A 69090-nucleotide genomic window follows, 5' to 3' on the forward strand; every position below is an offset into this window, starting at 1 on the left:
GATGTCTTGCTGTCCCGGGACCACTTTTTGATTTGTGAGAGCTTGTTGATAAGGAAGATGCCCTTTCCCTGGGCTTTGCCACAAGGCTTCATGATCCAGGTGCTGGATGGACTCTTCCGGAACTCCTCCACAAACAGGTTGTAGTCAGCAGGGAGCATGTAGGTGACCGGGACAAAGTCTGAAGTAAAGACACCATTTCCATAAGCAGCTGCCTGCCTGGGGCTAGGGGCAAGAAAACATCACCACGGTTCAGGGCTCCTTAGCACTTTACTTCAACCATGAACTTACATGACAGGACTGCTGCTGTCCTGTTCCTATGTATACTAAGAAGGAACCCTGATGAGCTGTGTGCATGGACCTTTGCAGACATACATCACTTAAACTCCAAGCAAGCTGTCTGCTAGGCAGCTACCATTCCCACCTAGCAGGTGGGGAAACAGGCCGGGGAAGTTGATGACAAAGTTCTGCCCAGGGCCTGGAAAGATGGCTCAGTAATTAAGAGCACTGGCTAGAGGACATGGGTTCTGTTCCCGGCATCCACATAGTGACTCACAACCATCTGTAACTCCAGTTCCAGGTGGTCCAATGCCCTCTTCTGGTCTCCATGGATACTGCACACAGGTGGTACACAGACATACATGCAAACAAAACACCCATACATATTCTCAAATAATTTGTTTCACTCTGCTCTGGTATGAGATCCTGAACTGCCAAGAAACTAGCTCTGATCCCTAGGTAGACCAGGGACACACACGTGTGGCTCAAGAGAGAGTAGTAGCACTGGGCACACCCTTGTCCATACTAAGTTTGTCTCTCAGTAACTCCACAGTCACAGAAACTCAAGAGTCCAAACCAAGCTCAACCCTGCCCACACACCAGGAGACACACCAAAGGTAAAACAGATGCCCACAGAACCCACCACAACCCATTCACCTGGTAAAGCCAGCCACCAGTGCCTCAGTGCCTTGTGTTCATGAAATGATTAACTCAGTGTATTGCTTAGTTTTTTTTTTTTATCAACTTGATATAAACCTAGACATATCTGGGAAGAGAAAAATCTTCTTTGTTCTTAATTTATTATTTATTTTATATGCATTGGTTTTTTGCCTGCATGTATGTCTGTGTGAGAGTGTCAGATCTTAGAGTTACAGACAGTGTGAGCTACTATGCTGGTGCTGGGAATTGAACCCAGGTCCTCTGGAAGAGCAGTCAGTGCTCTTAGCCACTGAGTCATCTCTCCATGGAAGAGAAAAATCTCTTTTGTTTGCTTGTTTGCTGTTTTTTTTCAAGACAGGGTTTCTCTATGTAGCCCTGGTTATCTTAAAACTAGCTCTGTGACCAGGGTGACCTCGAACTCACAGAGATCCTCCTCCCTCTGCCTCCTGAGTACTGGGATTAAAGTCATGTGCCACCATCGCCCCTGCTGGAAGAGGAAATCTTAAGAAAAATGTTTCCATTAGATTAGCGTGTAGGCAAGTCCGTAGGGCATTTTCTTGATTAATGGTAGATGTGGAATGGCCCAGCCCACTGTAGGCAGTGCCATTCCAGGACAGGTGGTCCTGGATCATATAAGAAAGCAGGCTGAGCAAACCATGGGAAGCAAGCCAGTAAGCAGTACTCCTCCATGGCCTCTGCTTCAGTTCCTGCCTTGAGTTCTTGTCCTGACTTCCCTCAATAATGCATTATGATTCAAGAGTTGTAAACTGAAACACATCCTCACCTCCCTAAGACGCTTACAGTCACAAGCTCTTTTTTTTTTTTTTTTTTTTTTAAATAAAGGCTAGGCTCACAACCAAAAATATTTAAAAAATTATGTATTTACTTTTTAATTATGTGTATGTATATGTGCGTCACAGTGGTATATGCACATGGATTCAAGTGTTTAAGGAGGCCAGAGGCCTCAGATTCCCTGAAGCTGGAGTTACAGGTTGTTATGAGTCACCTGGCATGGGTGCTGGGAATCAAACTCAGAACCTCTAGAAGAGCAGGACATGCTCTTAGCCAGAGCCATCTCTCCAGCCCCTGGTCATGATATCTATCATGGAAACAGAAACTCTCACTAAAAGCCACTCAGAAACTGACTCAGGACCCAGGGCAAGCAGGAAGGCACCAACCCAGATAGAGGTATTTTCCATTCTCATCTTTTTCTGCCAGAGGACTTCCTTCTTTCTCCAGTTCCTTCCTGTATCTTTTAATGTTCTTCACCATCAGGTCCTTGCGGGTCAGTTCATAGTGGTTGGGGAAGTGGTTGACAATCTGGTCATCTGAGAGACGGTACCCAGTTTCCACGCTGAACACATTGCGAATGGTTTGCACACTCATCCTGAAACAGAGGCACAGAAGGGATAGGGGCTCAGAGCCGTGTCACCCAAGAACATGCCTGCTCACAGCTCTGCCTGTCTCCAGGAGTTCTAATTGGTTACCGGCATACCCCGAGGCTGCAGCATGGAATGTGTACTCAGGGATGGGCTGTGGCCAGGCTGAAGGACAGGGAGGCTTTGACCCCATGCCTTGACATTTGCATGTCCCATGTAAAGCCCATTCACTGCTCACTGGCTGGTGCCAGGCTCATGTATGCACATGCTGTGTGCTCAGATATCAGAAGAGGCACTGGATCCTCCGGAACTGGAGTTTCAGGTGGTTGTGAGTTGCCATATGGGTGCTGGGAATCAAACCCAGGTCCTCTGGAAGATCTCTTAATCGTGAGCCACCTCTTCAACCCTATCAGGCTATTTTAACACAGTGGACAGACAAGGTGGGACAGACTCTTTCAGAAGCTAATCTCAGGAAACAAATTTTTATCCAAATTCAGAAAAAGCATTCAAACACTAAAATCAGCATGGCGACTCTAGGTCCCAAGTCAGCATATCTTATTCTTGGATTCCCACAGGGAGGGCTCAAGGGGACAGTCAGACAAAATCCTTCTTATTCTATTTCACACTGCTGGGAATTGAACCCTGGTATTGTACATCCCAGCAAGTGTCCTACCTCTGAGCTCTGTCCCCAGCCTAGAAATGGGTGCCTTCTACCAAAACCACTGTCCCCATCAAGCTCAGGGGATCGGGAAGATGAATGAAGGAAGTAAGGTTGGTTGGCACCTTTGAGGGAACCACTGAACAGAAAGACAAGGCAGCTTGACACAGGCCTCCCTCTGGGACTCTGTCCTCAACACTGCCCACCCCACAGAACAAGCCGAAAGAGCTACCCAGTCTCCACTCCATGATGACTGAACAGTGGTGGGTCTCTTTTGTCTCATCATGGGAAAGCTCAGCCACATAGAACCATAGAACCCCAGGGCTCAGTTTCCATGGCTGACAGCACGGGGCCTGAACTCCAACTTATTCCCCATAGTGTGAGCTTCTTTGGAAAAAATTCCCAGACACGGTTTCACTTTGCCTAAAATATTTCCACTTAACATTCTCTAGCAGTTAGGGGATCCTTTATTTATTCATTTTATTCACAAAAATATCTGGGTGTATAAGCACTCGTGAAAATGATGAGAGCCTGAGTTTGGATCCTCAGCATCTATATAAGAAGCCAGGTGTGGCCAGGTGGTGGTGGCTCACGCCTTTAATCTCATCACTTGAGAGGCAGAGGCAGGTGGATATCTGTGAGTTTGAGGACAGACTAGTCTACAGAGAGAGTTCTAGGACAGCCAGGGCTACAGAGAAACCCTGTCTTGAAAAAACAAAACAGTTCTAAAGCCTTTTGTGGTCATACATACCTGTTGTCGCAGCTATCTGGAGGCTGAGGTACAACTGGATGAACCCAGAAGTTAAAGACTAGCCTGGGTAAAATAATGAGATTCCCTAACCCCTTCTCCCTAAAGGGTAAAATAAAAAGAACTCTGAACACTCCTTACCTGAACAAGGAAGGCATTCAGTGACCTCCACTGACACGTTAGGTCTAATCAATGACCTCAAGGGGCACCTGCCAACCCAGCTTCAAGTCACTGTTCAGTTCAGCCCTCTCTCCCAGAGCTCGGTGGGTAAAGTGCTTGCTGAGTGACCAAGGCAACTTATAAGACAGATCATTTAATGTGGGACTCTAACCCAGAGGGGTAGAGTCTATGACCACCAAAGTGGAGAGCACTGCAACAGGCAGGCAGGCCTGGGGTTCGGAACAGTGGCTGAGGGCTGACATGTGAGCCACAGCATGGGCAGAGAGAGAGAAAACTGGGCTCCGGGTTTCTCCATGCCACCCAGAGGTCAAAAAAAAAAAAAAAAAAAAAAAGATGGCAGATAGTTGGCCAAGAGAAAACAAAGACCCAGCAAATATAACACCTGGTGGAGAGGTCTCAATGAAGTGGTCCAAAGTGTAGGCCAAGCCCAACAACCTGGTCCTGCTGGACAAAGCTGCAGAGGACAAACCCTGGAGGGAGCTCCCAGCACAAGCTTCTTACATCAGCAAGGTCTCTGAGAGTCACCGGTCCCTGGCCCGGCCAGTGCCTCAGAAGCTCCTTAGTTAACTGGTTCCAAGCACCGAGCTCAGGTTATTTACACAGAAACACAAAAGGTGGAGATGCCTCAACAGGCTCAACTGACAATACATTTGGAAAACTCAAGCTTATTCGAAAGAAAGAAAGAAAGAAAGAAAGAAAGAAAGAAAGAAAGAAAGAAAGAAAGAAAGACAGACAGACAGACACTAAACACAGCTTTTTACTCTCACCAGTAAAAGTTCCAATCTTCATTTTCTGTCACTTGGATCCATCCTCTCTTCTCAAAGTTGTTGATCAGCACCGACTTCTCAATGTCAGTGACCCACTTCACCCTTCCTGCCATGACCCTGGAAGAGACCCAAGTCCTTACACTTGGAAACTTCACCAGCCAATGTCCTTCCAGACCAAAGGGATGCTCTAATCACCATACAACGTAAACATACAACTCCCCCACACACACACACACTCAGGCTCACATGGGTGTTTCCAGACTGGGCTAACCCAGCCCTAGGGACTTCTGGTGATGTCTAGAGAGATCCTGGATAACACATATGGGAAAGGAGAAGATGATTCAGGCATCTAGTGTGAGGGGTGGGGGACACTGGCCAAACATCCCACAGACAGACAGGCCTCCACCCCTCCATAAATCCTCCTGCCCCCACGCCAACCAGGTCTAAGGGGGCAAGTTTAACAGCCACACACAAGCATCCAATGGCACCTGTGTTGGGAACCATGAAGGGCTACAAGGGTGGGAGGGGCTCTGTTCAGAGCAGGTGAGGAAGGCTGTTCTGGGAAGCACACTCCTAAGTGAACCTCTGATGAAGTAACAAGGGTTTGCACATCCATCCTGCTCTGGGCATCTTCATTCCCTGTCCCACACTGCCTAGCTCCTTGCTTCTCCTTTACCTCATTCATTCTAACCATGCTCTTAAAAAAAAATAGAAAGAAAGAAAACATGGAAGTGGAGAGATGGCTCAGTGATTCAGAATACTGTCTGCTTTTCCAGGGGTCCAGAGTTCAATTCCCAGAAACCACATGGTGGCTCACAACCATCTGTAATGAGATCTGGTGCCCTCTTCTGGCCTGCAGGCACACATGTAGACAGGGCACCATATATATAATTAAAAATTTTAAAAACAAAAACACTGTTGCCAGGTGACAGCAGGGCACGCCTTTAATCCCAGCACTCAGGAGGCTGAGGCAGGAAGATCTCTGTGAGTTTAAGGCCAGCCTGGTCTTCAAAGAGAGTTCCGGGACAGCCAAGGCTACACAGAGAAACTCGGGGGGGGGGGGGGGGCAAACAAACTTTGTTTTGAGATTTTATTTACTTTTATTTTATGTGCATGGGCATATATGGACACTCAGAGAACACCATGTGCTGGTGGATGTGACTCACACCCCCACCCTCATCCTTGCTGGGCAGGAAGCCAGCCTAAGCATTGGGAGGCCAGAGGTTCATGCAGACCACCCAGTGCTCTTCCCAGACATGTTACACACACATTCTCTGTCCCCAGTCATGGGAGTGTTAGCACTTGCCATAGGTCCTTCTGTAGTTCCTGGAGTGCTCACAACCTCTCAGCTTCACTGACAAAAGCAAAAGGGACACAAAAGTGAGTTACAGTTATGGAGCAAAACTCGACCAGCCAAATAGATACCCTGGGATGGTATCTTGGTTAACCATGGTGAGTCACATGTCATCCTAACATGTAGACAGAAGAAACAGGAAGATCCCAGCAAGATCGAGTTTAGCCTCGTCTATACGTCAGGTCCAGGCCAGCCTGGGTTGTATAGTGAGACCCTGTCTCAAAAGAAAATATAGCTGGGCACCTTCAACCCCTGGACTTAGGAGGCAAAGGCAGATGGATCACTATGAGTTTGAGGCTAGCTTGGTCTACACAGTGAACTCTCGGGCCGCTGTGCCAATAAAGTGAGATCCTATCTCAAAAAATAAACCAAAAAGACAAAGAACCTCCATGGTCACTGTACACACATATGCCCATATACTTATAGAGGCATATAAACACAAACAATAAAAATTAAATCTTAAGACATCTGCACACCATGGAAAATAGATCAGAACAAATCCATCTGAGGTGACCAACCGCAGTCAGCCTACTGGATGTTTACAGAAGACAATAGGTTTGGGTACAGCCTTTGTAAGGAAAACAAGGTTTCCTATGCCAACCCACAGCCTAGCTTTTAGTCATCCACTAGGCAATGGCAGTCACTTGGCACAGAAGAGAGCTGAGATGGTCCAGTCCCAGAGAAAGTGACCTACACATAAGGCAAGGTGACTTACTAATACTGTGACAAAGCTCAGCTGTGATCCTGGGGGAAACAAATCAGGTGTATGCTGTATCCCAGCAGAATCGCAAGTCCATACAAGGCTGTCCATAGCCCACAGTTCTGCTGGACAAACATAGCAGGCCTGATGGCCTCCTTGCTTCTGCCGTGTCCTAGTATGACCCAGCACTCTGTTCTTGAACACACATTAAGTGAAGTTACCAGCTCCTAAGCCTACAGCTTTTGGGCTCTGGTAATCAAAATAAAACTAGCAGTCTGCTCATGACCCACAAGGCCAGCCCGGCCCTACCTATGCCACCACCTTCCAGCCCTATTGCCCATCACCCCCTACTCCTCTCTCCCCAGTTCCTACCTTCTTTTATCCCATGTCCACCAAACTGAATGTCTAGAGCCTGTGTTCTTCCCACAGACCTGGCCCCCAAACTGAATGTCTAGAGCCTGTGTTCTTCCCACAGACCTGGCCCCTTCTCCAATGTCCTCTCCCATGAGTGTCACAGTCACTTTACAACAGTCCCTCCCCTACTCCACTGTCCACAGAGGATGCATTCCATGACCCTGGTTAATGCCCGAAACTGTGGTAAGTACTAAGCCCTATATAAACTGTGTTTCTTCCTATCCACACACCTGTGACAACCTTGTACATCTTCACTTAAAGGAAGCACTTTCCAAACAGCCGAGATCATCCCTCCTACATCGTGAGGCCCATTATCTGAGTTGAAGCATTGTGATAGCTCCAGGGTCAATCTGGTCACTGTGGTGGCTACTATAGAGACTGACCACTGGGAAGGGAGCATAGATATAGTGGCTACACTGGGCAAAGAACGATTACTTAAGTTCCAGGCAGGACAGGGCACTATAGTGCAATACTTCATAACAGTAATCTGAATGATGGACCATTCACAACTTAAAAATCATGTATTTTCGGGCTGGAGAGATGCTCAGTGGTTAAGAGCACTGCTAGCTCTTGTAGAGGACCCAGGTTTGGTTCCCAGTACCTGCATGGCCATTCAAAATTGTCTAACTCTGTATCAGAGGATCTGATGCCCTTGTCTGGCCTCCACAGGCACTGCATGCACATGGTACACAAGACATGTGTAAGCAAAAACACACATTATTATTTTCTTTAAAAAAAAAAAACTATTTCTGAAACCTTCTGAACTGAAATCATGGAAGATGAAAGCACAGATATGGGGAGTTTCTATATTTTTTCTATGACATACACATGGCTCAGCCTGGCTCTTAACTCAGGGCGTGGCCCATGGGCCATGTACTAGCAGCATAGCATCACATGGAACCAGTCAGAAAAACAGCCTTTTGAGACTGAATGGTAGAGCACTTGCCTGGCATGCAGGAGACCCTGGAATTCATCACCAGCACAAGGAATGGAAAGGAAAATGGGAAGCCAAGGAGGAAGTGGTGGAGGAGTAAGACTGGTCCTTGCCTTTCACCCCCAGTGATGCACTGATGCAGATTCCCTGGAGGAGGGCCCAGGGATGATATGCACTTTCAAATTTGAAATCTACTTCCTCTGCTTCATGTATGTCTCTACACAGATGTGTCAGCACAGGCGCATCACGCCACGCCACACCTCCTGCTGAATCCCCAGCCCAGAACAGTGTCTAGCAACAGTAGGTACTTAGTAAGTACCTAATAATGTCAGACATGGTGGCGCACACCTTTAACCCCAGCACTGAGGAGGCAGAAACAGGGAGAGCTCTGTGAGTTCAAGGCCAGTCTGGTCTACAGAGTGAGTTCCAGAACTATACAGAGAGACCCTGTCTCAAAAACAACAACAAAAACGTGGGCTGGCAAACAGCTCAGCGGGTAAGAGTGGTTGTCAGACAAGCCTAGTGACCTGAGTTTGACTCCTGGAAGGCACATAAAGTTGAGAACCAACTCCACAAAGTTACCCTCTGATACCCACATGCATGTGGACGTACCAGCATGCCCCCCACACAAGCATCATGCACAAAATAATAAATAAATGACAAATAATAAAAGAAGTAGTGTCAGGCATGGTGGCACAGGTTTGCAATCCCAGCATTTGGGAAGTAGAGGCAGGAGGATCAGAAGTTCAAGGCCATCTTCAGGGATAGGGAGTTCCAAGACCAGCCTGGGCTACATGAGGCCCTGTCTCATAAAACTCAAAAAATAAACCCTCCCTGTATAGGATCAAATAAGTGCTACTCAGGCCAATCAGTAAATGAGAGGAAGTCCAGCCCTAGTGGGGGTGGGGCTTTCTCTTACAGGGTTGTGAGATCAGCAACAATAGCCCATAAAGACTTGGCTTTCCAGAAACATGCAGAATGCTACCAGGCAAAGGTGGCACTCAGAACACTTGCCTGTTGGAGTACACTCACAACTCCAGGAGGACAGACACAGGTCAAAGAGCTCCACCACCTGCTGTGATTACAGGCCTAGACACAGGAGACAAGACAGCCTTCCTAGAAAAGGCAAGCAGAAGAGAACTTACCAGTCTTATCACCCTCTGTGTACAGTCTCAGAAAACAAGAACCCTCTCTGCTTCCCACACTGTCATTTTTTTACAAATTAGTGTTGGTAAAGTTCCCAAACCACCAGGATTCTCAGTTTCTAGATTCTTTCCCAGCAAGCTTTCAATGAAAAGTAGAAAAAGCTGTCTCTAAGAAAATATAACTAAGGAGCCGGAGAGATGACTTTGCTGTTAAAGTGGGCACTGCTCTTGCAGAGGCCCTACCTTTGGCTCCCTGCACTCATACCAGACAGCTCACAACCTCTTGTAACTCCAGCTCCTCCGGCGCACATTCGCCCTCTTCTGGCCTCCACTGGTACTTGCATTCACGTGCACACACCCTCACCGCCTCCCCCCACCCCATTAAAAATTAAATAATGAAGCGGGGCAAGATGGCAATCGCCTTTAATCTCAGCAATCCGGAGGCAGAGACAGGCCGATCTCAGTGAGTTCAAAGCCAGCCTTGCTTACAAAGCGAGTTCCAGAACAGCCTGGGCTGTAACATGGAGAAACTCCCTCTCAAAAAAAAAATTTTTTTTAATAATGAAGAATACTTAAATAAAGAAAGCAGTATCTAATGCTGCATGCCCGTGACCTGAATCCCTCTCCACAGCTCTGTCGGTTGCCAGTGCTATGCCTTAAAGTGGCAGTCTAACAGTGTCTCCTATTCCTTGAGAGCAGATCAGGGTCTCTCTTTTTGTGCTGGCACATACATGCCAGCACTGTAATATGTCCATTAAATGTTTCCTGAACAAAGCCTGCTTTGTTCAATTCGGTTTGCAACGCTATACTTCCAGTTGAGGACTGAGGACGCAGGCCCTGCAAAGCCCCCGCTACTCCACAGAGGACCACTACTCCCTGACCCCCTTCCTAACAAAGACGGCAACACCCGGCTGGATGCAGTCTCAGACGAGCGAGTGAAGCGGCCCTGAGCTCCCCACACAGGTGCGTCCCCCCTCTCCGCCCGCAACAGATGCCACCGCAAACAATACAGACTGCGAATGCACTGAAAACCAAGAAGTCCGCGAGCCTGGACTTGCCGGTAAGAAGGAAGGATAACGATGCAATTACAGCAATCGGACGCCACAGAAGAGGAATGCTAAACGGTGCAGGCCGGGACTGGACAGAGGGAGCTAAACCGCTCTGCTCCTCCACCGTCGCGCCCGTCCGCGCGTGCGCAATCCCCACGCGAGGCCACGCCCACGGCGCACAGGACTCCGCCTAGTCTCTCTACTGCAACCAGTCAACCCCGCGCACTCCACTTCCGGAGTGGTGTCCTAGCAACCGAGGACGCGACTACCCGCGGCGTGACTGCTTCCGGATCTGGCTTCTCCAGCTGTGTGTCTGTGGCTTAGAGCCTAGGAAGCTTAGGGCATCCTGTCTGCTCACCCTTCAGGGCGCATAAAAATGAGAGCTTCAAGGGCGTGGGCCAGCGGGTAAAGGCGCTGCTGCAAGCCTTATAACCTCAGTTCTATCTCTGGGACCTACCTGCGTGATGGGAGGAGAAAACAGACACCTGCAAGCAGTGTTTTGATCTCCACTTGTGTGCCGTAGTGAATGCCCACACATGCACGCATACAATAAATGTAATTTAAAAAAAAAATGGGTCTGGAGAAATGGCTCAGAGGTTAAGAGCGTGTTGTGCTTTTGCATAGGACCCGAGTTCAGTTCCCAGCACCCATGTCAGGCTGCTCACAACCTCCTGTAACTCCAGCTCTACGAAATCCGAAGCCTGAGGCTGATGGCCTCCATGGGCACCTGCACACATGTGACTCACACACACATACACACACAAATAAACGAATAGATAAATATAGCACTGGAGAGATGACTTGATAGTTAAGAACACTGACTGCTCTTCCAAAGAACCCTTCAATTCCCAGCACCCACAAGGTGGCTCACACCCTTCTATTAACTATGCATGTGGTCCACCAACACATATGTAGGTGAAACACATATACACATAAGATTTAAAAATAAAAAATTTAAAAAGACAGGATTCAAGATGGCAGACAACCTAGCAGCTGGAGGCCAAGTGAGTTCTGGGCAGGGTGTGCCATTCCTCTGTCTCCTACTGTCTCTCCTACTGCCATTCATTTTACTCCTATTTCTGACTAAGGAGCATTCCTCCAAACAGTGCATTTTATGAGCTGTTGTGTGTGTGTAGGCCAGACGCCAGCCTCAGGTATCTTTCCAAGACACCATCCACCATGGTTTTGTTGTTGTGGACACCCCTCCCCCAAGAGGTAAACTAGCAAGCCCCAGGGATCTGCCTAAGTCTGCTTCCCCAACTGTGGGATCACAAGTACATGGCACCATGCCTTGCTTTTTTTGTTTTTCGAGACAGGGTTTCTCTGTATTGCTTTGGAGGCTGTCCTGGAACTCTGTAGACCAGGCTGGCCTCCAACTTAGAGATCCGCTTGCCTCTGCCTCCCGAGTGCTGGGATTAAAAGCAGGCACTACATGGGGGGGGTGGTAGGGGAGGAGGGGAGGGAGAGGGAACCGGGATTGACATGTAAAACAATCTTTTTTCTAATTCAAATATAAAAAAAAATCTGAAAAAAAAAAGCATGTGCCACCGCTGCCTGGCCCCATACCCTGCTTTTCAAAATGGGTTCTGGAGTGGAACTCAGGTCCTCCTGGTAGCACGGCAAGTACTTTACCAACTAAGCTTTTAATTTATTTATGGTATGGGGGGCATGGGTGCATGGTGTGACAGCTATATGTAGAGATCAGAAGAAACTTGACAAAATTAGTTTTTTCCTTCTATCATGTGGGACCTGGGGATCAAACTTGGGATGTCAGTCTCAGCAGCAACCATTTATACCACTTGAGCCATCTCACTGGCCCCTCAACTGGACATTTAAAAATCTCTTTCTTGCAGGACTTGGTGGCACACACCTTTAATCCCAGCACTCAGGAAGCAGAGGCAGGCAGATCTCTGTGAGTTCAAGACCAGACTGGTCTACAAGAGCTGATTCCAGGACAGCTTCCAAAGCCACAGAGAAACCCTGCCTCAAACCTCTCCCCCCGCCAAAAAAAAATAAAATGCCTTATACCAATGAAGCGTCTTCAGTAAGTTTGGTATCAGCAGCTTAATGGAGGTAAACTGGTCCAGGTTGGAAATGAAGGGCGTTGGAAAGATTCCTTTTTTTTTTTTTTTTAAGATTTTTATTTATTATGTATACAACATTCTGCTTCCATGTATATCTGCACACCAGAAGAGGGCACAAGATCTCATAACAGATGGTTGTGAGTGTAAGACCCCCGGAAAGCTCAGGCTTCCAGGATCTTAGCCCAGGACCGAGGCCACCCCAATCACCAGGCTGAGTCGAAAGCTTGATGCAAACTGCACGAGGCTTTATTGCTGCTTAACGAGCTAACCCCATGTTAGCTCGGGTCTTTCACCCATTCGCCATGGCGGATGGCTACAAAGACAGTTCGAAGCGGATGCATAGAGATCTTATAGGGCAGCGTAAGGGGAGTGTCTAGGTGTATGCACAGGCTCAGGATTGGTGTGCCTCCAGGCTTGGAGGGCTTGCCCTCTGTTGATTGGTCAACTGGTTGTTACGGCCCGTAGGCCCTCCCAGGGTGGTTGCTATGCTCTGCAAGTCATTGCTGTGCACTTGTTCATAAAGCACACCCAGAGCAGTAAAGCATACCACCACCAGCTAACTTCTGATTGGTTCCTTGCCACGAGGCAGGCACCTAACCTCTAGTGACCAAGGCAAGGTCAGAAAAGCATGTGTCCTGCTGTTATGGGTGCTGAAATGGGGAGCTGGTCCCTTCAGTGAGCCACCATGTGGTTGCTGGAAATTGAACTCAGGGCCAGTGGAAGAGCAGTCAGTGCTCTTAACCTCTGAGCCATCTCTCCAGTCCTACAAACACCACCATCTTATTATTTTTTTTCCCCTGAGACGGGGTTTCTCTATGGCTTTGGAGGCTGTCCTGGAACTAGCTCTTGTTGACCAGGCTGGTCTTGAACGCAAAGAGATCTTCCTGCCTCTGCCTCCTGAGTGCTGGGACTAAAGGCATGCACCACCACCACCTGGAAAGATTCTTGAAAAGAAAAATAAATAAGTAAATAAACAAATAAGCCATAGTTGGTTGAAAGCCTGCCTGTGATGTTAGCAATGGAGAAGTTGAGGCGGGAAGATGGAGAGATCCTAGTTAGCCTAAGTTACACCTTATCCAAATAGAAAGAGTTGTGTCCTTGGCATGCACATGGTAGCTGCTCAAATATTTGTTGGGTTAGTTCACAACAAAGGAGCTACATGTATGCAGCCATGCCTCCCCTATGAAAGAGCAGGCTAAGGGCAGCCAGGAGGTGGGGTGAGGGGGTAGGGGTTGGGGACCTGTATCCACAGGCTTGCATCTCAGTTCTGACAGTTGGGCAAAGTCTTGTCTCCCAATTGCAGCTTCCTCACTTTGAAATGGGAATACTGACCTCAGTGCTACAGGGAAAATGTTTAAGCCTCTTGTGAAGAGCACCTAAAAAGGTGTCTGGCAGGTTTGACCAGTTCCTTTGCATGCAGACTACAGGGCCTCACTGGACTCACCTGAAGCCAAAATACAGGTGAGCCTGAGGGGGGTAGGGGGCGGGGGAGACTGTTCAGAGGAAGAGTAATAGGAGGGACAGTTCAGCCAATGTGGAGCATTTGCTGGGAGCTTTGTGTAAAAGATCAGAAAGGACAGACTGCCTCTCTGTGCTAATCTAATTATGTAAATTTAGTTTTTAAAAAAGCTTCAAGGAGTTTGAGACCAGATGAGGCAGCATGGTGAGACTTATCTCAAAACAAAATCAAAGCACATGTATACATAAATACATACATACATACAATACACTATACACACATACATGTACATAATACACTCAGACACATATACAATACACAAAGAGCATACATACACACACACAATACATAAAGGTCAGCAAAAAACAAAAACATAATACAAAATAGGCATTTGGATCTGTGCTTGTTGCCAAACCTGATGACCTGAGTTCACCAGGATCCCAGCACTCCACATGGTGGAGGAAGAGAACTGACTCCTGCAAGTTGCCCTCTGACCTTCACACAAGCTGGTACACACACACACACACACACACACACACACACACACACACACACACACACACACACAAGAGAGGAGAGAGAGAGAGAAAGACATGGTTTTCAATAGGCAGAGGGGTGGAGAGATGGATCCAACCAGCCGTAACTCTAGGTCCGGGGGATCTGACACCCTCTCTGCCTTCCATGGTCACTGCTCAATGTGGTGTACAGATTTACACGTCAGCAAAACACTCATAGACATCAAAGAAAAATAAATCTTTAGATAGCGAAACAAAACAAACCCTAAGCCCAGATCTACTATTTGAGCCAAAATCTGATAACTCTCTCAGTGGGTCTCATTCTCCTTCCTTCTCTTTTTCTTCCCTTCTTTTCTTGCTCATAAAATAATAGTTGTCTAGGATATGTATGGTGGTTTGAATAAGAATGCCCCCCCAATTGGCTCCTTACTTGAATGTTTAGTCACCAGGGAGTGGCACTATTTGAAAGGATTAAAAGGATTAAGTGGTATGGCCTTGGTTGGAGGAAGTGTGTTACTGGGGGTGGCCTATGAGGTTTCAAATATCCATGCCAGGTTTCAAATATCCACCCAGGCTCTCTTTCTGCTTACAGATAAGGATGCAGAACTTTCAGTAACTTCTCCAGCACCGTGTCTGCCTGCATGCTGCCATGCTCCCGGTCATGATAATGGACAATGTGTGAGGCCCTAGGTATGTAAGAGCCCAGTAATGGTGATAATAATATTGTACTGGGCACAATGGCTCACACACACTGGCCTGAGCAACTCTGACAAATAAATAAAAAATAAGAAGCTGGAAGTTCAGTGGGTAGAGCACTCATGTAGTTATGATGCTCCGGGTTCAATCCCTAGTACCAGACAAGATGGACCACCGTGGTTGACACAATCTTATAACCCCAGCACTTGAGAAGCAGAGGCTGGAGGCTTAGAAATTCAAGGTTTGTTTTGGCTATTTAGAGTTTGAGGTTAGCCTGGGATATATGAGACTCTCTCTCAAAAGCCATAAACAAGGACCGGAGAGACTCTCTCTCAAAAGCCATAAACAAGGACAGACTGTTACTGTTAAAATTGAAGGCAAGCAAGTAAGTATTATGTTAATATATTAATTAAATATGATTTTTTGAAACAAGATCTTGCTATGTCACTCTGGCTGGCCTGGAATTGTCTGTGGAGATGAACTCTCAGTGGTCTAACTGTCTATGTCTCCCAAGTGCTGGGATTAAAGGTGTGTGGCACCACATTTGGCTAAATATACCTGATTTTTTAAAAATGATCTGATTTTTTTTAATTTTTATTTTTTGGGGGGGTTCAAGACAAGGGTTTCTCTGTGGCTTGGAAGGCTGTCCTGGAACTAGCTCTTGTAGACCAGACTGATCTCAAACTCCCAGAAATCAGCCTGCCTCTGCCTTCCCAGTGTTGGGATTAAAGGCATGTGCTACCACTGCCTGGCCATTATTTTTTTTTTTTTTTTTTTTGGTTTTTCAAGACAGGGTTTCTCTGTGTAGCTTTGAAGCCTGCCCTGGCACTCAGTCCGTAGACCAGGCTGGCCTCAAACTCACAGAGATCTGCCTGACTTTTTTTTTTTTTTTTTTTAATTTTTAGAGACAGGCTTTCTCTGTCAATTTGGAGCTTATCCTGGAACTTACTCTGTAGACCAGGCTGACCTGGAACTCATAGAGATCCTCCTGCTTCTGCCTCACAAGTGCCCAGCATGATCTGAATTGTTACTCAGATTTTTTAAACTATTTTGAAGAGCACAGCTTTCTCTCACTGTTAAGATGTCTAAACCAAGGAACTAGACTTAGTCAAAGACAGATCCACTTTTGGATCTGGCTTTCTGCCCAAGAGACCATCTGCTTTAAGTCTGTGCCATGACTAGAAAACTAGACAATGTTTCCAACAAACAAAAACACCAAGAAATTCTCGGAAAACTCAAAAACAGATGAGTGTGGAAATCCCAATTTAAAAAGAAGTACAGGCCAGGCAGTGGTGGCACATGCCTTTAATCCCAGCATTTGGGAGGCAGAAGCAGGTGGATCTCTGTGAGTTCAAGGCCAGCCTGGTCTATAAAGTAAGTTACAAAGTGAGTTCCAGGACAGTTAGGGCTGTTATATAGAGAAACCTTGTCTTGAAAGACAAAAACAAAACAAAACAAAAAACATGAGTACAAATACTCAAGAAAAATGTAAAGTTTCTTTGCAAGCCCTTGGAATTACCCCTGCAGGATGTGTGGAAGGGACCGCCAGAAGGCAGTTAGGTGGAGAGTCACTGGCTGAGGCAGTCCATGGGGGAGCAAGGGGTATGTCTGGGGATCAGACAGAAGCCATCAGAGCGTTTAGCAGCCCTTCTAACCCTTTAATGTAGTGGTTCTCAACCTTTCTAATGCTATAACCCTTTAATACAGTTCCTCATGGTGACCCCAACCAGAAAATTATTTCGTTGCTACTTCATAACTATAATTTTGCTACTGTTACGAATTGCAACATAAATATGTGATAAGCAATCCCTGTGAAGGAGTTGTTAGGGATTGCTAAACACAAGTTGAGACCTACTTTTAAAATTGTTTTAAGTAGTTTTAAGTAGAGCTGGCAATTTTGAGAAATACACAAAATTCAGCAAAAGAATTGAGCAAACAGTGAGTGCAATCAACACGCTGGACAGGATCAACCCATCTGCCAAAGCCAGCCAGCTGCCTGCTTTCCCATAGCTCAGGGAGTCTCTTACATTTTGCAGTCAGTTTATTGATAAGGAACTACAATGATTTTAGTGCCAGTTAACTGAATGGACCCCTTTCCTTCCTGGTCCAGTTTCATTTCTGTTGCTGTGATAAAATACCCACACCAAAGGGCAAGAAAGGGTTTATTTTGTTTATAATTAATCCCCTGTCACTGTCCATCATTAGGGAAGTCAACAAAGAAAATCACATCACAAGATTTTTTTTTCTTATTGCTTTCTCTCTCATCTAGCTGTTTCCAGTTTTATCTAGTTCAGGGCCATGCCAAGGGAATGGTGCTGCCTACAGTGGGCTAAGTCTTTTTACATTAGTTAACAACTAGACAGACCTCCACAGATAATCCCACAGGCCAAGCTAGTGTAGAGGATTCCTCCTCTGAAGCTCTTAATTCTCAGGTAATTTTAGGTCTCCGCTAGTTGATGATTCAAAATGGGAATTCATTATTGGGCTGGGTTACAGCCAGGAAGGTAAACAACTCAAAATAGCTTTAGGAAGTCCCTGAAACTGACCAGATTCACTATTCCCCTCCCTGCTAGAGTAAACAATAAAAGCAGAGCATAACCCTCAGAATAGCTGCAAAGAAGACTGTGAGACCAGACCAGCTGCCTGGAAGAAACAGAAACCTACTGAGCTGCAAGAGGCTTAGATCAACCTGGAAAGGACACTCTCCAACATGTTGAGCTGCCCGTTGAGCTGTGCCCAGCTTTGTGAGCTGTCACCCGTGCTGGAGTGAGTTTTGGTGATGCAACTGTCTTTGAGTCATTTCTATTCCTATAAGTAACCCCTCACCCATATTCATATAAGTAACTCCAATAAAACTTACGGCTCATAAAGTCTGGACTTTGGTGGTATCCATACTTTGGTCTGTCAATGGCTCCCTATCTGGGGTGAATAGACCTATGTGTAGCATCTCGCCACCCTTTCACCCCCCACCCCCCACCAAAAGTTTTATCAAACAACACATGCTTAGCATGTACAAACAACATGCAGAGCTTAATCTCTGGAGGACCTGTGGTATGGGGGGGTATTCATTTATCTCATTGCAAATCTGTATGACCTGTGCTTGTATTTAATCACTATTCTATTTTCATTTTCACCAATAAGAAGGTTGGGAAAATGGGCTCAGTGGTTAAAAGTATTTACTGCTCTTGCAGAGGATGGGAGTTCAGTTCCCAGCATCCTCATGGCAACTCACAACTTTAGTTCTAGGGAATCAAATGCTCCCTCTGGCATTGCACGGACATACATGCAGACAAAACACCCATACACATAAAATAAAAATAAATCCTTTAGGAAAAAAATGAAAAAGGAAGTTATAAAAGTGCACACCACTTGTCAATAGAAGCGCCTGGATTTGAAGCACTAAAATCTGACCATTCATGCTACAGAACTTTCTGTCAAAAACAAATAAATATCTCACCTCCCTCTCCCACCCGCCTCCAGGTGCCAGTGCCTTTTCCATTCCTAACCATTTACATTTAGCACCATCTAGTGGGATGATGTAATACAACCAGCTCCTGCTGTCGTGAGGTCCAGAAGAAAAGTACCTTTGAGTGAGGCTCTTTTGTGCTTGTGTCTCCTGGCATGGTGGAAGGAGAAGACTGCATGACACTCCCTGGCCTTGCCCTGCGGATGCTGAGGGATGCGTTTGAGCCTAGTGTATAGAAAGAAGCTCTTGAAAATCCTTGCGCAGGGCGCTATTCTAGGACAGCCTGGAGTCCAGAAATGAACCTGGCCCATGGACAGCTGGAGAGGCTCAGAATGCTACTATGCTTCTGATGGTGAGGGTGGCAGTGGGGGAACCAGTCCCTGGGAATAAACCTGTCAGGGATAAATGAATGCATAAGTGCAAATCCAATCTCCACCTCCCAATTCTGCACCAGCAGCTCACAAACCCTATAGAGGCAGGGTGAGTTCCCCATGGCTGAGGGACCAAGAGGACATTTCAACCACGAAAGTGCCTTTATATTGCCAGTGTTATGGGAGTGGGCAAGTCTTCACCTGGCAATCTTCCAGTAACAGCAGCTGACAGGGCTGCTCCCTGGTGGGGCCTGGCTGTCTATTCCCTCATTCTCTCCCCACTCCTTTTCTTGTTGATTTCTGCCCCTCCAGGGACTCCACCCTTGTGTCCTCATACTGAGTTAGCCTTGTTTCTTCACTGGGTAAAGCTAAGTGGGTGTTCAGTCTGTAAGGAAGAAAGAATGAAAACAGGATTTTTTTTTTTTTCAGACAGGGTTTTTTGTAGCTTTGGAGCCTGTCCTGGAACTCTCTCTGTAGATCAGGCTGGCCTTGAACTCACTGAGATCTGCTTGCCTCTGCCTCCCAAGTGCTGGGATTAAAGGCATGTGCCATCACTACCCAACTTTTCTTTCTTTCTTTTTTGTTCTCTCTCTCTCTCTCTCTCTCTCTCTCTCTCTCTCTCTCTGTGTGTGTGTGTGTGTGTGTGGTGTGTGTGTGTGTGTGTTGTGTTTGTTTTTTGAGACAGTGTTTCTCTGTGTAGCTTTGGAGACTGTCCTGGAACTCACTCTGTAGACAAGACTGGCTTTGAACTCACAGAGATCCATCTGCCTCTGCCTCCCAAGTGCTGGGATTAAAAGCGTGAGCCACCAACATCTGGCAACAGGATGGATTTGTGTCCTGGATAGTTGCCATGCAAACTGTGACTGGACACTACCTCCCTGCATGGCCCTCCTCTAAAATGGCGTTAGAAAGACACCATTCGTTATTAAGGCAAGAGTAATCTCAAGTATGGACCACTACCCAGAGCATGTCTCTTCATCCAAGAGCAAGACCAAGGTTCAAGGTTCAAGTTCCCTATTGAGTGGGGATGGGGCAAAGGGTTGGAAAGGGAGAGCCCAGAGCTCAGATCCTCCCTATCGGACTGGGAAATCTGACCTAACTCCTCACTTTTTAGCCCCCTCACCAGGCTCACTACAGCCCATTGCCTTCTGCATAGCTAATAGGAGCCAGCTGTGAGAGATGAAGCAGGTCTTCCCAAGAGCCAGGCACTGCTCCCCACCTCACCTACAGCACAGGCTTCCTGTTCTTTTTTTTTTTTTTTTTTTTTTTTCATATTGCCTGGGGTTGGACCACTGCAAGCCAAGAGATCCAGCAGGTATCAGAGGAAATTTAAGCCTGGTCAGGAGCAGGCTCCTTGTTTGATGTCCTTTCTTCTATACAAGGTGGAGGCAAGCAGGCTGTGGATGGTTAAAAGAGGAGGAGCGGAGGTTTGGGGGGGGGGAAATGCAGACCACAGAGGCCCTGGTAGTCTAGGTATCACTGAGCCTGTCATCTGGAGCCAGCCTGTCACATGTTTGTCCCCCCAGCCTTCCCAAGGCTGTTCATCTGTGTCCCAGAGAGTTGAAATGAAAGACTGTGAAGGTCTGAGGAAGACTGGCTTCCTGGAAGGAGTATGCAGGGATACCACCCAACACTTTTCTCCCAGTCCCATGGTCCCTCCCAGGATGTAGTGAGACCCTCTCTGAACCCCATGAACCTTGTCCTCCAGGATCCTGGGTCTGCGGCTATCTTGGGAAGGAGTTTTACAGCTGCGTGTGCTGTGGAGCCGACAGTCTTTTACCATTACAAGCCATGTGAGGCACATGGCTCTGGCCTGTGACAAGCTTTGTCTTCCCCTCACTCCTTGCACTTTTCACACCTCCTGCCTGCAGACAGCACCCAAGGCCCTTATAGACCAGGCAGCTGGGCAGGTGATCTTTGCCATCTTGTCATTGAGTAAACCATGAAGCCTGGGAAGTGTTAGACGAGAGTTGAGCCTTCTCCACAGGACCTCCCCAAGGCACCCCAAGCTCCATGCCCCAGCCCCATGGAATATAGAGGAAACACCCAGTGGTTGGGAGTCTGGGTCAGGTCTCCAGCTCCCCTGAGCCCCACATGATTAACCTGGGGGCCCATGGAAAACCTTGGCTAGGGGTTCCAATTAAGGTGCCCTCAATTTAACAGGCTGCATCTCCATTTTGTTCCTTCTCTCAGAACTCTAGTCCAGCCCCAAAAGAAGATGGAGAAAGAAAAACAGAACGGGGGGGGGGGAGCTGGAGGGATGGTTCAGTGGGTAAGAGCTCTTGTTGCTCCTGCAGATGACCCAGGGTCAGTCAGTTCCCAGCAGCTATATGACAGCTCCCAACCACCTGTAATTGCAGCTCCAGGGGATCCAGTGTCCTCTTCTGACCTCTGTGGGCACCAGGCACAATACATGCTTGTAGACATAAAATAAATCTAAAAATAAAGTAAAAAGGGACCCTGACCCCTATACTGGTTGTTAGACTTTCTTTACTAGTTGTAATTGCTCCTTTAGATTAGGAGTTCCCTGGGCATAAGAGTGATAGGTCTTCCATGTGTCCCCAGGATCACACTGAGGAGGTGGAGGGAGCTTTGAGGATGTTCTCCAATGAGGGACCCAGATGGTGGAAGTCACAAACTGATGAGTTCAGATGAGGGCTATGCAAGAAAGCCGAACCCCTCTGACATCAGCTTCCTCGCCTCTAAAATTAGGCTGTGACATGACTTAAGGCAGGATATGGAGAAGGACGAAGAGATGTAACACCATCCGGCTTTACAACTGAACTCAGCACCTGAAGGCAGAAGGCCAGCCTGTTGGGGCCTGTGTTAGTTAGGGTTTCTACTGCTGTGATAAAAAAAAAAAAAAAAAAAAAGGAAAGAAAAGAAAAAAAAAAAGGCCAAAAGCGACTTGGGGAGGAAATGGTTTATTTTACCTTACTAAGCCTATCATCCATGGAAGTCAGGGCAGGATCTCAAGCTGAACCTGGAGGCAGGAGCTGATGCAGAGGTTATGGAGGGGTGCTGCTTACTGGCTTGTTCCTCATGGCTTGCTCAGCCTGCTTTCATATAGAGCCCAGGGTGGCACTGCCCACAGTGAAGTGGCCGCTCCCACATTAATCATAAATCAATAAGATGCACCATAGGCTTGCCCACAACACATTCTGATGGGAGTCTTTCAATGACTCTAGCTTGTAGCCAGCTGATAAAAAATCAGCCAGCACAGGGTCCAACACAAGCCTCCTTAGGACTGTCCTGCCAGAGCCCCCAACACCATATGCTCATGCTTGGCCCAGGCCTCACTGAGTATAGAGAGTACTGTGCTTGACAGTGCCTTCCATCTCAGGCAAAGTACCAGGTCATCCTTTTCTTTCTATCTTTAGAACACTGTATTCTCAGCAGGGAGGTGGTGGTGTACACCTTTAATCTGAGCACTCAGGACACAGAGGCAGGCAGAGTTCGAGGCCAGCTTGGTCTACAGAGTGAGTTCCAGGACAGCCAGGGCTACACAGAGAAACCCTGTAAAAAAAAAAAAAAAGAAAAGAAAAAAGAAAAGAGAAAGTAACTAAAACACACAGGTCAAAGGACACAAATATTCCAAATGTTTCAGATGATCTCTGGATACCCAAACTAAAGGTGGCATCCACATGGTCTTAGAGAACAGGCTGTGGCTGTGCCCTGCCTTGCCCATCCTGTGTCATCCACACTGGCTGGCACCACCACTGCCTTTATTTACATTTCTTTGGACTGGGGAAATGGCTTGGTGGGTAAGAGTACTTGCTGTGCAAGCATGAGGACCTGAGTTCAGACCCCAGTGCTGTGTGGAGAGTTGGACACAGTCACCTATGCGCCTGTAGCCCTGGTGCTATGGTGAGTGGAGACAGGAGCATTTCTGGGGCTTGCTGGTCACTAACCTAGCCCCTGGCTCAGTGAGAGTCCTTAATTCAAAGGAATAAGACAGAGTGATTGAGCAGGACATGTGAAATCCCACTCTGGTTTCTATGCATATGCGCCTGCACGTATACACACACTGCAAAATATATATAATAAAGCTCTATCTGCATTTCTTTCAGAATTCAGGGGAACACAGTAACATATAAACTTCCACAGAGGAAAAGACATGCCTGCCAGAACTTTAAAGACAAATAGATGATTTCCTGTGAGAGGAAAAGTCCAGAAACACTTCTGTCCCTCTTGGTCCTCTTCATGCTTTGAGGCAAGAGAAGCAGCAGCTGAGAAAGGCTGAGAAAGAGAGGCCCATGGGCTAGGAATGACAAGCTGGTTCCTGCCTCCCGTGGGACCTTGAGGGTGACCTGTCTGATCTGGGCTTCCTCTGTGACACAGGGATAGCAGGGCTGTGAGGATGGGAGAAAGTCTCTCATTATGAGACAGATCTCTGCTTAGGGCCTTTTGTGAATGCCGGAAAGTAAACATGTTCTCAGGCCGTGCCTTCCTAGTCAGAGAGGAGGGGAGCTGGGCCAGAAGAGGCCTGTCTCAGGGGTGCCCTGAGAGCAGACATGTGGACAGCCCTGACTCCCCATGTTTTCTGAAGGTGCATGGTGAGTTTCTGGGGCCGTAATTGTTTTGAGAAAACCTGCTATCACGCCGATAAGCTGCCTGTCAAAGGATGTTATTTCTGGATGGGAGGAGATTCCGCAGGGCTGGGGCTCCTTCCTGTCTGCACTATGTGGGTCCACTGCCTCCCACCAGACCTGACTTGAATGATAACCAGGGGACGTCCACAGCCTGTTGCTCAAGGCCTCCATGATGCTGCGATGCTGTGGGGCCTGGTATCACAGGACCCTGGATTCCTGGAATTGTCTGACAGAGTGGAGGTCTGTTCTCCATCCCCTGACAGGCCATGCATGCCAAAACAGGTTATTTCAGTCACTCCAGCCACTGACTTTTGGCTTGATGCATATCTATATTAAATCACTATTAAATAGCTATGGCTGAGCAAGCCACAGTGCCTATTCTGCTGGGACTGTTTTCAGTTGTGATGTTCTTTTTGTCACCAGTGAATCTAGCCTTGCCTGGACAACCATGGACTCAGATGGCTGAGTCTCCCTGGCAGCTGTCAATCTGGATCTTGTTGAAAAATTCTCATCTTTTAACATATTGAGTCTGATCTGTTGTCCTTTGTGGGCTTGGTTTCTATCTAGTATTGATTTTTTATTTCTTTACCAAAACACACACAATGATACACATTTGACTCGGTGCGTGGTGGGCTGTGTGTGTGCCGAGTAGCCTCATCTATGTCACCCAAGAGGTTCTCTTGTGCCCTCTTTTCACCAATTCCTGTCTCCATTACTTTCCCCTCTGTTCACAGATGAGCTTTGCCTTGCTACAAATTTCATGTAGGAGCAACCACAGGTCTAGGAGACAACTCAGTTGGAAAAGCCATTGCTGAGTTCAGTTCCTGCACCTATCTAAACATCTGGGTGTGTCAGTGCTGGCCCGATCCCAGGGTTGGGAACACAGAAACAGAGAGATCCCTGGGCATAGCTGGCTAGCCAGTCTAGCCCCACTGGTGAATGGCAGGTCCAGTAAAAGGTATGCTATGACAGCACTCTACCAACCCAACACCTATTTTTTTTTTTTTTTGAGGCAGGGTTTCACTATATAGTCCAGGCTAGCCTGAAACTCTTCAATCCTTCTGTTTCAGTTTGTAGAATGTGGATTGCAGGTGTCCCTGCATTAGATGCTATCAGTATTTGTTAACCAAAGGATCCAAAGTCAGCTCAAAGCCAAAACTTGACCTAAAGGAAGTGCTCTTCTGTCGAGTGTCACCTGAGCTTTGGATCCTTGCATGGATACAAGTGGTCATGGGCAGCTGGGGGTGGTGGCACATGCCTTTAATCCCAGCACTCGGGAGGCAGAGGCAGGCAGATGTCTGTGAGTTCAAGTCCAGCCTGGTCTACAGAGCGAGTTCCAGGACAGACTCCACAGAAAAACCCTGTCTCAAGGGAAAAAAACAAAAAAGACAAGTGGTCAAGGGCACAGAAGGCTGCCAGATTGATTAAGATGCCCCAAGGCCATTGCAAGCAGCACCTCTGGATCAAGGCCCTCAGAGAAGAAAGGGGTGCGTCCCTGAGTCATGGCCCTCTCAGGTTACAGTATGCATAGCCTAGTGGCTCCCAGACAGAACATGTGACCTACATGGTAAAGGAGGGAACTGACTCCTGAGGGTCATCCTCTGACCTCCACAAGCTTATTCCTCTCCCCACAAAATGAATAAATGTTTCAAAAAATGTGGAAGGTAGCCGGGGCAGTGGTGGCCCACGCCTTTAATCCCAGCTCTTGGGAGGCAGAGGCAGGCGAATCTCTGTGAGTTCCAGACAAGCCTGGTCTACAAGAGCTAGTTCCAGGACAGCCTCCAAAGCCACAGAGAAACCCTGTCTCGAAAAAAAAAAAAAATTGACACCATGTGGGTGCTGGAACCAGAACCCAGGGCCTCTGCAAGAGTACCAAGTGTTCTTAACCACTGAGCCCCTAATAATAAATTTTTTATTAATGTGTGAAGAAAAAAAGAAGAATGTGGACGGTAAGAGGGAAAGTGCTGAACCCCAGGGACAGACAGTGGCAGCCTCCATTATTATCACTTTTATTATTTCTTGCGCCAGGACCTCTGGGCCACTAATAGGAAGCCACATTCTTTTTTTTTCCCACGTAGATTTTTTGAGACAGGGTTTCTCTGTGTAGCCCTGGCTGTCCTGGAACTCTCTCTGTAGACCAGACAAGCCTTGAACTCACAGAGATCCACCTGCTTCTGTCTCCTGAGTACCGGGAGCTACACTCATATTTAAGCAGTTTTGCCTCATTTTCCTTCATTTGTCTCCTTTTCTTTTTAAAATTCATTTTAGACGGTGTTTCATGTATCCCAGGCTGACCTGGAACTCACTGTATAACTGAGGATGGTCTTGAGCTCCTCGAACCCCCCTGCTTCCACTTCCCAAGTCCTGGTATTACAGGTGCATATCAACACATCCAGCTTTTCTTTCTAACTTAAGAAACTGTTTCTGGTTGTATTGTTCAGAACCCACCCAACTTCCCAGCCTGCCCGGCGGCAGGGCCTGCGAGGATGAGCCAGTGCACCTGCCTATCCTCTCCTTTTGATCAGTATGTTGTCTTGCCGATCTTTCAGGCTAAATATGTTTTAAATGTTTTCACTCACCCCTCTCCTGGGCCCTTAAGTCCCCATCTGGCCCCAAACTGGCCTCCTTCCTCCATCTCCTCTGCTAATGTTTGTGGAACACTTACTATGTGCCTCCAGATGCTCTTGCACTCATCTTCAAACATGTCAGGCCTTAATCCCCTGAGACCTCCTGTCATTTCCTCCCCTCTCAGTGTCTCAATCTGCTCATCTGTAAAGTGCAGTGGCAGAGAGAGGCCTGTCCTACCCTCGGCCCTCACCCTGATTCCAGGCTGTGGCAATCCCTATGAGCCAAAGGTCAGGGTTAAATTCGTTTTTGAGCTTGAAGGTGATGGAAGAATCACAGAGCTGGAAGGTCAGAGTGGCATGTTAGGAAGGCCTCTGAGATTAAAGTCTGCCTGGACCCTCTAAATATGGGGGGGGGGCTGTCATCCTATGTCAGGAGAACATTTAGGAAGCCCCCAAGAATCACCTCTTTCCTGACAAGGAGAGGGAAGAGCCAAGCCAAAGGCTTGGTAAACCACCCAGTAGGAAGCACCTGCCCCAGACCCTGACCTCTGCTACCCCAGAAGAGCTGACCTAGGGTAAACAAGCTTTGTTGTTGTCTAGATAATGGTTACTTTGTAATTTGGTCAACACACCTTGGAGCTCCGGGTCCAGAGAACTGGAGACTCAACTCCTCCCACTCCGTCTGTAATTCTAGATTTCTCCTCCCAGTGATCCCCTCCTTCACCCTAAACCTTCGCTGGAGGGCTAGGAGAGTTGACCGGATCTCCGAAGGTGTTGGTTGAGGGGGCGGGCGGGGCGGGGGGGGCTGGGAGGTGCAGTGGGAAGTTAGCGCAGGCGGGAGCTCAGGGAAACCATGGACTCCAAGGCTGGTTTCTGGGAAAGAGTTTTAGCATTCGTGAAGATTTAAAGACACCTAACTCCCAAGTGTGGACAACCTAAAGAGCGCAGAGTTTTAAACACTGGCTTCACACTCGCTTACCAATCAAGCTGTCGTACGTTCTGAGCCTCAGTTTCTACTTGGGTAAGAGGTCAGGGTAAAAAGCACCGAGCGCTAAGAGTACTGTGAGGACCAAGCAGGCAGCCCTTGCTGGCTGCTAGGGCTTGGATGATACACGCAGACCTGGCCAGAGGCAATGTCTGTAGATACTCCGATACTGAGTGCGCGCTCGCTAACGCACTGCCTCGGACACCGCGGCAGGTCCGCAGACGACGGAGGGGCATCTGCAAGTTAACGGTGTTCTTTCACTGGTTCTGTAGCGAACTTGGTGGGGTTGGAGATCCCGAATCATGTCGGGAGGGGACAGGGGCGGGGCGGGCGCGGCCACCTATCAGGGCCCAGCCCGCCGCTCACATTAACCCGCCTCTGGCCAGCGCCCCCGACTCTGCCACCGCCGCCTGGACCGAGAGGTGTTCGGGCAGCTCGCCGCCTCTACTCCAGCGCAGCCGGGCAGGTAAGCACCAGGAAGCCTCAGACCAAGCGGCTGGAAGGTTGGGGACCGGTGTCCAGGTCCCTTGGTGGCCCCGGCTCCGAAACGTCCCCTCCCTGGCTGCCACCACAGAAGGTGCTAGCCGTATCCGCGTGCCTCGCCGCGCGTCCGTGCAATGGGGTGGGTCCCTGCGTCTCGGCCCTAGAACATGGTGAGCTAGTGTCCCTCGCTGTCGCTGCTCCGTCGGTGTCGAAACCTTAGAGGGAGCGAATCGGGGCTCTGCACTGTGCGGCTGCGACCAGGGTAGGGCGGCCAGGCTCAGACCCGGCCACAGGCGGAAGATGGCGTCGGCACCTGTCGGGAGGGGACCTGGGAGTTCGCATCTGTCTTTCCCTCGGGGATCTTGGGATTCGCACCGTCCCTGCGGCGACCTGTTGGTTTACACCTGTCCCCGACAGAATTCAGGTTTCGCATCTGTCCCCGCTGGGACCCGTGGGCGCACGTCTTCGAGGGGGAGACAGAGGGTCTTCCTAGGAGACTCCAGTGCAAACCAGTACTTTCCCGAATCTCCTCACCACTTGCCCACGCCCAGGCGCAGGGGCCCGGCGGGCTGGACACGGCAGAGGTTCCTGCCTTGCTCGGTACATTGGAAGGTGGGGGGCTCTCAGGAAGGTCGCCTGTGCACTTGCCTGGGTCACAAGCTACAACCAGCACTGGGGGCTCAGCACTTGTGTCACTTTTGCTGTGCCCTCCAGTCTTGTGGTCTTGCAGATGCATGTAGCTTTGCAAATTATTAATTGCTGCTCTGAAGAGCACTGAGCCAACCTGCAAGGTGTTGTTGTTTGTTGTTGTTGTCACTGTGGTTCGTAACACTGTTACTGTGGCCTGGAGCCAGCTGCAGCTTCCTAGAAGGCCAGTTCCTACTTTGGCGAAGGGGGCAGTGAACCTTGCTCTAGACTGAAGAATCACCTATCTCTGGGGAGCAGGACAGGAGGTCATCATTTCAGATGGAAAAATAGGTTTATGTTCCAGTGGTCACTTCATGGCTGTGTGGCTTCCTACAGGCTCCTTCACCATTCTGCACCTCAGTTTGTTGAGTTTGTGAAATAAATTCCCATCTAGCTTGGTGTGAGGGAACCCCACCCAAGCGGCTGCTGAGCTATTCAGTAATGTGCTGGTACCTTGATTTCCGCTCCGTTTGGGCATGTTTTGAAGGCGGCCCTCCAGTAGCACTTTCTTTATGTTTATTGTTGCTGTTTTTACAAGTATCCACTGAAGGGTCATCTGGGGCAGTTGCCTGGCTTTGGATGTAGTGCCCTGCTTGGGGCAGGTGTGTGCTCCCGACCTCCCTTGTGCTCCTCACCCACCCTGTTGCTTTTCCCTACTTTCCTATTTTCTCCCCCTCTATTCTCCAGGATTTGAGGTGTTCTTTTTTGTTTGTTTTGAGGCAGTGTCTCATGTAGCCAGGGCTGGCCTAAACCTCACTATGTAGCTGAGGATGGTCTTGAACACCTGATCCTTTTACCTTCACCTCCTGAGTTCTAAGATTCCAGGTATAGTCACTGTGTCCAGTTTATTTGGAGCTGGGGGTGGAACTCAGGGCTTTGTGCACACTAGGCCAGCACTACCAACTGAACCCCTTATTTATTTTTTATTTTTCTAGACAGGATTTCTTTATGTAGCCCTGGTTGTCCTGGAACTCACTCTGTAGATCAGGCTGTCCTCGAACTCACAGAGATCCACCTGCCTCTGCCTCCTGAGTGCTGAGATTAAAGTTGTATGCCACTACTGCCCAGCACCTTCTTTCTTAAGTAAGGCCTCACTATGTAGCAGAGGTTAGCCTTGCATCTTTAATCCTCTTGCCTCTGCCTCTTGAGTGTTGACTCTTAGTCTGTTTTCCGTTGCTAATAACACAATGCCTCAGGTGAAGTCAGAATTATAAAGAAATGAAATTTCTTTTGACTCATGATTCTGGGTTCATACGGTGTTGAGGAGTCACAGGAGGTGATGGCTGTCTTACTGGCAGAAGACGCATATTGTGCCTGTATGTGTGACGCTTCTGGGTCTCCTTATAAAGGTGCTGGTAGACATTCACAACCTTGTCTCATTTTAGTCACCTGCCAAATACCATAGAGAGGTTGAGTTCCCCTCTCTGAATACATCACAATGGGGATTATATTTCAACACTACAAGCTTTGGGGACCCTCAGGTTACACCTAACCACAGCACCACCATCTGAGCTTCAAGGGCACAGGGCTGACCTTGGCTGCTGTTTCTCCAGCTAGGTTTTAAAGATTGTCTTTGGTTTTGCTTTTTTATATTTTGGAGACAGGGTCTCATACATTATAGTCCAGGCTGTCTTTGAACTCTCGATTCTCCTACCTCTGAGATGCTGGGGTTATAGACCTATTACACCATTACTTTTTTTTGTTTTGTTTTTTCTTAACTCAAAATGTGTACCTTGCCAGAGGATGATGGCTTCCAGCCCAAGCTTGAAAATGCAGAGTGTCATTTTCCAACTTGGTGACAAGCTCATTTAACTAATCTTCTAAGCTGCCCCCTAGTTAGTATTTAAAGTTTCCTTTTGTTTTGTTTCCAGTCCTGGGGCTGGGACCCTGAGCTTTGTGTGTTTTAAGCAACACTGCCTCTGAGCTCCACCCCAGCAACAGTTGATCCTGTTTTGTAGGGACATTTCTTCAAGCACTGGAGGTTTGTTGTTGTTGATTTGTATGTTTTTTAAGACAGGGATTCTATGTGTAACCTTAGCTGTTCTGGAACACACTTTCTAGACCAGGCTGGCCTCAAACTCACAGAGATACACCTGCCTCTGCCTCCTGAGTTCTAGCACTAAAGGCGTACTCCACCACCACCACTACCTGACCACTGGGATCTTTATAAGAGATCATCAGAATGATACAGCCCAGTTCCTGTGGGTGTCTAGCTGGGTCTCCATCTTTTGACACTTCTGAGAAGTCTCCATGTCTACACTTCTTATCATCTCACCGGTTGGTTGCTCTGTCCTAAACCCTTGGCTGTCTGAAATGACCTCATGTATTTATTTGTGTCCTGACTTAGGTAGTCTGAAGGCTCTGTGAAACAAGGAACATCAAATGGTAAGTTCCTGGTGCCTGTCATAGTCTGGACACTTGGAATAAGTAACTCTGAATGGCTGGCTGCATATGGTCACTGTAAGGTGGTTGATATACAGTAATGAAATTACTGCTGGATTCATCGAAAGCAAAGAAAACAGTGACTGCAGTCTGGAGATGTAGCTCAGTTGGTAGAGTGGCTGGATAATACACAGATTCCCGGGTTCAACTCCCAGCACCGGATAAACCTGGGATAACAGTGAATAACTGTAATGCTCCCATCCTGGGACTCCATAGACCAGGCTAGCCTTGAACATGTAGAGATCCGCCTGCCTCTGCCTCCCAAGTGCCAGGATTAAAGGTGTGCACAGCCACCGCCACCAGGGTCATTCATTCTTGGCTGCATGTTGAGTTGGAGGCAGACCTGGAATACAGGAGACCCTGTTTTGAAAGAAGAGAAATGGTACAGCTAGCCATCCTGTTTTATGTTCCCTTCCCATCTCCTCTTTCTAGTGGCAGGGAGGGGGTAATTGGAAGGACATATTGGCCCGTGAGACTTCAAACTGTCCCTGCCACAGACAGTATTTCCCCCTCTCCCTGGAAAGCATCCTGTTTTTAGTGAGTCTGTTACATTCATGGACAATTGATGGCTCTTGCTTCCCTGGCAGCTGACCGAGTGGAACCCACGAGAGAGCCACTGTTTTGCTGTCTGCCTAGAACAATTCAGAAACTGTTTCAAGGAAGTTGTGAACGATGCCCGGCTTTTGTTGGTAGTGGCTACCAGGAAGCAGTGGGCCTGGACTGGATGTGTGTGGCTGCTTCCTTTGTCCTATGCTTGGTTGGCTGAAGCCAAGCCTAAGGGGAATGGTGTCAGCAAATACATTCCTGCCCCATTTCTTGTTGGCCTCAAGGCAGGCAGGAGAGGGACAGGCAAGGTGGCTGGGGCACAGGGTGGCACAGAGAGGGCAGCTGATTTACCTAGTGTCAACATTGGGTTGTGACAATACAAAACACCCTCTGGGCACTGCCCAGCAAACCTGTTTTTCTGGAGATGGGAGAAAATGTGGTGGCCAGTTACTCTGCTGGAGAGGAGGCTTACCATGTGGGGAAGGGCAGAGAAGTAAAGCCCATCTGACTATCTAGTGAAAGGCTGTGTGCTGGAGACAGTGAAAGTTGGGGTGTTAATCAAGTGTTTTTTCTGCAGAAGAGGAAATGTTCATGAGGAGGGGACTGGAATGGAACAGCACCCCCATATGGGGACCAGGGCAAGGCCAGATATATATTGGGATGGCCAAATCAGTCCTCAGGTGTGGACAAATGATGCATGGTAACTAGATCCAGTTGGCAAGAGGTGGTCAGTATGGACAGGACATTCCTCCTGTGGACCATTAATGAGTGCATACTCCTTCTTAGGGCACACCTCCAGTGAGGCTCTCCTCCTGTCCTGATAGGTGACCCCATGGCCCAGCATGGGTGCATGTCCATTCTAGGGTACTCCACACAAGGGCAGTTGTCTGCCCTGTCCCTGTGTACTGCTCATTCTCCCTGTTTTGCAGAGAATTTTCTCTGCTGCCACACGCTGTCATGGCTCTCTCTGGGCAGACAGACAGGTAAACATTTATCGAGGCCATCGAGGGCCAAGTGCCCAATCCAGGTCAGCTGACCCAAGATGCTGGGACAACAGGGTGAGGAGAAGTTGAATTCTGTCCTGGAGATGGGAGGGCTGAGGAACAAGCGGGTTCTCTGGCCTACCTGGAGCATGGAATGCTGAAGGCTTAGAGAAAGGGTCTGGGTAAGAGCCCAACACCATCAGAAGGAAGGGGGAGGATGGAGTTCGCCTCCCAGAGAAGCCCAGTAGGGACTGGTGCTTCATGCTCAGTCTTGAACATTCCAAAACATACGAAGAATTTAGAAGCTGAAGGGGAGGTGGTAGCTTGTCACTCTGTCCTTCTCTAATGGAGACAGAAAAGCACAGAGTTCTGGCTTTGTTTTTTTGTGTGTGTTTTGTTTATTTGGTGATTCCAGACTCAGTCAGGAGAATTGTTATGTTGTCATACTTCCTATGCCAGTTGGAGTACTTTTTAGGATTTTTCTATGGTGGAGCTGGGGGTGGAACTCAGGGTCTTGACTGTACTGGTCAGGTGCTCTACCATGGAGTTGGAGCATCAGACTGCAGTATTCTCAGGGAGGATTAACCAGCCAAACATACCCCGAGCCTCTTTTTCTTCCTTAATAAAGAATTAGGGGTCCAGGAGGCCTAAGGAATCTGTCCAAAGTCACACAGAGCCCAGGGGTCCAAAGGTCAGTCTTGACAAGGGGGTTTCCACCAGAGAAACACATGTTAATCAGAATACTTGTGGGTCTCCTGTCACATGCCTGGCAAGAAGGATAGAGAAGGAAACAGAACCCAGGTGGACATTTTCCCCTACCCAGTCAAATTTTCTTTCCTGCATTTCTCAGGGGCAAATTAAAGATCTGAGAGCAGCTAGATGCTGAGGTCAGGCATGATACGCAGTTGTCAAACTTTTAAACTTGGGGCTGGGAATGTGGCTTATGTGGTAGAGTGCTTGCCTAGCATCTGTGAAGTCTGGGTTCTTTTCTCTGTATTGAATCAAACTGGATATAGTAGAGTGTGTCTGGAATCTGGAGGTAGAGGATCAGAAGTTCAAAGTCACCCTAAGTTATATTTTTGAGTTCAAAGCCAGCCTTGAAACACAGGGTACTTCGTCTGGGAAAAAAAGTTTACATTATCTGTATAAAGCTCCAGACTGCTCCCCATTCCCAGCCAATCACATGTATAACTCCATTGCCTTCAAAGGTTTGTTTCTAGATCTTTCTTCCATAAGGTTTCATTTACAGATAACAATGAACATCTCTGTTATCTGGGAAATGTGAATATCTGTATCCATGGCAGGCAACTCACAACCACCAGTAACTACAATTCCATGGGGGCCCAATTCTCTCTTCTGGCCTGCACGGGCATTGCACCTGCAGGGTGCACATACATGCAGGCAAAACACACAGAATAAAATAAATCTAATGGTGTCTTTGCTCAGGGATAGCGCTGATGGTGGTAGCAACATGTGCAGTCGAGACTAGAACTGAACCTGCAAGGTTACTTCCAGGCTACCACTTTCCAAGTTGTTGGACAATATCTACAGACACAGATGTCCCTTCCTTTCTCTCTCCTCTCTGTCTTCCTTCCCTTTTCCACTGTTCTCTGTCACCATTGGGAAGTGAGCCCAGCCCAGCCCACCCCACCACCAGCAAGTTATTTTGGTCATATGCATGTTCTTGGGGAAAGGGGGTCTTGTGGCTTCCCCTACAGGAGGATTGGGGACTTGCACCGATGTCAAAAAACAAAAAAACAAAAAACAAAACCAAACCTTTAAGACAAGCATCTCTATTTCCCACCAGTTTGAGCCATTAACAAGAGTTTTTGTTTTTCTTTGTGTTGGTGTTGCCAGCCACAGGCACGGAGTCAGAATGTAAGATGACAGACACATCTGTGGTTTAAAAAAAAAAAAAAATCCATGTCCCTCCTATGACTACCATGTTCCCCCATCCTGCTATCCCTTCTCCTTTGAGAGAGGAGTTTGTGCTAGTAGTTATATCAGTCTGTTCTGTGTGTGTATGTGAGTGGGCAGGTGTGTGGAGGTCAGAAGTCAGTGATGAGTGTCTTCCTCAGTCATTCCCTATAGTTTTGGGGACACAGTCTTTCACTGAACCTGGAGTTCACCAAGTTGGCTAGACTGGCTGAGCAGTGAGCCCCAGGGATCCTCCTGTCTCTGTCAAGAGTCAGGCTAAGCACCATCATACAAGGCTTTTGTATGGATGCCGAGAATTGAAACTCATTGCGCACTCAAGTTTCCCCAGGGCTGCTGGGTGCCTCCAGGGTCACATGGTACACATACCCACAACTGAGAAAGTACATGTGCAACTTTGGTGGCTGTCGATCATCCCTCCTGAGAGAGGGATTGTGCCAGTTCAGAGAGAGTATGGGGCCTCTGGCCATTCACTGGTTGTGTTTCTAGCTGCCTTATGAGTCTGCCAACTCAATGACCCAGCTTTAATGGAAGCCCTGCGTGGTGACAGAAATTGGGCAACAGTGTGTGTGTGTGTGTGTGTGTGTGTGTGTGTGTGTGTGTGTGTGATCTTATCTCCTTCGAAGCTCTGGGGTGATACTGGTGTCAGTTGGGTCTAGAGAGTTTAGACGACTTATCTGCAGTCACAAAACGGGCAGAGTAGGAACTGGAGCCTGGGTCTGTCTGTTTGTCCATAAGTTCAGGATTTTTCTCAAGTTGGGTATGCTATTGGTACTTTGTGACATTCCAGCTTCATAGTCCAGGGCTGGAGCAGTGTCTGGGAGCTCTGATGGTGAAGACCAGTGATATCCAGCTGGTCCCACCCAGCTACATCCACCTAGGTGACTTTGGGGTCCCATTCTGGTCCCACCTGCTCTTAGTTTGAACATTTGTGAGGTGAGCAGCAGGGTCCTGCCTGTTTGGTGTCAGGGGTACTAGATAAGATATAGCACAGGAGTTTCTGCCAGGACTGAAGCCCCAATGCCTGCAGGCCAGATGCTCCTGGGAGGGAGAAAGTATCCTCAGTTTCCCAGATGAGCCTGAGGGCACAGGGGGGTCACCAAACACAGGCTGGTCCATGAGGTTCACTGCGTTGTCCATCTAAGCTGTGGCATGTCACAGTCAGAACTTAAATTTGCATCCTGACACACGGCAGCAGGATCTTCTACCACAAGGGTGTAGTAAGGTCACTGTGAGATGCAGCCTGGGTGGGGACATAGATAGGTGTGTTCTCCTTTCACGGAAGGATTCCAGTATTCACCTGTAAGTTTGTTGGGAGATAAAAGCAAGCAAACAAACAACCTAAGTAATGAAAACTGGTGCAGTTTCCTGGGGTCACACTAGGTCTTCTGGGACTACCTGGCCTTCATTTATTCACTCAGACACCTGCTCCATGTCAGGTCCAGTGTTGGAGGTGGGACGCGGAAACTAATAGCAGTCCTGTTTCTCAGCTGCTAGGTCCATCAATGTGTATTGTGTCACTGGTCCCCACAACAGTGTCTCCAGTCTAGAAGTGAGAAGACACAGGACTCAGACAAGTTTACTAGTTTGCCCAAGGACACCCAGCAGCCCAGTCCCATGATCTAAACTACCAAGGAAACAGCAATGTTCAGTATAGTTGGGTGGACATAAAGGGAGTAAGAGATTGGCGGTGAACTCTGAGGGTTCCTAGTGTCTGGGACTGTGACGCCTGGGCTGAGCTCTTCAGGACCCATAGGAATGGTCAGTTTCCCGAGAATGCCCAGGTGATGGGCACTGCCTTGCATAGGTCCAGGGTCATAGCATGTCCCTGTTCGTGGTTTCTGGGTGTGGTCAGAAAAGGGGCCACGACTGGGTTGGAAGAAAGACTCTCTGGTGGTTATAGCATGGCACTTGGGGTCCAGGGATCCACACAGTTGTGGCAGGTCAGCCCTGAGGCAGGTCAGTCGAGATGTCTACTAGAGACAGTGTGGCCAGGGTAGGGATGGGTCTGGCAGAATGACTGACAGACAGTAGGGCATTGCCACTGCAAGGACCCTCCTAGGGGGACTCTACCCAGCCCCAGAGCCGCTTGTGCTTACCCTCTCCATTTTGATTCTTGACCTTAGGTGGATACAGAGGCTCATGGGAAAGGCTTAGATGAGCTGATTTCTGATGATGGTGGAAGGGTTACACTAGACACAGAGGAAGCTAATCTGAATAACAGAATTAGGCCTCAATTACACACCCATCAACTTCTAACAGGGGCAAGCTTTGGGGATCTTGGCAGGATAAGCAGTGTGGCTGCATTATCTCCACTCAATGGCAGGTAGGGAAACTGAGTCTCAAGGTTGAGAAAGGTGAATGTTGGGGTTAGGATGGTAACCTGAGATAAGAGGTCTGTCCCAGGCCCATCAAGATGGAAGAGCAGTGGAGTCCAAGAGGGTTCTAAGGAAGACAGATGGGTGCCTGACCCTCCAGCAGGGCCTACTCTCTCAGGCCTCCAGTGTCAGCAGCCATCTGGTGCTGGGGATGCTGGGAATTCAGGCTGTCAGGCCAAGGATCAGGGTGAAGGCCAGGTTTCCAGCTTCAAGGCTGAAGTTCCATCCCTTGCCTGGGAGCATTTTGGGAACAGGGTCTGCTCTGAGATGGTAAAAGCCCGGTGTGGAGGTGAAAGTCGAGATGTGGAAGCTGGGTTTGGGGAGACAAGGAAGAGAAGGAGGGGACAGATGCAAATGAGGGCCTGGTCTGCTTTCCCAGGGAAATGGCTTTGCATGCTGAGTCACCCCCGGCCTGAGCCTTTGGGCAGCAGAGGCTCCCAGACCACCTAATAGGTGTGCACGCGCAAATATTGCTTTTAGTCTGTACCATGCCAAGACATCCCGGCCATAAGCAAATCCATGTCTCTCTTTATCTGCATCTTTAATGTTACTTGTTTATTATTTTATTTTTAGTGTTTTGAGATGAAGCCTCAGGTAGCTCAGGATGCCCTTTAACTTTCTGTGTAGACCAGGCTGGCCTTCAACTCTTGATCTTCCTGCCTCTATCTCCTGAGTGGGGGGTTACAGCTTGTGCCATCACCCTACTTCTTCTTTTACATTCTTTAGGTAGGAGTTTTAGAGTTTCTCTTTGAAGTTTTTACAAGGATAACTTGACCTGAAACCTTCTTTTTAAAAAAATGTATTTATTTATTTATTTATTTACTTTGGTTGTTGTTACTATAAAAATGTTCTCATGTTCAACTGTTTTTTTTTTTTTTTTTTTTTTTTTTTTTTTTTTTTTTTTTTTGAGACAAGATCTCACTCTGTAGCGCTGGCTGGCTGGCCTGGAACTCACTGTATAGGCCAGGCTGGCCAGACTGAACTCACAGAAAACTTCCTGCCTCTGCCTCCTGAGTGCTGGGAGTAAATGTAAATTGCACCATGACCAGTGACATCATTTTTGTCTGGTGTGTGGAACTAGTGACTTTTGCATATTGACCTCTGTCTGTCCGCTCTGACATTCCACAGTACCATGAGTGGGTGTCTGTGACATTGCAGAGACACACATACCTGACCTTTTGAAGGAGGCTTAGGGGGAAGGAAGGTACCCCTGGGTGTTCATGATGAACATTGCCCTTGCCTCAGAGACCCCAGTGTAGGACATCTGTGGCTTCTGCATCCTCCTGTGGATTCTCCTCTCTGCTCTTCAGTAAACTGGCAGTACAGTGGCATGGTCAGTGAGGTCAGACTGTCCCTAGGAGATGATGACATTGCTGGCGGCTAGCCAGTGTTGGGAATGGCTCATATGAAATGCAAGTCCAGGCTGGGAAAGGGCCTATTGTGGCCCATCCCGGCTCTGAGTGGCTTCCAGGCAAGCTGGCTAAAGACCTGTTGGTATCTCTATATTGTAAATCCTTGATCTCCCTTTTTGTTTTCTAACTGCTGCCAAGCACTCCTTGGGACAAATATGTCAAGAGTTTTGAGGAACCTGTGTGAGCACATGGGTGATGCTGGGTAATTTTGTGTGGCTTCTTCACTAGATTAATGGCCTGAGGGGGTGGGGGGCGCTTGCTCCCACCTGATAGCTTTGCAGCTCTGCCTGCAGGTGCACTGAGCAGGTGGAACCCACTTCCCTCCCGCTGCAGCCCTCATCTTCTACCTCCAGGCAAAGGTGTTGCCTGGCAGGTGCGGCTGCTGTGGCTGTGTTTATGCTTCTCATCCTTGCAGCCCGGCTCCTGTGAGACTTGAGCTGTCTTTGTTGGGAACAGATGTCAACCTCCCCTGTGCCTTCCTCTTAGGAGGGGAGACAGCCACCTCTTTGTTGAGACAGAAACTCTGGACGGGTATTCTTTTTCCACTTCTAGAAGGAAGAACAATGCTGTCCTTATATGGCTTCTCAAAACCTGGCACTCACCACACCCCCATACCTGCTGTGGTAGCTGATGATGTCACCTCGTGTGCACTTGGCTCCTTGATCACAACCATTTGGGGTGCATTGCTGACAGTCATCTGCCTAAGGTCAGCCCTGAGACACCTGGAGGGTCCCAGCTTATGTTCTAACTCCCTGAGAGCCTAGGCTTCCAGCCATCTCTTTCTTTAACACAGGGAATGATCAGTGGGACACTTCAGTGTTTAGCCTTGGGTGTCCTCAGGAGGATGGCTTTGTGCAATGTGCCTGCAGTCAGTCCATTTTACAAATGGTCACTGGTCTGTCTTGGCCTAGGGATGGGAAGACTTGGGTCACTGTCCATCTTAGCTCAGGCATGAACTTTTCCAAGACCTGGTGTTCTTTTTGAACAGAAAATCATGTCTAGGTTGATTCTTGTGTGTCAGTTTGTGTTGCTAGGGATGAAACCAAGGTCGTGAGCATGCCAGACAAGTGCTCTGCCCATAACCTGGTTGTTGGGAGGTGAAATAAAGGCATCCACACACACTCTGAACACAGCCTAGTGCAAGGTAGGGAAGCAGGCTCAAGCCAGCATGGCCTGTGTAGTCTCGGGATGGGTGCCAGAGAGTTTTGGATTTGAGATATCATCTGCTTATATATAATGAAATATATTGAGGGCTGGAGTGCAGACGATGGCTGTTGGTATCCTCAACACAGACACAGAAAGCCAACCCTGGCTGTGCTTACCTGCAATCATAGTTCAGGGGCAGCCGAGACAGGAGAATCTCTGGGGCTTACTGTCAATCAGGCTAGCAGAAATGACTCCAGGTCTAAGTGAAGGACCCTGTTTCAAAACACAAGGTGGAGGACAATCAAGGAAGTCACCAACATTAACCTCTGTCCTTTTCATGCACACTTGTACACACACACACACACACACACACACACACACACACACACACACACACACGAGCTGTCTTGGAGTTGAGGTCAGACTCTCCCCGTGAAATTCAGGTACCTCTCCTATACACTTTCACATATGAAGTGAAGGTAATTTATGTGGAACATTAAGTGATTCTGTACATGGGACAGAGTTCCTATACTCTGAACCATCACACATGTGTGATGTTGGGGCCCAAAGTTTTGAATTTTGGATTCTTATGTAGAGCTGCTCAATGCCACCCACTTTTTTGTGGATTTTCAAGACAGGGTTTCTCTGTGTAGCCCTCACTGTCTTGGAACTCACTCTGTAGATCAGGCTGGCCCCAAACTCACAGATATCCTCCTGCCTCTGCCTCCCGAGCGCTGGAATTAAAGGTGTGTGCTACCACCAACTCGAATTTAAAAACAAAAACAAAAAACCAAGGTCTCTTGTGTCACACTAAGGTTTGGCTGCATTGGAACTTTCTGTGTCCCCTTGAATTCCTGCTTGTGCACCAGCATTTGAGTAGGGCTATTAATCCAGATCCATACTATCATTGCCTTGATGTCATGGACCTAAGGTCACCTGGTTCCATGTGGGTTTCACTATGGTGAGTCAGTCACAGAGTCCCACCCAGCCTGCCTCAGTGGAGATGGAACCATTACTGAAATGTGAGTCACCACTGTGGGGGGTTCCAGAAGTCTCTGTCCACAGGAATTGGAAACTGGGAATTTGAACCCTAGGCAGGGCATGGCTCCCAGTCCTGCAGTTGCTTGGGCCAGGCTTTCTCTACTGCTCTGTCTACTGTCTCTGACTGGCTGCTGCAGTTTGGGCCCTCACCCCTACATTCATGACAGTCAGAAGGGGAGCTGCCCTGTCCTTGACTGTTCCCTTTTTTCTTCTATTTGAATTGTAACTTTATTGCAAGATGGTATTAACTACTTTTAAGTTAATAACTTGTTCATTTTAGTTGGGCAGCAAAAGTTGCTGCAAATTGTGTATTCAGAAGTAATCACAAGACAATTTGAGATGCAGAGCAAGGATCAGTGATACCTGTTGGGGGCAGAGGAGGGTCAGGAACATTGAAATTCCAAGACCTCACAGTCCCCATGAGCTCCATTGTACCCTGCATGCCAAGTGCCTATTTTGGTCTGGTGTTCTAAGCCCTAGTAGCTCCCATTGCATAGTTCTGAGCAATTTAGTCATACTGAGCCTATTTTATCCCACAGAGGACATGTCAGAGGCAAGACTCATGGCCAGAGACCTCATCATCAAGACTGTCCTGCATGACCAGGTGCCCCGACCTCCAGTGGCTCCTGGGGCTCCCAGCATGAAGGAGCCTGTGGAGGAAGAAAACAGTTCTATGAGAGACTTGGACCTCGTGGAGTGCCTGGAGAACAGGTAGGACCCACTGACCAGTGCCCTCCTCTGGACATGGCTTGAAACACCTTCTGTATAGAGCTAGAGTGGGGTGGGGGTTGAGGAGGCTCCACACCCCACAGGGTTCCTGACAGTGATTCTGGGGTCTCAGGACCATCACACTGCAATCTGGACCATCTAACTTCACTAGCAAGAGGCATGTTTGTTGTTGCCACTATGTCCAGATAGAGAAGGCAAGGTCCCTTCCTTCTAAGGCCATGAGACCCACTGCTCACTTCCAGCAGAAAAAGAGTAGCTACACCGGTCATGGTGAGTCCTGCACACAGGCAGGTCAACACAGTCTCTCCATGTGTACTCTCAGCTTCAGGGTTCTCTGTTACTCTGATTGTGGAGGTAAGATGGGGCTGTTTGGATGCCTGTTTCCTCCCTTCCTGGTCCATTCCTGAGTGAGGTGAAGCCTGGGGCAGTATTTTCCTGGGGTCTCCCAGGTAGGACCAAAACTTCCCAACCCAAGCCAGATGACCTTCCGGGCTCCTGGCACTGTTGTCACCACTGTTAGAATCAGGAGTAGACCTGGGACACTGGATCAGTGGTGCAGGTGGCCAGGGCTGAGCTGGGCAGGACAGACAGCCCCTGAGATCCCCTCTGTAGGGACTTTCCAGTGAGCTATTGAGTCACTGGTGTGGAATGTTCAGGCCAACCCCAGAAAGGGCTTAATCAGGCTGGTTTCAGTGTGTGTATGTCTTAGTTAGGGTTTCTATTGATACGACAAAACACCATGACCAAAGAGCAAGTTAGGGAGGAAAGGGTTTATTAGGCTTACACTTCCATATTGCTGTTTATTACTGAAGGAAGTTAGGGAAGGAACTCAAACAGGGTAGGATAACTGGAAGCAGGAGCTGATACAGAGGCCATGGAAGGGGAGCTGCTCACTGGCTTGTTTCCCCTGGCTTGCTCAGCCTGCCTTCTCATAGAACCCAGGACCAGCAGCCCAGGGATGGCACCACCCACCATGGGCTGGGTCCTCTACCATTGGTCACTAATTGAGAAAATGCCCTACACCTGGATCTCACTGATGCATTTCCTCAACAGAGGCTTCTTCCTCCGTGATGACTCTAGCTTGTGTCAAGTTGACACATAAAATCAGCCAGTCCAGTGTACATGCGTTCACCACATAAGTGTGTGTCTTTCATTCCATTGGAGATCTTTTACGTTTTTAAAGATTTACTTTATGTGCCTGAGTGCTTGCCTGCAGGTATGTCTGTGCACTATATACATACCTGGTGTCTGAAGAACTCAGGTGTTGTATCCCCTGAACTGGAGTTACAGATGGTTGTAAATAACCACACGGGTGTTGGGAGTTGAACCTGAGTCTTCTGCAAGAGTAACAAGTGCTGTTTATTAACTGCTGAGCTATCTCTAGTTCCTGAGATTTTCTATAAATTGAAGGTGTGCACCACCATGCCTGGCTCACTTGGGAATTTGGTTTATCAAGTGTGGCTAGACAAGAGCCACATCTGGAGAGGGTGCAGATACAAGTGTTTCAGGACTAGGAACCAGGGGCAGGTCTTGGAACGGGAAGATAAACTGAGACCCTATAGGAAGCCATCTGGAGGGGGCTCAGAGCACCCCCAGTGCTCTTCCCTACCATCCACTGTTACCACCATGCACCTCCCCTGCCAGGTCCTCTACAGGGGAGGTCAGGTGATAGTCTTTCTGGGCTAAGTTATCCCTGGCTTCCAGGCAGGTTCATGAGACACTCCTAGCATTAATGCGTGTCTGATTTCCACAAGAGGGAGTCCCCTGTTGGCCCCTCCACCTGATGTCTCAGTAGTCTGTGGTCTGTCCTGTAGGGGAACCCTTTACTTCAAAGGGTACTTCATGGATGAGAGGGACACCAAGGTTTGCTACTGGCCCCCAGTATTCCACTGCCTCCTCTCTCTGGGCCTTGAGTCCCACAGGATTTGGGCTGGGTGGGTGGGTGGTATGGCCCCTCAGCACAACCCCACCAAACTTCTCTGTGTCTTCCTGCAGAAACCAAGTGGCCCTGAGGCTGGCCTACATTGGTGATGAGATGGACCTGTGTCTTCGGGGGCCCCGTCTGGCCCAGCTGCCTGGGATTGCCATGCACAGGTAACCAGCTGCCCAGGTGGACATGCAGAGCCAGAACCAGCACAGGGCTGGACTCTAAGGGCATCCTGCAAACCTTAAAGAAGTATAGGAGTCCCCGGACAAGCTTGAAATCCTTCACTTCCCAGCCCCCACCTGGGTCCCCAAGCCTTCCCTCTGGCTTCAACAGTAGATCAAGCATCACCCTTTGTCAAGTTGGACAGCAGTCCTGAGAGGTCCCAACTGCCAGGGCAGTGTGGGCTTGGCCCCAGAGGCAGCCCCTCAGTTGGTCTCCCAGGAAGACAGACTACTCAGGGTCCTTCAGGGTGGATGTTCCTTGTGGTCAGCTCCGGGCAGAGACCCAGAAGGCAGTCTGGGAAGAGATGACTTTCGTAGTGGAGAGAGTAGGATGTCCGAGGGGCACAGAGGCTCTGTGCGCCGTGCTGTAATGAGTCACACATGTAGGTGTCCAGTGTCTACTGCTACAGTAATCACCTTGCCCATCCCATGTCTTACAGACTCGCTGTCAACTACAGCCAGACGGGTGCCAGGGGGATTTTCAGAAGCCTGATTCGAGGCCTCACCAACCTCAGGGAAAAAATCTGGTCCTGGAGAGTCCTGACTCCTGGTACCTGGGTAAGACCCTTGATGCCTGTAGTCTACATTACCCTGCCCACAGGGCAGCCAGCAGCTCCTTAGCCGTGCTGTTTGGTTTGCCACAATCTCCATCCCTCTCTACGTCTTCCCCACCTCTTTCCACTTCTGCCCCATTCCAGAAGCCTTAGTGAGTGCAACAACCGTTTGGCTGGCCTCTGAACTCAACGAGATTCAAGTACACACTTAACAGTGCCTCTGGTCTCCGCTGCAGAGACCCTTCCTCTGGCAGACAGGACCCTCTCTCAGCTATGGTCTCAGGGCCACCTCCCAGCTCACCCCCACTGGCTGAATACCATATTCACACTGTCCCAGATCCCCCACTTGTGCATAGATGTTTGTTCCCAGTCCCCAAGAGCTGTCTCCTCACCCCAGGTGGTCCCTGGGCCTCACTCTCCCTTCCCTTTTGGTCTTATAGGTGTCACCTGACCAGGCCCGAGGACAGCTGTTTCCCATGGTGCTGTTGGTCCTCTTGCTGCTGGGGGAGGCCTTGCATTTGCAGCTTCAGTGAAGCCCAGCAGGGGCAGGGCTGGCCCCTGCTCCTCAACCACCCCCTAGAGGTGCCGGCACCCTAACTGTGGTGTTTTCTAACTGTCCCTTTTTTTTATATTTAACTCAGGATAGTGCTGAGATTTCATACACATTTTCTGGGTTTTTGTAAGGCAAATGAATTCACTATAGCTCAGGGGCATTACTGGCTAAATGCCCCTGAGGCCTGGCTGGCCCCTCTCTTGACCCCTGCCTGCCTTTTCTCCGCAGGCTGGTCCTGTGGCCACCAGTGGGGGGGAGTGCTGGCCACACCCCTGGCTTGTGAAGCCTTGAGGCACAGAATCTACTGGACTAGATTCCTTGGGGTGGAGAGTTCAATAAAGTGAATCAAGTGTTGTTTCCAGAAGTGTTCAATAAAGTGCTGTTTGCAGCCAGCCTCCCCCTAGGTCCTCTGGGGGCTGTCATAACACTGGATGTAGATGGTGGAGGAGGAGGGGTGGCCTCTGCCCCAGTCCTGTGCATTCTGCCTGCACCCAAGGACTATAAGCATTCCTCTTCCCCCAAATATGGTTTCTCTGAATATGTCTGGCTGTCCTGGAACTCACTATGTAGACCAGGCTGGCCTAACTCAGAGCTCTGCCTGCCTCTGTGCCACCAGGCCCAGCTCCACAGCACCATCTTGTCTCCTTCTGCCTGTAATCCTAATGGGGAAGTCTGCCCACCTCCTGTGTGTATGTGGGGGTAGGGGTGCAGGTCTCACAAAAAGCTATGGTGTTGGGGTGTGCTGCACAAGAAACACCGAGGGAGGAGGGCCAGACTCCCACCATGGGCTCAGTACCTCCCCCAGGCCTGCCTGTCCCATTCTCTTTCTAGATCAACCAAGGCCTCCACCTGGAACTTTGCCTGTTCCCATCAGACACCAAGCAATACCCCTCCCCATGTAGCTACCAGTGGCTGTGACTTCAGGGGCCACTTTCTTTGGTCTCCTCCCAAATGCCCTCATTATGTGTCCTTGAGCTGTCCCAAATTTCCCAGGTCTGGGTGGGATGCTTGTTGAGTCCCTTTGCAGTCTTGTGTCCCCAGTAGGTATCACCTCCCATCCTGTCACATTGTCACGGGCCTACAAATGATGCTCGGAAGAGCAAAGGCCACCTGCTTTGGGTACTCCTCTTTCAAGACATAAAACTAGACACCAGAGCCTAACCCCAAGCTTTATTGCCAGATTCAGCCTTCAGTGAGATCAGTCCTAGTTAACAGCAGAACTAGGATTGCCCCCAGTGCTCAAGAGTGGGGATGGACACTTGTCACATTTGCCACAGCAGCTTTGGTCTGAGACTCTTAACACACCACTCCCCTGCAGCAGGCCCAAGGAGGGATGGAGGGTTCTGGGACAGTGGGGCAACTTCCCTCAGGTGACAAGGCTGTGGGAGCATCTGGGGCCTGTGATGTGACCACACAGGATGGGACTGACCACATCCCATATGGGATGCCCTGGTTCAGGTTGACCTCATGTTAGGCTTGGGAGAGGTGAGGTGAGTCCAAGCTTCCGAGGTGACATTTGCCCTGCAGACAGCCAAGCCACAGTGCTCCAGACCTGGGGCCCAAAGAGGCAACCACAGGAGCCAACCCCCTGCAAGCAAATGCTGACAGCTTTCCAGAATCTTACTCATTTACAGACAGGCTGTTCTGCCTGGTTGATGTCAAACTGAGGAGCTAAAGCCATTCTCCTGCCTCAGCTAAGATAGATGTACTCACTCAGGATGGTGCAAACTACATTTGCACTCATGTTGAAATCCACAGGCCATCTAGAGATCACAAGGCCTGCAAGTACCAAGGACAGTTGCACAAGAATGGCACAGTTGGGCAATAGGACAGGTCCTGTCCAGAGGCAGACAGAGCCCTGCTGAGAAGGCTATCCAGATTAGGTGTAGGCCTTCCCAACAACAAAACAAGTTCATGAGCTCCATTCCCAAGATTCCCCAGCATCAATGAATGAGAAAGCCAGCCAGGCAGCTTAGAAAGGCTCGCTCACATTTATTATGTGTCCTCTCACAGACTTCTTTTACTCCTGCTGCAGAGCAGCTGTGTTGTGAGGGAAGCAGTGGCCACTGTCCCATGGACGACTTGGTGGTGGTGGGGGTCTCGTCATGAATGAACTGGGGCTGGACTAGTGCAGTCAGGGTCCCGGGCCATCCTTCTTGCCCAAATACATTCCATACCTTATGTTCCAGGTTTCTCCTGTGAACTTAACATGTGCTTCTTAGATATCTACAGTATATGGCACTCAATCTCCCAGCTGTCTAGAGAGGAGAGGACCAAGTGGCTGCCAAGGCCATTGGACAGATTGAAGGCCAAACAAGCTATGACCTCGGCCCTGGGTGAACAGCATGACACAGGGACAATAAGCCCCTCTGGCACCAGGCCTGGTTTGAAGCCAAGCAGTGTGCCTACAGCACCAACAGGGTAAGTCTAAGGCTGCCCCAGGCTAGCCCTTCCTGGATTCACTGAGGGGCATGGTTGTGTGCAAAGGCAGAGTAGCATGCCGGCTGCACAGGCCGTCTGCATAGGAATTCTTTCCCCCAGCAGCCGGACAGCATCAAGTGTAGGGACGGGTTGAGTCATGTGATGGGGCACTCAAGGACGATCCTCTGAGGGAAGCCTTAGCCACAACTGAGACTGCAGTGACCAATGTCCTCCAGTCTGAGGAAATGGGGCTCACCCTGGGGCCATTCCATTCAAGGCCCTCAGTGGTCAGGATCCGTGCTGGTCTGCATCACATCCACGTGGTTGTAGGACTTCCACGCCTGCCCATTGCAGCTCTTCAGGATGCTCCCCAGTTGCCGCCCGGGACCCACCTCAAAGGTGCTGGGGAAATCAGTGCCCTTCTTCCGCTTGTAGATGGAGTGCATCGTCTGCTCCCACTTCACTGGAGACACCACCTGCTGCCCCAGCAGCTTCCGGATGTGCTGGGGATCCATGTATTTATGCCCACTGACGTTGGAGTGGACAGCAACCAGTGGCTTCTTGATGTTAATTGTGCCTAGAATTTTCACCAGGGGCTCCACAGCTGGCTCCATGAGGCAAGTATGGAAGCCACCACTTACTGGCAACATCTTGGTGCGCCTGAAGTGATACTTAGCAGAATTCTTCCGGAGAAACTGCAGGGCCTAATGGGAAAAACAAGAGGAATCTTATAGAAGCAAAGGTTCCAGCTGTTGCTGGCATTGTGTGTGTGTGTGTGTGTGTGTGTGGTGTGTGTGTGTGTGTGTGTGTGTGTGGTGCGGTGCTGGGATGGAATCCAAGGGTCTCTGTGTGCCAAGCAAGACTTCTGCCATTGAGTTTCACCCTCAGCTCTTGCTTGGCTTTTGAGACGAGGCCATCATACAGAGGTCAGGCTAGCTTTGTACTCACAATCCTCCTAAGCTTCCTGAGTGCTAAGATTACAAGTGTGCCTTATCACATGTGGCCCACAAACCCTTCAGCTCTAACCTTAGTCCACTTTTTCAGTTTTTTTTTTTGACTTACTAATTTTTGTGTGCACCAGTGTTTTGCCTGCATGTATATCGCACATATGCCTGGTGCCTAAGGACAACAGAAGAGGATACCTGATCCCCTGGAACCGGAGTTATGGATGGTCGAAACTATCATATGGGTTCTGAAAACCAAATGTGGATCCTCTGCAAGAACAAGTGCTCCTAACCTCTGCACCATAATCCCTCCAGTCCTGATGGTCTTTTTGTAGGGAGTTGATGGTCACCTGCCCCCCCCCAAAAAAAAGTGACCATGCCTGGTAAGTAGAAACGAAGTCTATCTTGGCTTAGAACTGACCAGTGTGATGTTCTACCACGTCAGATTAGTCACCAAGGGGCTGTAGTGCTCACAGGTTCAGAGGTAGTATTTGAAGACACCTAGCAAAGGTAACCCAGATAGTGGAAGGAAATCACCAGAGTGAGAACTGTGTGTTTGCAGTTTTGTTCATTTTTTGAGTCAGGGTCTCACCAGGTAGTCCTGGCTGTCCTGGAACTCACTCTGTAAACCAGACTGGCCTTGAACTCAGAGATCCTCCTGCCTCTGCTTCCCAAGTGTTGGGATTAAAGATGCGGACCATCGCACTTGGTTATATGTTGTTATTTTTGAGGCAGGGTTGTAGGTAGTCCAGGCTGGTCTTGAACTCATTCTGTGGCCAAATCCTTTTGCCTTCACCTCCCAAGGACTGGGTTTATAAGTATGTGCCTTCAGCCCAGATACTGGGACTCAAATTTGGCCTTCAGTGGCACATGCTTGAGGCAGTGTAGATTGTGAGTTCAAGACCAGCATAGGCTATAAAGAAAGACTCAAACTTCTGGCTCTTGTTTCTCCATCTCAGCTTCCTTTTCTGTGAAATGGGATAAAGATGCCTTCTAGATGGTGGACTGGCAGTGAGGGAGTTAGACATAGCTTCTAGCTGTACTTTCTTTTTTTCTTTTCTTTTCTTTTTTTGTTTTTGTTTTTTTGAGACAGGGTTTCTCTGGCTTTGGAGGCTAGCTGTACTTTCTTGGCATCTCAAGGTAGCACTGGTTCCAGCTGCCACTTCCACAGGGCTCCTGCCCCTCCACTTAGTGCTTGACCTGCCCTTTACTGTGTCCCTGGACTGGTGTCACCTTGTTATACTGCTCCTCCTTTGACAATAGGAACTCTAATGGGTCTTGTGTCCCTAGTGCTAATACACAGAATATCTTGGTAAGTGATACTTGGGGAAGCAGCAGACAGCAGAAAACCGAGCACTTGAATGCAAATTATCAGACACTCAAGAAAAAGCCAGGTACCTAGTAGTGGTGGCGCACGCCTTTAACTCTAGCACTCGGGTGGCAGAGGCAGGCAGACCTCTGTGAGTTTGAAGCCAGCCTGGTCTCCAGTGTGAGTTACAGGATAGCCAGGGCTACACAGAGAAACCCTGTCTCAAAAAAACAATAAATAAATAGGTAAACAAATAAATAAAAAGGCCAGGTAAAAATGCTAGACAAAGCCACAGAAAACTGCTCCTTTCTCAAAGCAAGCAGCCAGATTACAGGCATAGCAGCATGGAAAGGCCTGGACATGGTGTGGTCTGGCCCTTTGACCTGACCCATGAGCCAGATGACTGGGTCAGAAACCAGTAGGTGATAGCCTGGCTTCTGCTCCCCTCTGCAGCACTCACTCTGCTACATATGGCCTAGGCCCTTGGCCATTTTTTCCAGGCCATGCTCTTCCACTGGAACCTCAGAGGTATGCAGACTCCCAGCTCCATAGCCGACTAGAGTCTGTGAGGGTGGCTCCCACCAACACTAACCTCAAGGTGTCCTGAGATGACCCTGCAGTCAGGAAAGAGGTAGTTGGACACCTGGCACACCGGGTTCTCTATGCCTAAGGATCTGCAGTGCTCCTGGGCTTCCATGCAGGCAAGGGAGAAGTTGGACTGACGTTGGCCGAGGACAGACAGCATCCCACTGGGGACAGCTTCAGATGCTTCTTGCATAGCTTCGGCTCGGACCTTCACTGCATACAGACCTATCCAGATAGAAGTGTGTTTGGAAGTCTAACTGTGAAATGGAGGGTGAGTCATCATCAAGGGAAATAGTAACAGTGGTGCTGACCGCCAGTCCCAGGGCCACAGTTCTAATCATCTTTATCTGCTGTGCTGAGGGGTCACATCCAGTATAGAAGAGCACTTACTGAATAGAGTAACCTGAGTTCAAATCCCTCGCATCTACATGAAGTCAAGTACGGCTATGTAAGCCTATAGCCCAGCAAAGTGGGAGGGTCAGACAGAGGCAGAGACCACCAGCTGAGCTCTGGGTTCAGGGAGAAACCCTGACTCAGAGGAATGAGTGGTAAGAAACACATTGTCCATCTCTATCCTGTTAGTACGTGCACATAGGTCTGCATACCTGCACACACATGTGCATACAACCACAGGGTGGGGAGGAAACAAGTGAAAAGCAGCACGTCCACTACAGTAACACAAATAACCAGGGCTGGAAAATGGCTCAGCAGTAAAGAGTGCTTCTGCTTCTGCAGAGGGCTAGGGTTCCATTCCTGTCACCCACATCGGCATCCTACAACGGCCTGCAACTCCAGTTGCAGATAACTCAGTGCCCTGGGTACTGCATACACATGGTGCACACAAACTCATGCAAGCACGTACACATAAAAATAGAAGTATCTATAACCTAAGAAGGATAGGAGACTCTTTGATTGTCACAGCTGTGAGTGATTCTACTGACAGTGATGGGCAGACCAGCGGTCTTTCTATAAGGAGTGCACTACAATTCTCAAGAAAGCCCCTAAAATCTCCTGGTATCAAACATCAGTGTGCCTGCTTTGGAGTCCAGGGAAGGGGACAAGAACAGACTTGGAACCACTCAGTGTCAGGCAAGCCACACCTTCAGGTTCAACTTCCCGCTAGCAAACCAGGACAATAACATCCACTTTGTCTGGGCTGTTATAGAACATGAAAGCTGTTATTTAAGAAAAACTGAAAAGGAACAGCAACCAAGACCACCAGACACACAGGCAGTCATAAAACTACAAAAAGCACATGAACTTCATGAAACATGACTGTCATAAACCAGGCATGAATAATCCATGCAGAGCCCAAGAACCCAACACTGCCAAGGCAGGAGAGCAGAAATGGGCTCGGGAAAGTGATGACAGGGCTGCACCCAGGCAGGCTGCTCTAAGACTGAGACGGAGAGGAAGGGCCATTGACAACACCCCTGTCCACTCCTGATGTCTGTTCCTTAGGCTGAACAGAATGAGGAGAGACACGGGAACTGCCCAGGGCTTGACTCACAGGGCCAATCTCACAACCTTCTCTATGCATACCACTCACTCAGGAATGGGTATATTTGTGTGAGATTTACAGCTCCATGGCCCTGGGTAAACTGTGGGGCACACACATATAGAAAGAACTGCTGATGAGAAGCAGGAGAAAAGACAAAGCAAGGTGAGGGCAAGTGTGAACACCTCTCTCCCATGTGTGTAGTAAAGTAGTAACTATGGCAGATGCCACACAAAGACATTTAGTATTCACCTATGAACGTGCTGTCATTCTGTAAACTGCACACAGACTACAAAACTGGTACTTTCAGTGGGACCTGGAAACATCCCTATCCCTTTCATAATACTAATATGTTTTTAAAACAGCATTGGGAAGCCAGGTGGTGGTGTGGCACACGCCTTTAATCCCAGCACTTGGTAGGCAGAGGCAGGTGGATCTCTTGAGTTCAAGGCCAACCTGGTCTACAGAGTGAGTTCCAGGATATCCGGGGCTACACAGAAAAATGCTGTATCGAAAACAAAACCCAGCATTGGGGCTGGAGATGTAGCTCAATGGCAGACTGCTTGCCTAACATCTTGAGGCCATAGGCTCAATGTCCAGCACCACTCCCTCAAGAACACCTCATTCCCTTTTCTTCCTCCTCCCACCCCAGTAGCTTCTGCCTCTTCTACCAACTGGATTCATGTATTATGGCCAGTTGATATTACAATTTAACTATACAGTGGCTGTACTATCTATATTCCTAGAAGCCAGAACCTGGGCTGATTTCTGCACATCCTTAACCCTCCTCTTCTATAGGGCATGAAATGCTATTCATGCGGGCTGACATTCGTTTCTCTGATGACCACTGTTATTAAACATGTGCTTGTTGGCCATCTGGGTCTCATCTCTCAAGAAATGAGCGTTCAAGTCCCTTCCCTGTATTGAACTATAAAGCAGACTTGAAAATCAATGAACTGATCAGTCAGTCAGGCACTTGTGTGTGCTTTCGCTCTCTCCCTCTGTGTGTCTGTCTGCCTGCTTTTCCTTCCCTTTTTGAGACAGGGTCTCACTATGCAGCCCTGGTGGGTCTGGAACTTGATATGTAGACCAGGCTGGCTTTGAACTCACATAGTTCCACCTGCCTTTTCACATTTTCCAAGTGCTGGGATTAAGGGCATAAGCCCCAAACTCAGCTCAAGAGATCTTGCCATAACCTCCAGATTAGCCAAAACTACAAGCACGAGCTACTGTGTCCAGCTTCAACAACAACAAAAATCTTAAGAAAAAGTCTGGGGGGCTGGAGAGATGACTCAGAGGTTAAGAGCACTGACTGCTCTTCCAGGGGTCCTGAGTTCAATTCCCAGCAACCACAAGGTGGCTCACAACCACCTGTAATGAGATCTGGTGCTCTCTTCTGGCCTGCAGGCATATATGCAGACAGAACACTGCATACATAATAAGTAAATAAATCTAAAAAAAAAAAAAAAAAAAAAGAAAAGAAAAAGAAAAAGAAAGAAAAAAAAAGTCTGGAAAATGGCTCATCAGTTAAGAGTACTAACTGCTCTTGTTCCCGAACTCTGGATGCTGGGAATGGGCTTTGCATACATACATTAGGCAATAATCAAGTATTCATTGACTCTTTCATGTAACACTGAATACCTTCCAGTGTGACAGGAAGAGAGTGAATGCCTTAACAATGCAAAGGGAGAGCCAGCAAGAGGGCTCAGTGGGTAAAGGTGCCTGTGGCCAAACCTAATAACCTGAGTTCAATCCTAAAAATGCACATGCTGGAAGGAAGAATAAACTATTTCCTAAAAATTGTCCTCTGCCTCACACACACTGTGGCAGTGCACACACACACACACACACTCACAATTTTATGTATTTTTTTATTCAAAGTGATTTTATTGCTTGTGCACACAAGAGAATTTATGCCACTAGAGCAGAGGCTGTGGATGACTCATATTTCAATTGGGTGGGAGGACCTGCTTAGTCTTATAGTAACGAGCCAGCCGGTGAATTCTGCTCTCTATCAGAATCAGGGGGTACTTAGCATCCTTATCCTTTCTGTTCCTCTCAAGATGCTTTCGGACAGCAACAGCTTTCTTAATCAAATGGTAGAGATCCTTAGGGAGATCAGGGGCAAGGCCTTTAGACTTTAGGATTCTCAAGATTTTATTACCAGTCACAAAATGGACCTGGGCCACACTATGTGAGTCCCTCAGGATCACACCTATTTGGGAGGGAGTTGGGCCTTTCTTGGCCAGTTTGTAAATCTGTTCCTTCACATCATCAGATGTCAGCTTCAGCCAAGTGGGGACGCTACGGTGGTAGGGCAGCACCAACTGGGACAGGCCCTCCTGGGAGCATGCATTAGACCCATGATGGCGGAGGTCTGGCAGCAAAGAGGATTTTTATGTAATTTAAAAAGGAATGCAGAGGGCAGTGAAGGAAGGTGGCCATGGGAACAGACTTCATGAGATTATATAGGAAACCTGCACTGAATCCTTTAGACTTCAAAGGGGATCAGGGGAATCTGGCCCTTGAGCTCCAGGGTCATCTGCAGTCCTGTGCTCCCTTCCGGACAACCATGGAGTAGGTCCAGCACCACTGTCCACAGAGTCCCCTGTCCCCACTGAACCCAGCAAGAACACACTCTGCACAAGCCAAACTCCTGTGTACCTTCAGAAAACTCCATGGCTCCAGCAAACACGAGGGCTGCAAACTCTCCCACGCTGAATCCAGCTGCAGCAACACAGTTCTCAATGACCTGTGGTGACAGAGCAGGACATAAGGCTGAGCCCTAAGGTACAGAGCATTCAGTCCTAGGATATGCACCTGGGAATTGGCAGGGCAGTTACGTGTCACCACGAGCCAATTCTATTGGCCTGGTACTCCAGCTAGAAGAGAGCACACAGCTGGGCCAGCAACCCCTGAGTCTAGCCCTTTCTTGATGAGAACCTCCCTTAGAAAGGCAGGCTAGAGCCAATCCTAGTCACACCATGACCCAGAGTCTCGATCCTCTTGCCTCTGCCCAGAGCAGTTTTTTTGGGCATATGGGATGCAAAGTTAAATGCACACTGCCTATGACCACTCATGGCTGTAATCACAGCCCTGGGGGAGACTGAAGCTAGAGGATTTTGAGTTTAATGACAACACAGATACATTACAGTTCATCCTTCCAATGCTCCCAACCAAAAGTACAGGCATTAAAAATATGATTTTTCGGGCCACAGAGAACTGGATTTCAGTCCCCCAGACCTACTTTACAGTACTACTAAAAGTAGGTAATGCTAATCTCTATAAAAATCTCGGCATAGGCTTGGCCCAAAGTAAGCACTGAGTAAATGAAATGTGCCATAGGACTATACTCATTCCTGTAACCTTGAGCCTCCTATCATACCATCTTACAAGGTGACTGCAGAGGTAAAACAGAGGATCTCAGCACCAGTTAACATGTATTACTCTGTTTCAACAGCAAGTGAAGTCACATGCTGTAATATCTGCCATGCCGTTTTCTGTCTTTTTTAAGACAGGGTCTCACTATGTAGCCCTGATTGGGCTGGAACTTGCTATGTAGCCCTGGCTGGTCAGATCCCCTGAAACTGGAATTACAGACAGTTATGTGAGATGTCATGTGGGTACTGGGAATTGAACCTGGGTATTCTGGAAGAGCAGCTAGTGCTCTTAACCACTGAGCCGTCTCTCTGGACCCTCAATAAATAAATTAAAAAAAAGATTTATGTGTATGAATGTTTTGCTTGCTTGAATGTTATTTGCACATGATACACATACTTGGTACCTGCAGAAGTCATAAAACGGTGTTGGATCCCATGGAACAGGAATTATGGATTGTGACCCGCCACATGGGTGCTGGGAACCTAACCCATGTCCTCTTAAGTTCAGAGCCATGTCTCCAGCCCAACACATTCATCTTTAATGTACTATATTAACTGTGAACTGTGTCTCTTCTAAGATGCAAACACCCCTGGAGCAGGGATCCCTGTTTCGTGCAGGAGGTCTAGAATACTATCATGACGACCGGAATGGCGACCAGTAAGATCCACACTGAGGACCCCGCAGACCCAGTAGACTCTCCTCTCGGCTCACCGCCGGCTGCAGGTGATGAAGCTTCTCCACGGCGGCCAGCGAGGCCACGAAGACCGCGGGTTGGCAGTGCACGGTGCGGTCCAGGTCCTCCTGAGGCCCGTGCAGGCACAGCTCCAGCAGATCGTAGCCCAGCACCCGGTGAGCCGCTTCGTAGAGCTGGCGCACACGCGGGAAGCCAAGCAGGCCGCCCCCCATGCCGACCATCTGGCTGCCCTGGCCGGGGAAGAGCAGCACTGAGCAGCGTGAGGGCGGCCGCGGCGCCAACGCCTCCGGGGCCTCATCCTGGGCCGAGCTGGCGTCCCGCAGCAGTTCTGCCACGTCCACGGCGTCCGGCGGCGGCTCCCGGAGGCTCGAGGCGGCGCGGCGTCCCCAGAGCCCCCAGGACCATCCTGCCCGAGCTACCCGGGCGCTCATAACGAAACACATAGGGCTGTTTTTTACCGCGGCGACGGAGGAGCACTGCGGCTGCGCAGCGATGCGGTCCTACGCGTATTTCCTGTCGGGTTCGCCAGGCAGCCAGAAAAAAAAAGTTCCTATGTTTCTGATCCACCCCAGCTCTCAAACCATTTGCACTTGTGTCTTGGTCTGTGGGTTTTTTTAAACCTCTCTCCCCAGGAACCACAGACAGCATTCCACAGTGAGCCCTCAATAAGTATCTCCGTACTAAAATGTGCAACACCGTCCAGTAGAACGTGAAAGAGTACTGCGAAACGCTCCCCCATTTTTTTTTTTTTTTTTTTTTTAGCCCATGATTATGCCAACTGTACTAAGCAAGCAGTTCTAGTGTTTCCTACAAAACACAACTAGATGCCCATAATAAGCAGCCAATACATCTTCGTGCCGTGGATCCAAATCCAGGATCCTTTTCAGGTTCGCTTTTTAAAATTCCTCACGTAACAAATGAGGAGACAAATGTTTCAAAGATTGAGTGACTCCTGGTTAGTGACAGAACAGGGGACTGGAAACTGTGCTTGTGCAGTCTCTGAGAGATAATTTTTTTTTTTTTTTTTGGAAGAGTCTGGGTCAGACTGATTTTTACCTCACCCCTACATTCCATTTCTGGAACTCTGATCTGTTCTCATTTTCTGCCACTTTCTGCTAAGGTGCCCAGGACACACACAGGCGAAAACAACACACACACACACACACACACACACACACACACACACACACACACACACACAAAGCACACCACAGTATTTCACAATGAGAAGATCTATGTGGAGGTATGTTTCAGTGTACTGTGGCTGGTATGCTAATGCCATAGGCTTCAGGGCCTAAATAATAGAAATTATATCTCAGAGTTCTGGAGGCTAAGAAGTCCAGGGTCAAGCAAGACACTTGCAGATGCCGTGTCTGGAAAGTCTGTTCCCTGGTTTGCAGACTAGCTTTTCCTATCCCCACACAATAGATGGGGAGTATCTTTTTTGAAGGGTATTAGTCTAAGTTATGAAGGCTCTACTTCATGACCTAATCACTCCAACCCTCCAGGGCCCTATCTCTGAATACCATCATACTGGGGATTAAGGTTCAATATAGGAATCTTGAGGGGACATATCACTCAGTCCACAGTAATCCACATCCTACCATCTATTTCACTGTGTTTGAAGAAACTCAAATAAGCATTCCAGGATGTTCATCTTTTTTGTTATTTTATTTTATGTTTTCATATATTGAGATGAAAAGATAGATAGATAGATAGATAGATAGATAGATAGATAGATAGAGAACCTCACTATGTGGCCAGCCTGGAACTCTGACTCATAGAGATCTGCCTGTCTTTGCCTCCTGAGTTCTGGGACTAAAGGTGTACACCACCACACTTGGCTATTTTTTAATTTTAATTATCTGTATATGAGTGTGACTGCTTATGGAGTCCAGAAGAAGGTGTTGAATCATTTGGAGCTAAAGTTATAGGTGGTTATGAGCCACTTGAGAGGGTGCTGGGAATGGAATTCAGGTCCTCTGCAAAAGCAATATGTACTCTTAATTGCTGAGCCATCTTTCTCTAACCTCGAAGTCTTGCTTTTGACTAGGAAAAGTGCTATGGTGGTTTAACTAAAAATGTCCCCCATAGGCCCATAGGAAGTGGCACTATTACAAGGTATGGCCTTGTTGGAGGAAGTGTGTCACCGGGGACAGCCTTTGAGATCTCAGATGCTCAAGCCATACCCAGTGTGGCATTCTCTTCCTGCTGCCTACAGATCTAGATATAAAACTCTCAGCTCCTTCTCCAGCACCATTTCTGCCTGTATGCCACCATGCTTCCTACCCTGATGATAGAAAGAAGACAAGCTGTGTTACCTGTCCTTGCTGACCCCCAGACTGTCTTCAGACATGTTGAAAGTGGAAGGGCAGGACTCATTCCTAAAACCTTAGCTACATGCAGTAGCAGCTGCATCTAGGAACATGGTAGAAAGAAAGCTCAAAGTGTATTTGCAAAAAGACTTAAAAATTGGTTAGATCCTTAGAAACTTTTCCTTCCCCCAGCCACTGGTCCCTCTCCTGGGACACACCTGAGCTTCAGTTTGGAAAAGGTCAAAGGGAGAGGAGGCATGAATGTGGGGATTCCTCTGAAGCAGGCTGACACTGGATGCTGGATGAAGAGCCCCACTCCAGCTCTCTGCTCCAGCAAGCTCCTAAAGTCTGACCCTTATACTCCTAGTCGTAGAGATGCTGACCATTCCAAAAGGAAAATCCTGAAGTCATTGATATTCCAGGAATAGAGAACCTAAATTAACAAACTGTCACCCACAGATATTCCTTCCTTCCTTCCTTCCTTCCTTCCTTCCTTCCTTCCTTCCTTCCTCCCTTCCTTTCTTTCCTTCTTTCTCTGTCTTGTTTTTTTTTTTTTAAATGGGATTTCTCTGTGTAACACTCCTGGCTATTCTGGAACTTACTCTGTAGACCAGGCTGGCCTTGAACTCACAGAGACCTGCCTGCCTCTGCTTCCTGAGTGCTGGGATTAAAGGCATGTGCCACCACTATCCAGTCTTGTTCATTTCTTTTGAGAGAAGACATCCAAGGATTCCTGGGCATCCGAAGAAAGCCTGTTATGAACAGAAAAGAAAGCCAACATACAGAATTTAGAAACTGAGGAGAGAAGAAAATAGTTGTCTTTAAAAATTAACTTTTTGGCCAGTGAGATGGCTCAGTGGATAAGGATGCTTGCTACTAAGCCATGAAATCTGAGTTTGGTCCCTGGATCCCACATGATGGGAGAAGAGAACCAACTTTTGCAGGCTCTCCACAGACCTCACATACAAAATAAGTATATGGGGGCTGGAGAGATGGCTCAGAGGTTAAGAGCACTAGCTACTCTTCCAGAGGTCCTGAGTTCAATTCCCAGCATCCACATGGTAGCTCACAACAATCTGTAGTGAAATCTTTACCCTCTTCTGGCGTGCAGGCACACATGCAGGCAGAACACTGTATACATAATAAATAAGTAAATCTTTTAAAAATATATATGTAAAACATTTAAAAAGGAAAATTATCATTGACCTCTTCAGGAGGTAAGACAGTGTGCTTATAAGACAGAAATGGGCAATGATATAATCGTATATAGGGAAAAAATAGCAAAGCAGAACTGAAACACTCAGTGAAGTCCAGAAGAAACCACTGTCTCAGAGGTGGGGGTGGAGTGAGGGACATCAAACAAATAAAACATAAGAACTAAAGCAAGACCAGGGAGTGAGGGATCAGCACAGGAAGTCCAGGGCCCTGAGTGACAGGTGTTCCAGAAAGAGAAGTGAGGAAACAGAGGGCAGGAAACCGTCGGGGGGGGGGGGTTCAATTCTGACAAGTAACAACCAGGCCTTTCCACAATGACAGGGGCTGTTGAAACTCAGGCCTGGTGGTGCACAGCAGTAGCCTCAGCACTTGAGAGATCAGGACGGAGGACCATGAGTTCAAGGCCTGCCTGGATTACACAGGAGACTCCAAAATAAAGATTAAAAGATGAGGCAGGCAGTGGTGACACATGCCTTTAATCCCAGCACTCAGGATCCACTCAGGCAGATCTCCGTGAGTTTGAGGCCAGCCTGATCTACAGAGTGAGTTCCAGGACAGCCAACGCTACACAGAAAAACCCTGTCTTGAAAAACCAAAAAAACAAAAACAAACAAAAAAACCAAAATCAAACAAACCAAGAATTAAAAAAAAAAAAGGGGGGCTGGAGAGATGGCTCAGAGGTTAAGAGCACTGGATGCTTTTTCAGAGGACCTGGGTTCAATTCAACCATCTGTTAACTCCAGTTCCAGGGTGTCCAATGCCCTCTTCTGGCCTCTGTCGGCACCAGGCATGACATGGTGAACAAACATGCATGCAGCAAGATACCCATACATGTAAAAATTTAAAAAGCACTTGGGAGGCAGAAGCAGGTAGATCTCTGTGAGTTTGAGCTCCAGGACAGCCAAGGCTACACAGAGAAAGCCTATCTTGAAAATCCAAAAAGTAAATAAATAAATAAAACAAAAATAAGAAAGAGCAGGCCCTTTGGGTGATGGCTCAATGTGCTAAGTTTAAACTCACATAAAAGGTTGTGTTTTCAAAATTTCAAAACTTTGCAGCCCAAACTTAAGCTTTTCCATAAAGAACCAGATAGATTGCATCCAAAGCCTATAGCAACAAGGTGGCATCAACAGCCAAGCAGACCAGCAACCTGTACAATTGCTTGCTTGTATCACAGCCACTTGACCACAACATACCTTCAGGGTTCTGAAGGACAGCGGCCTACTTAGCGAGGCATCAGTCCACCACGGGGAGGACAGATTTATATGGTCACCTTGCAAGCACACCAGAAGAGGTCTAGGAGGTCTGGCTCAACCCAGACAAAGTGGGACCACTCAGGGGGAAGATGCTTTGGTTCCTTTTCTGTTGCTATCACCAAATGCCACACACTGCGTCATTTATATAGAGTAGAAGTTTATTCCACTTAGAGTCCTCTGGTTGGAAAGTACAAGATCAGAGGCTCTGTGTGACAAGGGCCTCCTTGCTGGTGGGGACTCTCTGCAGACTCCAAGGGATGCAGGGCATCATCTGGCAAGAGGGGCCATATCCAAGAACCAGCACCAGCTGGCTTAGATAACAGACCCACACTTGGGATAATGATCTATTCCTGTGCCAATCACTACTGGATGGGGCCACACAGAGAGTCCTTGGAACTTAATCCCCTATTCAAGGCCCACCTGGTCCCACCTTTTGATTCTTCACCAGGGGGATTTAACTTTCACAAGAGATTTCCCCCAGGGGACATTCATTCCTTGGCAAACACACAGTAGGACATGAAACCCACCTAGGAGGGAGATAAGGGTATCCCAGAGGGGCACAGAGAGACTGAAAGGTGACGGGCATGCCCGAGGCATGCACAGTCAAAGCCACAGGGATTGGCAAGAGAACAGGGGTGTGCTGAGAGATGTCACAACCACCCCTTCTGTTGTGCTGCTGTTTAAGAACAAGAGGCCAAGGACTGGGATGGTGTCTTAGTGGGTCACATGCTCACCTTGTAACCACCTGGATCTGAGATTCATTCCCAGAACCTGTGTTTAAAACGCTGGTGCACAGTTATAAGCCCAGGGCCCCGAAGGTTGAAACAGGCGGATCCCTGTGGGGCTCGTTGGCCAGCCAGCCTTCTCTAATTGACTCACAGGAAGAGGGTGAGGGCTGCCAGCGAGTGGGTGTGGCCAGGCATAGTGCCTAGGGCTTTATTACCACAAGGGGCAGAAAGTGGTTTGTTTTCTTTTGTTTTGGATGGTGCTAAGGATTGAACTCAGGGGCCAGTGCGTGCAAAGAAAGCACTCCACCACGGAACTATATCCCCAGTCCCTCATTAAAAAAAAAAAAAAATCAGAATAAGGTGATAGGTAGAATTCAGCCAGGCACAGTCGAAAAAGAATAAATCATAATAAGCAGCCCAGACTGGCTAATAGCTCACTGTCATCCTCTTGTCTCAGCCTCAGGTGGTGGGATTACAAACACGTGCCTCCACATCCTGACATTGCAGAACAATGGCCTGCTGGCGACTCCCAGAGCAGGAATCTCTCCCCTCTGTGTCCAGGCCCTCCATGGGGTGAGAAAAAGAGAGGGATGCCTGGCAGAGGGCGGGTATGGGAAGCTAGGGTGCCTCCGGGTGTGGCGCGGGGACGGGAGGGGCGGGGCGGGGGGGCGGGGTCAGCGGCCACCACCTCTGTGCACAGTGTCCTTCGCGGAGCTGCCAGCAACTGCGTGAGTGGGGCTACGGATGGGTGAGACCCCGACAGCGGGGAGACAAAAGGGAAACTGAGGCCGGCACCGAGCGGGAGGAACTCCTCTTGAGAGAGTGTACAGCTCAGGGTGGTTGGCACCCTGGGGACAGCGACCAAGGTCCTGCACCTCGGTGGGGACCTGGTAGATTGCTGCTGGCGGCATCTGGGCGCAGAAGGGAGGGGGCCTCTCGCTGCTGGCAATCCTGCCTCCCTTGCAAGGGAACACTGGGATCCGTGGGAAACGGAAGTTGTGTAAAGGTTCACACTAGCAGTGTGTGGAAGTCAGGACTTGCGCTCCGGCTTTCTGATGCCAAAGCCTGCTTCCCCTACACACGGTGTGGCCGCCTCTCCTGCGCAGTGAAGTGAGCACTCAGGCACTGCGTTTGCACATCTGTGCCTGGCCATGACTGGACTGAGACGCGCTGGGGTTCAGAAACTCCTGACAGTGGGTTCCTGAGGGATGGGACCGACAGACAGCAGGATTGCTTTTTACTTTGTCCTTCAGTTTTTTCCTGATCGGACTTTTCAGCTTCTTCTGTTCGCGGTCCCCTTGTTAGGAGTTGTGCAAGCGGCGCCTGAAAGCCTGCTTTGTTTGAAAAAGTTGCCACTCGGCAACGCCATTTCCCCATACCCTAGGCCTCAAGATGACCAGTTCCTGCCGGTCCTAACCGACCTGTTGCTGGCACTGTGGTTACTTTCAGAACGAGAAAGGCTGGTAAAAGATATAACGAGGATTTCCAGGCTCATTAAGAATAAAAAGCCCTAAAACTCCTCGGGACAGCAGTGGATGGCTGGAAGGAAAGCTCAAGGATGGGGAGGAGCTTCAGGCAGTGGAAGGAAGAACGCTGGCTCCCTTCTGTTTCTGGGTCATAGTCTCTAGGGAGGCCCCAGAGCAACAGGTGCCCCAGCTTCACAGACTGGGACACTGAGTAGAAGAAGGTCTGGGGTTGACTAGCCAGGAGTGAAACACTCTGGAGGCTGCTGACTCCAGCCTCGGTGCGGGAGGGCTCAGGCATCCTCTCTGGTTGTCCTATGAAGAGATGGGGCGGGAGGCTCCATGGAATGATGGCACCAAGGATGGAGAGGGTGGTGCTGCTGGCCTGAAACCTTTCTGACACTGGGAAAAGAGTAGTGTCAGCCTGTGGGCCTGATTCTTGCCCAGGGTGCTATATCCCAAGCAGTGCTATTCTAGAGTGGCTGTGTGTCATTGTGACCTTTAGAGACACAGACCTGGAATGGTCTACAATGTCTTGGGCCTCAGTTTCTTCACCTGGAAAGTGGCACTAGCAATATGCCCCCATTGGGTACTGAGCAGATTGTGTGGATCAGAGAGAGGTGGCTGACCCCTGCTTTGTGGCCACTGTGAGGAATACAGAGAACTTTGACAGGATGAAGGAAAAGCCCTGGGCCACTGAACAGTGAGTGATGCCTTGGTTTCTTCCCAGGAGTCCTGGAGTAGCAAAAGTGGAGAAGGCTTACAACCATGGTCTGCTCTCTATTTCCATCCTCTGTCCAAGATTCTCTAGAAGTGGAGAGGTGGCTACCTCTTCCCCTAGAGGAAGCATTGAGTGGTCCCCATACAGATAACCACAGTGGAGTTTTCTGGGGAAATCTAGGTGTCGCATCTTCCTTCCTGGATCATCCCAAGGTTCCCTGGCAAGCTGGTGGTGGCAGGGTGAAGCTTTGGATGTTATGTGCCTTCTGAAAGAGACTGAAATAAAGGGTTGAGCTTTGCCACTCTGAGTATTCCTGCCCTGGTCCTCTATACCCTCCAGGACTCCAGGACTCCACCCTGGGCTGATCTCCTACCCAGCTCAGCCTAGCCCAGGGTGACTCAGCTTTATGGGCTCCACCCCTGTCTGTCACCCCTCCAGGAGGGTGATTCAGAAACTGGGCAGTCTCCAAGGTCCTTGGCCCAACTTTCTCCTGCAGTCTCAAGTGGGGTGGGCGACTGCACTGTTTTGTGACCTTGGATGAGAATAGGGTTGCTTGGATGAGAATACTCATGCTGATCTCAGTGCAGCAGAGTATAAACACAGCCTGGCATTTTGGGGACAGTTAGAGGGTGGCAGCAGGATACTGGGGTTCAGTGTTCTGTCCCCAGATCCTGTCCTCATGGTATGTCCTTGAGATAGACACCACCCTTTATATATAAATGGAAGACTTGACTGACTCTGAAACCCATCAATAGAGACATTGGTCAATCCTGTTAGGCTGTTTGGGGACTTCCTGGGCATAGAGTATGGGCCTGTTGTTGTTGCCCACCCCCCACTCCTGCCCCTGCACGAGAGGCTCTGTCACAGGAGCACTTTTGCCTGCAGAGACTGCAGAGAGGGAAGGAGGGAAGAGGTGCTGCTGCAGGGATGGATGGGTGGGGGGTTAAGGCTGGCATCCTCTAAGGCGGAGTTATCAGGAAGGAAGGCAGCTACACAGGCTCTGACCTGGTAGAGAATGTTCATAGAAGGTACTGGGGATCTGGAGGGGTGGTGGTTCCTGGTTGCGGGGATGGGCAGGGATGGCTTGGAGCAAGGAAAGACTGCCAGCAGGCATTGGTTTCTTTGTGGGAGATGGACATTCTTGGAACTTGGTGTTGGCCAGGCAGATTGTCTGTTTAAATTTGGGGAGTTTCACCTCAGCTAATGAAACTTGCTGCTACTGGTGGTGGTGGTGGTACTTGCCTGTAATCTAAACCCTTGGGAAGTTAAGGCAGAAGGACTACTATCAGGTTGAGGGTAGTCTGGGCTACTTAGTGAGTATCTTTGTAAGCCCAAAGAGAGGCTCTGGCTTGGATCCCTGGCATTTAAAAACAAATGAACAAATGAAAGTCCTCTGAAGCTTGATGTAGGGACTGTTTGAGACTCCCCTGTTGTTGGGCACAGTATTAGTTACTTTTCTGTTGCTGTGATAAAACACCATCGCCAAGGCAAGTTATTTGGCTTATAAGAGAGATAAGAGTCCATCCTGGTGGGGAGGCATGGTAGCAGTCAGGCGTTGTAGAAGGAGCAGGAAGCTGAGGGCTCACATCTTTGAACAAAAGCATGGGGCAGAGAAAGCACATGGAAGTAGGAGAGGCTTTTGGTGATGTACTTCCTCCAGCAAGGCCACATCTCCTAAGCCTCCCCAAACAGCACCATCAACCAAAAGCCAAATATTCAAATATCTAAGCCTATGGGGGATGTTCTTATTTAAACCACTGCAGGCTACCTGCCACTGAGCTGTATCTCCAGCCCATAGGATATGTATGTGAGAAGTTGTCCCCCCCCCTCTCTCTCTCTCTCTCTCTGTGTGTGTGTGTGTGTGTGTGTGTGTGTGTGTGTGTGATGCACGTTTGTGTATGGGAGTGAGGCCAGAGGTTGACATTGTCTTCCTCAATAGCTGTACACTTGATTTGCTGAGGTACAATCTTTTGCTGAACACAGAGGTTGCCAATTCCAGCTAGTCTGGTTGCCTTGTTCTGGGAATTCCATTTCTACCTCCACAGCGCTGGGATTATGTGTGGATCACCATACCCACCCAGCATTCATATGGGTATTGGGATCCAAACTCCACTTTTCACACTCTGTACAGCACATGCTTGACCAACTGAACCACTTTCCCAGCATAGTTTGTCTAATGCAAGCAGACACCCCCTGATTCTCCAGCTACTGTCAGTGTTGACTGCTCTTGGGAACCATTTTTTGATGGGGAAACTGAGTCCGAGTCAGGGTACTGACCGCTTAGTACTACCTTAGCAAGCAGAGGCAGAGGGGGCCCTGGACTTCCACACTAGGGCCCCCCATTCTCTAGCTCACAGGGTCTTGACTCTAGCCCAGAAATTGGCTGCAGAGGGCCTGAGACCAGCTGTAAGACATGGACCCAGCCTTAAATGTTTTCTTGTGTGTCCATGTGAGTGTAGCTTTGTGAACAAGACAGAGCCTGGTCTAGAGTGTTGGGGACATCTCTGGGCCAGGGTATGAATGTGGAGTATGGACTCTGAGATCCTGTGGCCCATCAGGAATAGGTGGGCTGGTTGATTCTGAGGGACAGGACTTCAGAGATGCTGAAGGCAATTCTGGGCTGCTTCCCATGGTTCTTTAGAACTTCTCTCACCTGCCCTGTTGTGTTCTCTTTCAGATCTTAACAGAACATCAGTTGCAGTAGCTATGGCTCCATCCTGGGTGCCCGCTGTGGGCCTCACTCTGGCACCCAGCCTGGGGGGCTTCATGGGCGCCTACTTTGTGCGCGGTGAGGGCCTCCGCTGGTATGCTAGCCTGCAGAAACCCTCCTGGCATCCACCTCGCTGGACACTGGCTCCTATCTGGGGCACGCTTTATTCAGCCATGGGGTAGGTGGTTGCAGGTGCCACTTTGCAGTGTCCTGTTCCCCATGGAATCAAGCTAGGTATTGGGCACCCGAGCAGAGGGAGGCCCCAGGACAGAACAGCATCATTTCCCTCTTGGGAAAGGGAGGTTGGCGAGGCTGCCAACCCATGCATTGCAAGATTGAACTTTTTCCTGCTTGCCTCTGGGAACCCTGCCTGGTTTCACACTACTGAGGCTTCCCCATGTATAAAGGTTACTGTGGACAACAGCAACATGTGACTAGACAAACAGGTGGCAGCCACATCATTTTGTTTGTCTGTACAACACCAGAGCCTGGTGTGGTTCATTCCCAGAAGTCCTCTGCAGTCATTGCCTCAAGGCCCCAAGAGCCTGCATGACTAAGCTGCTACTTGCTTGTCCCTTACCTTCATCCTTCATCCTGTAACCACACACTGACTCAGGGTCTCAATTCAAATCTCCATAGCAATCTTAATCTCCATAGCAATCTTAGAAGAAACCAAGGTCCAGAGAGGGCAAGCAGCTTCTCTGAATCATATAGAAGTCAGTGGCAGGGCATACCTGAGCCGTCACTGAGTGGTCTTGGGAGGGTAGCACTCTTGCCCTGTGATGTCCTGACCCATTGTCTGTTTCAGTTATGGCTCCTACATGGTCTGGAAAGAGCTGGGAGGCTTCACAGAAGAGGCTGTGGTCCCTTTGGGTCTCTACACTGGTCAGCTGGCTCTGAACTGGGCATGGCCCCCCATCTTCTTTGGTGCCCGGCAGATGGGCTGGGTAAGTATGGCCAAAGCTTGATCCTTGGGTCATTGGTGATTGCTCTGGGAGAGCAGGTGAAATTGAATCCCAGGTGAGGGGGAGGCCTGTGGTTTGTAGCCCCTTTAGAAGTTCCATGAGGGCCGGGCGGTGGTGGCACATGCCTTTAATCCCAGCACTCGGGAGGCAGAGGCAGGTGGATCTCTGTGAGTTTGAGACCAGCCTGGTCTACAAGAGCTAGTTCCAGGATAGCTCCAAAGCCAAGAGAAACCCTGCCTCAACCCCCCCCCCCACCACCCCCAAAAAGAAGTTTCATGAGTCAGGTACAGTGGGGTTCCTGGAATCCCAGCTCTCTGGAGGTTGAGGTGGGAGGATCAGTTGAGCCCAGGATAGGGCTAGGCCAGCCTAGGTGACAGTGACCTGTGTACTAACACAGCCTCAGTCCACCTTCCCTCCATGAAGAAGGTTCAGAGGGCCAGGTTGAAGTGGGTGGGGCTGTGATCTTGGGTATAGAAGCCATGACATGAGACACCAGCATTACATCTGGTGCTGTGCGTGCTGACACATGGGGACAAAACCACTCCTTATAAATGTTCTTGTTCAGGTTTTGTGATACATGCCTGGCCTGTAGTTCCAGGAGAGGCAAGAGGATTGCTTTAAGTCTGACAGCCTGGTTTACAAAGCTAGTTCAAAGTCAGCTAAGACCACATAGTGTGCACACCACAGCAGCTTGATCCCTCACACTGGCCTCTTGGGTCAGTACTTGACAATGTTGTATCTTCAGGTCAGAGGCCTTCCAGCTGCTGCTTTACTCTTCAGCATGCTGTGTCCCCTTGGGACTGTCTCCATACATGGCACAATCAGGCAGTGTCTTACAGGCAAGGAAACTGAGGCTGAAAACAGAGAGAAGGGGCAGCCATCACACCTCAGGGGTACAGTAGGGCTAATTGAGATCTCCAACTTCTAGACCCAGCAGGGACTTAGCCTCCCCATCTCCTGTCTCTGCAGGCCTTGGCAGACCTTCTGCTCGTCAGTGGGGTAGCAACAGCCACAACCCTAGCCTGGCACCGAGTGAGTCCACCAGCTGCCCGCCTGCTCTACCCTTACCTGGCCTGGCTGGCCTTTGCGACCATGCTAAACTACTATGTATGGCGTGATAACCCTGGCCATCGAGGTGGCTCACGGTTCCCAGAGTGAGCGCACCTTGTCCATCAGGACCACAGCACTGCCAGCCAAGCACCATGGATGGTGGGCATCATGCTTTCATGACCACTGGGCCCGCTGGTCTACCTGGGTCTTGAAGGCCCAGGGAGCCACCAGACAGGTCAAGGTGGTCAGTGCCAAGTCCCATCCAGGGACACTTGTACCTGCCTTTCTGCACTGCTCCAGGCATGCCCTAAGAACATGGGGCTTTTAAAGCTAAATAAAGTCTTTAACTTCATGTGTAGTAGACTGTGTACATTGTGGGGCAGCTGGTCTGAGGGACAGCAGAGGCTATGGCCATGCAGCATGGCTCTCCTGCTGAGGCTGGGCCTGTCTGGGCTGTATCAACCAGCTTCTACACCTATGGTGTGGCTCACAAACCCCAACTGGCAGAAGAGGATGTTAAGTTCTAGGACCAGCAGCTGTCACCTACCCATACCCAGGGTTCCATTTGGGTGACCTATAATCTCCTTAGACAGCATTTGGGAGACAGGACAAGGTGCCTTTCATGCAGGCAGTACCTCAGCCTCCATCCTGCTTCCATGTCTCATGGATATATATGGTCCCTGCAGGGCACCCATGCCAGACACTTTTAGGAACAATGCACCTGAGACTTGGAGGGGCTCCTCCTTGGCAGCGCTTTCACTGTCATACATACAGGTCATCCAGCCCCAGCAGTGCTCCATAGCATGGTACCTGCCAGCTACAAAGCAATTCTGCTCAAATGGGGTCATCTGCCATCTACATATGTGCTTCCCCTGTACACCACGAGAGGCACCCGCTCTTCTATGACGTCATCAGCTGTTGCCACAGTAGCTTTCTGCTGCCTTTAATGAGAAGGACACACTGTATCTGCTGGTTTAAATCACTCTGGTCTGTGTTTCTTCCTGCAATAGAGGCCTCAAACCTTCATGCTTATGTCTCCAGCCACCTGACTACAAAGGGGCTGGGTGGCCACTTATCAGCAGGGAAGCCATGCTGATGTAGGATAAGAGAAGGTTGGTAGACTTCGGTTTGTGGTCAGCAATTGGCATCTCCCTGGAGCCTGAGTGGGGCCTCCAGAGTTCCTGCTTCCTTCATCTGCAGCACTGCTATGGCTGCCTGGATTCTCCAGCCAACTCCACATGCCCAAGGTGGGCATGTATTGTTTTCGATGACCCTTTAAACAGAGAAAGTGGTCAGGGTGTGGATGTCTCTGGCTGATGGCCAAGCCTGAGTGTCACTGTGCCAACTGGAGCATGTGGGGGGGGGGGGGGAGAGAACCCAACTGCTTTGGAAAATTTTTAAATTATATTTTTGTGTGTACATACACATACACCTACTCACATGTACCATGGTGTACACCTGGAGGTCAGAAAACAATCCATGGGAGTTGGTTCTTTCCACCATTAGGTCCTAGAGAGGTCTTCAGGTTTGGCAGCAGGTACCTTTACCTGATGAGTGCCATCCCTGTAAGATTGCAGAACAAATGTCCTGGCATCTCAAACATTCATCCTTAAGAGCAGATGACGCCTTGTAGGGTAGCTGCTCAGCAGCAGTGTGGCCTTGGATCTGGGCTCAGTCTTACCCCTGGGACAGCTCTGCCTTACGTGTTTTAACATGGTGCCACTCAGTAGGGCCTGTGTCCTTCACTACTCCCATACCTCTGTGACCACTGTGAGTTTGGGCCTCTCATTCCCATCCCA

The 69090-nt window shown here is 49.0% G+C and overlaps 4 protein-coding genes and 1 pseudogene across 8 annotated transcripts in view; 2 read left to right on the forward strand and 3 right to left on the reverse strand.

Annotated features, from left to right (window-relative positions):
- Ttll1 (tubulin tyrosine ligase like 1) overlaps window positions 1–4781 on the reverse strand; it is an 18903-nt gene extending 14122 nt beyond the window's left edge. Inside the window, exons 1-3 of the mRNA XM_035440796.1 lie at window positions 4669–4781; window positions 2115–2323; window positions 1–178 (exon numbers count right to left, since the gene is read on the reverse strand). The exon at window positions 1–178 is cut by the window's left edge and continues 3 nt beyond it. Of these exons, the coding sequence (XP_035296687.1) occupies window positions 1–178; window positions 2115–2323; window positions 4669–4781 (500 nt within the window). The remainder of the gene's footprint in view (window positions 179–2114; window positions 2324–4668) is intronic.
- A 9586-nt stretch (window positions 4782–14367) lies between these two features.
- Bik (BCL2 interacting killer) lies at window positions 14368–44397 on the forward strand. 2 transcript variants are annotated; one of them, XM_035440798.1, is made up of 6 exons: window positions 14368–15012; window positions 17592–17784; window positions 40592–40763; window positions 42777–42875; window positions 43370–43487; window positions 43924–44397. In XM_035440798.1, exons 3-6 carry the CDS (start codon window positions 40597–40599, stop codon window positions 44014–44016), a joined length of 477 nt encoding a protein of 158 aa, XP_035296689.1. In that variant the 5' UTR covers window positions 14368–15012; window positions 17592–17784; window positions 40592–40596; the 3' UTR covers window positions 44017–44397. The 2 variants fall into 2 exon arrangements, with proteins under 2 accessions (XP_035296689.1, XP_035296690.1); XM_035440799.1 differs by lacking the exons at window positions 14368–15012; window positions 17592–17784 and adding an exon at window positions 39921–40293.
- A 793-nt stretch (window positions 44398–45190) lies between these two features.
- Window positions 45191–55362, reverse strand: Mcat (malonyl-CoA-acyl carrier protein transacylase). Of its 2 annotated transcripts, XM_027396125.2 has the most exons (4): window positions 54886–55350; window positions 53458–53545; window positions 49303–49520; window positions 45191–47161 (listed from the first exon to the last, which is right to left on the reverse strand). In XM_027396125.2, the coding sequence occupies exons 1-4, from the start codon at window positions 55309–55311 to the stop codon at window positions 46739–46741; spliced, it is 1155 nt and encodes a 384-aa protein (XP_027251926.1). In that variant the 5' UTR covers window positions 55312–55350; the 3' UTR covers window positions 45191–46738. The 2 variants fall into 2 exon arrangements, with proteins under 2 accessions (XP_027251926.1, XP_027251927.1); XM_027396126.2 differs by lacking the exon at window positions 49303–49520 and having other exon boundaries at window positions 46983–47161; window positions 54886–55362.
- Window positions 52687–53173, reverse strand: LOC100768552 (annotated as a pseudogene).
- Window positions 55363–60821: 5459 nt separating the features above from the next.
- Window positions 60822–67643, forward strand: Tspo (translocator protein). 3 transcript variants are annotated; one of them, XM_027396129.2, is made up of 4 exons: window positions 60822–60955; window positions 65244–65454; window positions 66085–66223; window positions 67211–67643. In XM_027396129.2, the coding sequence occupies exons 2-4, from the start codon at window positions 65273–65275 to the stop codon at window positions 67397–67399; spliced, it is 510 nt and encodes a 169-aa protein (XP_027251930.1). In that variant the 5' UTR covers window positions 60822–60955; window positions 65244–65272; the 3' UTR covers window positions 67400–67643. The 3 variants fall into 3 exon arrangements, with proteins under 3 accessions (XP_027251930.1, XP_027251928.1, XP_027251929.1); XM_027396127.2 differs by lacking the exon at window positions 60822–60955 and adding an exon at window positions 61041–61110; XM_027396128.2 differs by lacking the exon at window positions 60822–60955 and adding an exon at window positions 61135–61261.
- Window positions 67644–69090: the final 1447 nt, after the last annotated feature.

Source organism: Cricetulus griseus, chromosome 2, assembly GCF_003668045.3.
Source record: "Cricetulus griseus strain 17A/GY chromosome 2, alternate assembly CriGri-PICRH-1.0, whole genome shotgun sequence".
In the NCBI taxonomy this organism is placed as follows: Eukaryota; Metazoa; Chordata; class Mammalia; order Rodentia; family Cricetidae; genus Cricetulus; species Cricetulus griseus.

Excerpts from the sequence above, each read along its gene's own strand:
- Bik (XM_035440798.1), top strand. The coding sequence starts at position 40,597 with ATGTCAGAGGCAAGACTCATGGCCAGAGACCTCATCATCAAGACTGTC. Across the intron at positions 40,764-42,776 it reads GTGGAGTGCCTGGAGAACAG|AAACCAAGTGGCCCTGAGGC; the intron begins GTAGGACCCACT and ends GTCTTCCTGCAG. Across the intron at positions 42,876-43,369 it reads CCTGGGATTGCCATGCACAG|ACTCGCTGTCAACTACAGCC; the intron begins GTAACCAGCTGC and ends CATGTCTTACAG.
- Mcat (XM_027396125.2), bottom strand. The coding sequence starts at position 55,311 with ATGTGTTTCGTTATGAGCGCCCGGGTAGCTCGGGCAGGATGGTCCTGG. Across the intron at positions 53,546-54,885 it reads TTCATCACCTGCAGCCGGCG|GTCATTGAGAACTGTGTTGC; the intron begins GTGAGCCGAGAG and ends CTGTCACCACAG. Across the intron at positions 49,521-53,457 it reads AGCCATGGAGTTTTCTGAAG|GTCTGTATGCAGTGAAGGTC; the intron begins GTACACAGGAGT and ends CTATCTGGATAG.
- Tspo (XM_027396129.2), top strand. The coding sequence starts at position 65,273 with ATGGCTCCATCCTGGGTGCCCGCTGTGGGCCTCACTCTGGCACCCAGC. Across the intron at positions 65,455-66,084 it reads ACGCTTTATTCAGCCATGGG|TTATGGCTCCTACATGGTCT; the intron begins GTAGGTGGTTGC and ends TGTCTGTTTCAG. Across the intron at positions 66,224-67,210 it reads GTGCCCGGCAGATGGGCTGG|GCCTTGGCAGACCTTCTGCT; the intron begins GTAAGTATGGCC and ends CTGTCTCTGCAG.